The sequence below is a fragment of the Coenobita brevimanus genome, chromosome 73, assembly GCF_032717465.1.
Source record: "Coenobita brevimanus isolate Jiangsu-jjx chromosome 73, ASM3271746v2, whole genome shotgun sequence".
In the NCBI taxonomy this organism is placed as follows: Eukaryota; Metazoa; Arthropoda; class Malacostraca; order Decapoda; family Coenobitidae; genus Coenobita; species Coenobita brevimanus.
Genome location: NC_137026.1, coordinates 26510959 through 26583047, shown reverse-complemented (window position 1 = coordinate 26583047; position 72089 = coordinate 26510959). Strand labels below are relative to the sequence as shown.

At 43.6% G+C, this 72089-nt stretch overlaps 1 protein-coding gene across 1 annotated transcript; it reads left to right on the top strand.

The window, feature by feature from the left end:
• Positions 1 to 40725: 40725 nt before the first annotated feature.
• LOC145407508 (uncharacterized) lies at positions 40726 to 69181 on the top strand. The gene is made up of 5 exons (XM_080278436.1): positions 40726 to 40860; positions 48891 to 49029; positions 62505 to 62727; positions 62943 to 63123; positions 65642 to 69181. Exons 1-5 carry the CDS (start codon positions 40726 to 40728, stop codon positions 69179 to 69181), a joined length of 4218 nt encoding a protein of 1405 aa, XP_080134562.1.
• Positions 69182 to 72089: the final 2908 nt, after the last annotated feature.

Genomic DNA, 72089 nt, shown 5'->3' with positions numbered 1-72089 from the left:
GGACTTACTTTCACCCCATGCACCCATTTTTATCCATGAACGTACTTCCCTTCACGGATCAGTATTTTTTCCCCATGGTCGTTTCCCCATGGACCAATTTTTCTCACACAGGCCTATTTCCTCCACGAACATATTTTCCCTCATAAATCTGTTTTTCCCATGCACCTACTTTTCCTCTATATACCAATTTCTTTTCTATGGACCTGTTTACCCTTCAAGGACCTATTTTCCTTCCAATGATCTATTTTACTCATGACCTATTTCTCTACACAGAATTACCCTCCCCCCAGCCTATTTTTTCTCCATGTAGATACACTAAAAATCCACTTTAGCCAATTTCATCCCTAGACCTATAACATCCATGGACCTTCTTAACCCACTGGACCTATGTTCCTGCTGGGGTCCACTTCCCCGAAGGACTTATCCTCATTGGATATTCCCACCAGGACATTCCAGCAATGGACCTATTTACCTCATGGACCTAAATTCCCCTATCCACCCACTCACCCATACCTACCTTCTCACCCAGTGGAGTAAGCCTGTCTCCGGCCTCGTCCTCAGGGAAGCCACACATCCATTCATCCCCCACAATGCCCATCCACACCATCCAACCACCCCACTATGCCTACCCACATATACTGACCACCCATCCATCAACCCATGTACCTACCAACTCACCCAGTACATTAAGCACACCTCCTGTCTTGTCTGCTGTGAAGTGTGAAGCCTCACATCCACCCACCCACCCAAAAAGCATATCCACCCCACTCTCCCACCATTAAAGCCCACCAGCCAACCCATCCCACCCAACCACCCCACAAAGCCCACCGACCTACCATCTTCACCCAGCCACCAACCCATATACCTACCTACTCACACAATGCAGTAAAACCATATCCATCACCCACTCATAACGTCCATCCACCCGACTCACCAAGCCATCCACTCACAAAGCCCACTCGCCAACCCAGCTCACCAACCCACATATCCTGCCCAACCACCCAACCTTCCTCGCCCACCAAATGACCCTACCCTACCCACCTATCCACTAACTCATCCCACCCACCTATCCGCTCACTCTCCCCACCCACCTACCCACTCGCTCACCTCACCCACCCATCCACTCACTCACCCCCACCCACCTATCCACACACTCACCCCAACCACCTACCCACTCACTCACCCCTCCCATCTATCCACTCACCCCAACCACACATCGCATCCACACGCCCCACCCACTTCATCTACCCCACCTACCCCGCCAGTCCACCCACCCAACCACCCACCCTGCCTTCTCACTCCAACAACCCTACCCACACCACCCCACCTGGTTCACACACCACATTGATCCCCCTCTCTATCTAACCTCCATGCCCACCCCACCCTAACCTAACACCCGCCATCCCAACCTATCCATCTGGCCACCAACTTGTCACCCAGCCACTAAGCTTGAATCAACAGCAGAATGACTTGCAAGTTTCCACATGCACCCATGCATGCATGGGGACACACACACACACACACACACACACACACACACACACACACACACACACACATACACACACACACACACACATACACACACACACACACACACACACACAAACGAAAGAGAGAGAGAGAGAGAGAGACTACTGGGAAAAAACATGTCAGAAGAGTGTCAGTCGAGAGGAGAAGAGATTTGGTAGGAGTGGAAGAATTAAGAATAAAAATCAGGAAATGAAGAGAAACAACGAGAAAAACAATGCCTGTGTGAGAGGCAGCATTATTTAGTAGGCGTGACTTCAGTGTATAGCAATGATACCTGATCAAGTCACTGTTCATTGTACTCACACACACAGGCCCAGGCTACCCACAGCTTCCTTTACCGGCATCCATTGAGTTCATACCTGCAATAAATAAATACACTGTTATTAATTTACTGGCTTAGTGCAACTTTGTGCAGATCTATGATGATTAATGTTAAAGTATCCACAAATAATGTTGGAGGCAGAGCAAGAAGTTGAGGTGAGTGGAGGAAGAGGATGGGGGAAGGACGACGAATGGGGCGATACTCCCTCCCCATCAGAATTTGGAGAACCCTTGGAGCACCCTTATAATCTCCAACAAAGGACACTTATTATACTTGTGAGCATCTGTGAGGATCCAGACGCCACGCACATCACCTCACGAGAAACTCTCATACAAATGGAGGTTATAGTCTGACAAGGTCCACTATTTCACTCAAGGACGAATTCATATTCTTGAGAATATCTTTGTTCCGTCCTTGACACAGGCAGAGACTAAGAAGGCGGCAGTCACACGGAGTAATAAGAGCGATGATGCTCCTAAAAAAGGAAGATTAAGAGGCAGAGAGCATAATGAACGTAAATATTCAACTCACGAACGATGGAAGAGCATAAAACTGAACAGTGTCTGGGGTGAGAAGGCAGAGTGAAGACAGTAAAAGAACATTATCTGTCCATTAATATCTATATCCGTCTGTCTATCTGTGTCTCAATTTACTCCCAGTCTGACATCGCAGCAAGTAAGTAGATGATCTCGAAAAAAAAAAAATCCAAACATTTCCATCAATACTGTTACGGAACAGAGAAAGATAATGTACACTTTAAGTGAATACTAAAAATCACTACTGTCCCGTAAAGTTCCAGGTTCAAAACAAAAGAGTTAGGTAAAATTACAAGTTAAAGTTTAATGCTCAAACTAACAACAAAACATTCAGGACTCATAAGGATAATGTAATGGCAAAAACAGGTTAAATATATGGTTAACTGCAATAGCCTCTATTAACATGAAATTAGCAAGAGTAAATTTACCTAAGTCAGCCCTGATAAAATGAAAATACACTGGGTAATGCTCAGTTAATGCAAGATAAATTATTACAGATACAAAATAATATTAAAACTGGCTGACAAAGAACCCTTACACAAATTACAAAAAAACGTTACTAGGCCTAAGAATTAACACCTTATGCTACACAGTACAAGAAAAAATGCAACAACAGTTATACTCAAATTACACAGCTGCTAGATGGTTGGAGACTTCCTGAGCACTCACAACAATAACTGTACAGGGGAGGACAGAGATGTGAACAAAATGAGGAGTAGATCTAAGTGGCAATGATGCAGAGACTGAGCTCATTATATAGGGGCCGGCAGAGCTTGATACAACTTGTAAGAAGGACGCGCAAATGAAGCCATGGGGACAAAGAGTTGACAATCCCGCTCTGAACAACAGAAAGGACGACTTACTCTACTATAACGGTAGAAGGGGGGGACTGAGGCAGAACACGCTCGTGATCAAACATGCAGCATACTGTGCCTTAAAATTACACAAAGGATGATGAAATCATAGGCTATGTAACACCTCCCCACAAAGAAAAAAGAAATTTACAAAGGAAATTTCTTATTACTCTAAAACAATCTGTCTAAAGTCTAGATAAGCAATCTGCAATAACATTTTCTTTCCTAGTGTTACAAAACATGAGATCTCCCTATCACGTTCAGTCATAGGTACTTGCCAGTATCCCTTTAACAAATCAAACTTACTTATGTACCTAGCCTTTCCGATCTTGTCTATGCAATCTTCCACACGAGGGAGAGGGTAAGTGTCTGTTTTGGTGATCTGATTAACACGTCTGTAGTCGATGCAAAGCCGCTGTCACCCACCTGGCTTAGGGACTAGAGTGACAGGAGAACTCCACTCACTCTGACAGGGCTCAATCATCTTGTGGTCCAACAGGTAGCCAAGCTCCTTCTGGATGAGAGGAACTTTCACTGGGTTCACACGGTAGGGAGGCAGTTTAGTGGTTCACTGAGTGGTTCTTCCTGGAGTGGCACGGAACACTTGCGGGTGCTCCTGCAGTAATGCCGAAAACTCCTGCCTTTCCTCGGGAGGTAGATGAGAAAGCTTAGTCTGGAGATCATTCATGATATCAGGATTCTTCCCCAAACTATCACTCAGGCTCATACTGCATGGGAGAGCTTCACTTGCAGACTCGGGTGGAACAGCTACAGTGCAGACTGGATTATTTTCGTCCCGCCTGTGATATAACTTTAGCATGTTGATGTGACATAGTTGCTTGTTCTTTCTACGATCTGGTGTGGCGATGACATAGTTGACATCACTGAGTTTCTTCTATACGAAATAAGGACCACTAAACTTGGCTTGAAGAGGTTGCCCATGAACTGGTAGCAGAATCAAAACCTGATATCCTGGCTGAAAGTGGCGTAACCTGGACTTCTTATCATACCAAGTCTTCATCTTCTCCTAAGCAGCTCCTAAATTCTCTCTCGCCAGCTGTAAAGCAGTGGACAGCCGTTCTTTGAACTTCATCACATACTCCAGCAGGTTGACGTCATCTTCCTCCGACAGCCAGCATTCCTTGAGTAACTTAAGGGGTCCTCTTACTTCATGGCCAAACAGTAGTTCAAAAGGTGAGAAGCCCAGTGATTCATTTGGAGATTCTCTTGCAGCAAACACAAAGAATGGAAGACCTTTATCCCAGTCTTTCTGATGTTCCAAACAGTATTTCTTGAGCATCGATTTGAGTGTTCGATGATATCTCTCCAACGCTCCTTGGGTCTGGGGATGGTAAGCTGAAGACGTGATCTGGGAGATGCCCAACTCTTTCAGAGACTGCTTGAAAACATTTGACATGAAATTACTTCCCCGGTCTGACTGTACCTCCTTGGGCAGACCAAACTTTGTGAAGAACCCTAGCATTTCCTTAACCACGTTCTTTGCTGAGATATTTCTAAGTGGAATGGCTTCAGGATAACGAGTAGCCATATCAATCAGGGTCAACACATAAGAAAATCCTGAAGAAGTCTTAGGAAGAGGGCCCACAATATCCACCAACACACGGGTGAATGGCGCCTCAAAAGGAGGAATGGGAACTAGAGGTGCAACCTTTTCGGTCTGATTACACTTCCCCACAACTTGACAGGTGTGACAAGACTTACAATACCAGGAAACATCCCTGAAGATACCTGGCCAGTAGAAGTGTTTCAAAATGCGTGCCACAGTCTTCCTCACTCCAAGGTGTCCTGCCAAACTGGAATCATGAGCCACTCTAATGATATCCTGCCTACAAACACGAGGGATGACAACTTGATGTACAACCTCCCATTCACAGTCGGCTGATACTGTTGGGGGTCTCCACTTCCTCATAAGTACTCCTGACTTTATATAATAACAAGTAGAAGCACCAGCTGACTCTTCCTCACTGCAAGCAGAGTTAGCTAGACCTTTCAACTCAGAGTCAGCAACCTGCAACTCAACCAACTCTTGACGAGACAAATTATCAACACTACGGGGAACTGCCTCATCTGGTGAGTGGTCCAAATTAGCAAGAAAAGTGTCAGCTAGGATAACATCATCATCATCATTATCCTCTAAATCACCAGTAACTTTAGACTTAGCCCTAGTGACAGTACATGCAGGGAACACATCAGGGACATCACAATCCTGGGTCGCAGCCACTGGCTCACTAGACAACTGAGGACCTGGACACACTTGACTTCCACCAATATCATTTCCAAGTAAGAAAGTTACACCTGACATTGGGAGTGTCTCAACCAACCCAACCATAACGGAACCATTAGCAAAACCAGACTCTAAATTCACTCTGCACAGAGGGACAGAGAAGTAATTATTCCTTACACCTTGTAAGATTACAGTTTCATCAGAGGAATTAACATTAGAGCCTAGAACACTGGTCGGCATAAGGGATTGGCAAGCACCTGTATCACGATATATTTGAACTGATTTCCTGTCATTACTGTCCAGAGGACTGACAAAACCATCAGACAGGAAATTATCACATGAACTCTTGACAGTGTCACCCACGTTACTGCTCAAAAGAGGAGCTCCATCATGAGAATTTAAGTTACCCCTCAAAGCAGGTTCAATTAACTCAGTTAAACAATTCTGGGAACTCTCAAGAGTAGACACTAGACCAATTGACTGAATATTTTAAGACTCCTTTTTGTTCACATCACGCTGTCTCCTGAAACATTTCTCCGTAGTATGACCAAGCTTACTACAATAAGTACATTTACTTTTCTGAAATCTAGAGGTGAAGCTGGTATTTACTTCCTGAGAAACATCATCTTTATTCTCTTTCCTGTTACCTGTACTCTGAGTAGAGGCAACGTACTTACTCTCAGCTTTCCCTTTTTCTTTAGAATATCTTTTGTGAGTGAGAACATATTCATCAGCTAAAACTGCAGCATCAGACTAATTATCTATTCTTTTCTCTCCAAGATATAGGCTTACATCTTTATTAATACACCTCTTGAAATCCTCCAGCAAAATCATCTGCTTAAATTTACCAAAATCAGAATCCACATTCTTAGAATTTAACCACTGCTCTAACAGATCTTCTTTGATTTTTGCATACTCAACATGGGATTGCTTATCTTGCTTGTAAGTTGTCCTAAATTTTACTCTATAGGCTTCAGGAACAAGCTCATAGGCCTTAAGAATCAAGCTCTTAACTACATCATTATTATTAGATTCATCCTGAGGCAAAGATGCATAAGTTACTTGAGCTTTACCTGTGAGAACAGTTTGAAGGAGTACTGGCCAATACTCCTTGGGCCAATTGAAACCTGTAGCTACCCTCTCAAACAACTGAAAATACTTTGTTAAATCAGATTCATTAAAAGGAGGGACAAGTTTAACATTTTTAGCCACATCAAAATCATCAGAGCTAGATGATCCAGTTCCACCTTGTTTCATGCGATACTCATGGTCTGCCTGAATCCTGGCAAGTTCAACTTGTGCCTGTATCTGTGCCTCCTGAATCCGAGCCTGAGATTCCGCCTCCTTAGCCTGAGACTCAGCCTCCTTAGCAGGTGCTTGAAATTCAGCCTCCTTAACACGAGACTCCGCCTCCTTAGCCTGAGCCTCCTGCAGGGCTAGCTGTAACTTAGCTAATTCAATCTGCGTTTGCTCATTTGGAGGAGTTACATTAAACAAGCTTTCATTAATCATGTCAACAATTTGATCTTTAGAATGATGAGAGCGAACAGCAATTCCCAATTGTTGAGCAACAAGCTTAAGTTCATTCTTTGTTCTGTTTTCTACATCACACACTGTTTGCACATTTGACAAAAAATCTTTGGCTTCATCAAGTGTAGTAATAGTAATCATGAATAAGTAACAATCACAAAATATCAAGCAATATCCTTATGATAATATCCTGAATATCCTGATATGAGGTCGCCAAATTTATGTTATGGAACAGAGAAAGATAATGTACACTTTAAGTGAGAATACTAAAAATCACTACTGTCCCGTAAAGTTCCAGGTTCAAAACAAAAGAGTTAGGTAAAATTACAAGTTAAAGTTTAATGCTCAAACTAACAACAAAACATTCAGGACTCATAAGGATAATGTAATGGCAAAAACAGGTTAAATATATGGTTAACTGCAATAGCCTCTATTAACATGAAATTAGCAAGAGTAAATTTACCTAAGTCAGCCCTGATAAAATGAAAATACACTGGGTAATGCTCAGTTAATGCAAGATAAATTATTACAGATACAAAATAATATTAAAACTGGCTGACAATAAGAATCTTTACATAAATCACAAAAAAAAAACTCACTAGGCCTAAGAATTAGCACCTTATGCTACACAGTACAAGAAAAAATGCAACAACAGCTATACTCAAATTACACAGCTGCTAGATGGTTGGAGACTTTCTGAGCACTCACAACAATAACTGTACAGGGGAGGACAGAGATGTGAACAAAATGAGGAGTAGATCTAAGTGGCAATGATGCAGAGACTGAGCTCATTATATAGGGGCCGGCAGAGCTTGATACAACTTGTAAGAAGGACGCGCAAATGAAGCCATGGGGACAATGAGTTGACAATCCCGCTCTGAACAACAGAAAGGACGACTTACTCTACTATAACGGTAGAAGGGGGGGACTGAGGCAGAACACGCTCGTGATCAAACATGCAGCATACTGTGCCTTAAAATTACACAAAGGATGATGAAATCATAGGCTATGTAACAATACTCATCAGCGATGTACTTCCAACAAGCATAAAAATGTAAAATGTAAGCAAGCAAGGTAATAAGAGTGGTTAATAACGCATGGTTCTGAGAGCCACGACGCAGCATAAGAGTGGGGCTGAGGAGGTGGGGATCGGCTGATGGTGTATTAATCTGTGGTTCAGTGGAAAATGTTCCCAAACCCAAGTAGCCAAATTACATGTCCAAAAGCTGCCCACGGTGTATCTTACATAACCAGGAGGCAGGGCGTGGCTCAAGAGGTGTGCAAGCAGTAAGTCAGGTGACATGGGATGTGGGTGAGTGGCAGTAAATATTTACCCAACCAAGAGCGCTCACAGAGCTTATACCTCTGCCAAGGCAGTACCATCCTACTTTTTCGACCTTGACGATTGACTTTAAAAAAATGTAACTTCTGCTTCTGATACTCCTCAATTATTATTTCAAATATGATGAAGTTCCAGTGAAAATAAAACCTAGTTAACGGAGATAACTAGGCTTCCAAGTAACTCAATTATGTATCAGTTCCAGGAAAGACAGTCATAAGTGGCGATGAGGCTCTTAACAGGATGGAGAGGCATATAATAATAAGTGGATGACGGACAAAAAACTGGAAAAAATATGAGATTATGGAAGAAAAGAGGAAGTGAGGAAATGCACGGAAGTGTCAGGTGGAAGCTGAGGTCACGGTGTGTCACCAGAAAAGTTTTGTAATACACAACGCTGAGCCAGTATAAAACAGATATCCTCAGTCATCAATGTACAATAATCTCTCTGATCCAGCTGTACAACACCTACCAACTTTGTCCTCAAAGAAAGGAGCAACATTAATTTGACATCTTATTGAGTTCGTAATTTGATGGTGAATTTAAAACTCCTCAAGCCTTCCAGAAGGAACAAAAGAACTCAGCTAAAAGAATAGTTTACACCTAATCCTAATCACTATAGTATTGCTCAGGATAAAGACATCGCAATATAGCTCTGTTTTCTCTTACAGAAAAACTTTATGTGACCTTAAGCAACAATAATTTCGTGTGCCACAACCCTGCCCCCACCACTGGTCCACCACAGTACCAGTGACTGATGAAGTAGATCAGTGTACATACAACTAGTCATATAACCTTGTGAGTGGGATGAGAGAATGGGGCGGAGAAAATTAGAAGATATGGTAGATCAGAAGAAGGTAAGAGTGCGAACAAACCCGCATTTTCTTTAGAACATATGTCAAGTTTTTTCAGATAAATTAGACTGGTCAGGACTGGTCTAAAGCGGTCCTGCCCCTAAACCTGGACAGCTTTTACTCAGTCCTGTACATAAGGATGAGCGGTAGCACAGAGCAACAAGAATAGCCACGAGCGTCCGTACTCGGGGGTAAACAACTGATTTGGTAAAGAGGGTGGACGGAAGTAGAATATATATACTTTCCTAAAATCGAACTTCGAACAAATGACAGCCAACACTGACATAGGATGGTGATCTAAAAGTAGATACTACTTGAAATAAATACTTGATGTAGCCTGATTTAATGAGTTAATCGGCTGTGTCTGAATTAATGAGATAAAAGTGTGCGGAGAGATGCGCAAAGCTTGTGAATTTCTAAGGATTATTGTAAGGTACAACTAATTACCAGATATAATTACTTAAGGACGAATACTGCAGCCAGTGCCTCCGGTTATTACAGTTCTGTTTTAGCTGAATTGGTAAAATACAGATTTACTTCACTTCACGGGGTAAAATGAACCTATTACCAAGATTCTCATGGCGACACACTGGCGAGTTGTCACATTTTTCAGTTATGTGACGTAGAAACAGTTGTTGTGAACGCTGATAACGAATATATTTATAGCTAACGGATTTATTATCATTCCATTCTTTTTATTTACATAACTCACCTGATTTCTTTCGTGGCACCAGCTACTCGATGCTCCAGCCAATAAGAGCAGCATTGAGGACGGTACTGGTCTAAAATCCATGCTAGCGAGCATCTTCAAGGTCCAGAAAACATAGATCTGTCTCAAAGAAAAGTCCTCACAAAAACACAGCCTAAAACTGTGCGTGAGACACCATGGCAACGACAGGATTAAGGCTGAATGCTCGAGGGAGACAGACGACAGGTGAAGGATGGGGGTAAATACGGAGAAATATGATATAAGGGAAAAGGGTTTTGTGAAAAAAAAAAAAAAAAAAAGAGTATCTATCTATATACCTAGGCTGCTTCCCCCAAGGAAAGGGAGGTAGCCGAGACAGGACGACTCACTCTCCATTTACTCATCCATTCAAACACATTCATTCGCATCTTAGCTCCAAAGGGGAGAACGGACAGATCCTCACCGCATCACACCGCACAAGGGTCAACTGTGCAATGTAATCAGTGACATCCGCAGCAGGGCCAGACAGCAGAACTGGTTTACCCCTGCCACATCATAACAGACCCATCCTCTTACCCGCACCTGACCTGACTAGCTGATCAGACCAAATACGGGAGAATATCCCCTCAGGGCTGCGTCATCACTTATTCATTCACAATTTCTCTCCATTTATTTCTGTCACGCACAGCCACTCTTCCTTGCTCAACAGACACTCGCATCCAGCGCTCTCTTCACGCTGTCCATCCATCCTATTCGTGGTCTTCCTCTCAGCCTTACACCTCTCACATCAGATCTAGTTATCTTTTTCACCAATCGCTCATTATCCATTCTCTCCATATGCCCAAACCATTGCAACACCCTCTGCTCAACTCTACCAGCCATCTCCCGAACAACTCCAGTTCTCCTTCACACTTCATCATTTCGCACTCGATCCATACGCGTCACTCCACACATACTCCTCAGACATCTCATCTCCATTACATTCAAACTTTTCCTCTCTGCTACACCCGTATTCCATGTTTCAGCCCCCTATAATGCAGTCGGTACCACAACACCCTCATACAGCCTTCTCTTTACATCCATTCTAAGCGAACGACATTTAAACACTTTTTTCATTCCTCCCAGCACCTTTCCTACTTCATTTATTCTAAACTTCACTTCTGCATCTATTCTTCCATCCACAGCAACATGTGACCCTAGATATTTAAAACAATGTACCTCCTCAAGCAACTCACCATTCAAAACTATATTCATCCCCCTATCATCTATCAACCTCGTACACTTCATCACTTTACTCTTATTCTCATTTACTTTCAATTTCCTCCTTTCACACACCCTTCCAAACTCCTCTACCAACTGTCTCAATCTCTCCTCTGAATCAGTCACCAGTGCAGTATCATCTGCAAACAGCAGCTGCTTCAGATTCCACTCTCCTCCATCAACATTTACCAGACTCAGACCACCTAAAACTCTTGCATTCACCTCCCTTACAACTCCATCCATGTAAATATTAAACAACCAAGGCGACATCACACATCCCTGTCGCAGCCCGACTCTCACGGGACACCAATCACTCACAGCATTTCCCACTCTTACACACGCTCTACTATTTACATAAAAACTTTTCACCCCTTTTAGTAACCTACCATCAAGTCCATACAATCTTAAAACAGTCCACAAAGCCTCCCTATCAATTCTATCATACGCTTTCTCTAAATCCATAAATGCCCAAAACACATCCTTGCCTTTCGCTAAATACTTTTCACACACTTGTCTCACAGCAAACACCTGATCAACGCATCCCCTCCCTCTCCTAAAGCCACACTGCTCATCACTAATCACTCCCTCTGTACCCTCTCTAACTCTCATAATTAACACTGTACCATACACTTTACCTACAACACTCAACAGACTTATACCCCTAAAGCTAGTACATTCATACTTATCACCCTTGCCTTTATACAAGGGGACCACACAAGCACTTGCCCAGTCAATTGGCACCATACCTTTCTCAAAGCACATATTCAACAATCTTACTAACCAGTCAACAATAGTCACTCCACCACCCTTCAGGCATTCCACAGCACACCCATCCATACCTGCAGCTTTCCCTGTTTTCATCTCCTTTACTACCTTCTCCACTTCCTCCTTCGTGATCAAAGAATCATTCAACTCTCCCAACACATTTATCCCTTGCACCCTTCTATCCGCCACAATCTCAGCCACCCTTTCCTCCTCTACATTTAACAATCTTTCAAAATACTCTGTCCATCTCTTCCTTACTGCATCCATCTCAATTAACATCCTTCCATCCTCTGCTTTTACTCGTTCTTCCTTCCCAGACTCTCCCTTTCGCACCCTTTTCACCTCCTTCCAAAACATTTTCTTATTCTGTTGAAAATTCTCTGTCAGCCGCCTACCCCACCTCTCATCTGCTGCCACTTTAGCATCACGCACAGCCCTTCTCTCTCTATTCCTCTTTTCCTTATACCTTTCATATGACATCTCATCCTTCCTCTGCAGCCACACTTCATATGCACATCTCTTCTCAGCCACAGCCATACTTACTTCCTCGCACCACCATTCACTTCCTTTTCTTACACCACCACCCACACGTCTCACACCACACACCTCTTCTGCATGCCCCACCACAGCACTCTTAAACAACTGCCATTCCTCCTCCACACTGCCATTTTCCCGATCTTTCACTGCGTTCCACTCATCTTTCAATTTCTCCTGATACTCTATCTTTTTCTCTCTTTTATCCAACTCACTCACTTTCAAAACCTCCTTGCTGCACCTAACCCTCCTAGCTCTCACCCATCTCTTACCTACTCTTAACTTTCCCTCCACCAGGTAGTGGTCAGACATACCTCCACCCTCCCCTCTCAGAACTCTCACATCCAACAATCTTCCTATTATATTCCTAGACACAATCACATAGTTCATCAAGGCTCTCTCAACAACCCTTCCACCCTCCTGTCTCACCCATGTATACTTATAAATATCTTTCTTCTCAAACAGCGTATTCCCAATCACCATCTCTCGCTCAACACACATCGCTATCATTCGTTCCCCATTTTCATTTCTTCCAGGCACACCATGCATACCAACTACGCCTTCAACTGCTACATTTCCCACTCTAGCATTCAGATCTCCCATTATTACCACATTCACATTCGCTCCAAAACTCTGCAGACACTCATCAACATCATTCCAGAAAGACTCCCTCTCTTGTTCATCCCTTTCACTACCACGCCCATATGCACTCACAAACACCCACAACTCACGTTCAAATTTCGCTTTCACCCACATCAATCTCGATGACACCTCCTTCCATTCAATCACACACTGCTGTACTTCCGGACTCACTAACAAGGCCACACCTTCTCTTGCCCTTCCTCTATCAACACCTGACAATCTTCCATTCACACTTCCAAACATAGATTCCCCCTTCCCTTTCATCTTCGTTTCACTCAAAGCTAACACATCCAACTTTCTTCTCACAAACATTCTCCCAATCTCCTCCCTTTTAGCCTCAATTGTACTACATCCACGCACATTCATAGACCCAGTCTTCAGGGTACGGGGATAACTCCATCCCCCATCCCTTTCTCTGGCCTGTCTCTTTTTAGGAACTAAAAAACAGATAATGAGCGATTGGTGAAAAAGATAACTAGATCTGATGTGAGAGGTGTAAGACTGAGAGGAAGACCACGAATAGGATGGATGGACAGCGTGAAGAGAGCGCTGGATGCGAGAGGGATGTCTGTTGAGCAAGGAAGAGTGGCTGTGCGTGACAGAAATAAATGGAGAGAAATTGTGAATGAATAAGTGATGACGCAGCCCTGAGGGGATATTCTCCCGCATTTGGTCTGATCAGCTAGTCAGGTCAGGTGCGGGTAAGGGGATGGGTCTGTTATGATGTGGCAGGGGTAAACCAGTTCTGCTGTCGGGCCCTGCTGTGGATGTCACTGCTTGCATTGCGCAGTTGACCCTTGTGCGGTGTGATGCGGTGAGGATCTGTCCGTTCTCCCCTTTGGGGCTAAGATGCGAATGAATGTGTTTGAATGGATGAGTAAATGGAGAGTGAGTCGTCCTGTCTCGGCTACCTCCCTTTCCTTGGGGGAAGCAGCCTAGGTATATAGATAGATAGATAGAAAAAACAGAGGAGGGGGTCCCTTGTCCCCTCACCCCGCCCCTTTTAGTCGCCTTTTACGACACGCAGGGAATACGGTGGCAGTATTCTTCCTAACACAACCTGGCCGCAGAGTAGTAGTACCATCCCATAGTGCGGCCAGGTTGTGTCCCCCCCGCCACAGGGGGGGACACAACTGATGTTGATGACTGATGTTAAGTGGGTCTGCGGGTGGAGGTGAGAAGCGACAGTGAAACAAAAGAAAAGGTAGTAATGAGAAAGGAAAAAGAAGGGTAAGAGGGAAAATGAGTGAAGAATGTGTGTACAACTAATAAGAAGGAGGACATTACTGGTGTGTGTGTGTGTGTGTGTGTGTGTGTGAGAGAGAGAGAGAGAGAGAGAGAGAGAGAGAGAGAGAGAGAGAGAGAGAGAGAGAGAGAGAGAGAGAGAGAGAGGACAAAAAGGGATTGGATGAGAGAAGTGAAAGAGAGAGGGATACGGGTGGAAGAGGGGATGGGAGAAGCAGAGGAGTAGGAAGAAAGGGGAGGGAATTATGTAGTGAGAAGAAAAAGGAGAGGATCTGAGAGAGAAGTCGTGGTAGAGTAGAAATGGGGAAGGAAAGGTGGTGAAGGAAAGAAGGAAAGGAAGAAAAATGATCCGGTAGAGACAGACGTGTACGACTACACAGAGACAAAGAGGAAGAAGGGCAGAGAAAGGAAGTGAAGTTGAGAAAGACATAAGGAAAGAAAACCAGAAGTGTGAGTACTAAACGAGACGAGAGGTCACAAAGGCACTCCCTCACTCTGAAAATTGAGAACACTTTTCTTGTCACAGGTTCCTGGATAAAACCCAGCGGATCTGACTCATCGGGAGGATTATAGTTTATGCAGCACATTGTATGTGGACAACAGTAAACATTCAATGATGTCCTGCAATACACAAGTGTAGGCAGATTTGGAGGCGCTTTGGAACATACAGTTGGTGCATCATGTCAAAAATCAGAACACTTTTAACAGGGTAGCCTGTGTTCTCGCAACACTGGCCATTTTGGTCCAAATGGCCCAGAGTGTCTGATGGCATCACTGTCTGTCTTCCACTCGAAAGAATCTCAGACCGAACCCCCCCATATATCTGATATACACACATTTTGAACATGCACCTGCCCAGTATAATTAATTAACGAGTAGAACAGTAAAGAATCCGTAGATTTATCCCATTACACACTTTTTCCTTGACATGACTGTAAAATCGCTTCTGGAGGATCTATTGAGTGTTTTATTATGGTATTAATACCTTCATTTGTCAATATCGGTTAGGTTCATCATCAGCCTTGTATTCATTTGTTTATGACGGAGACGTTAGCTGCTGAGACTTCCTTCACTGTAATACAATTACTAGTAATGATGACACCTCGTTAAGTTCACCATTGTATAATTTATTCTGTTGCTTACAGTCACCAAAAATTGTCCTGCAGTCAGTCTGTTGGGAATGGTTCGTCATTATTTTAGCATTCAAAGCGGAGAATAACACTCCACTCGGGCTACTTCAAATGCAAATCCGTCAAGGTATTTTATGGCCCGGATTCTCATTTACATACAAGCTGAAGGAAAATTCAGTAGTGCATGAGAATGTATCTGGTTGTGTGTGTGTGTGTGTGTGTGTGTGTGTGTGTGTGTGTGTGTGTGTGTGTGTGTGTGTGTGTGTGTGTGTGTGTGTGTGTGTGTGTGTGTGTGTGCGCGCGTGCGTGCGTGCGTGTGTGTGTGTGTGTGTGTGTGTGTGTGTGTGTGTGTGTGTGTGTGTGTGTGTGTGTGTGTGTGTGTGTGCTTGCGCACGAGGGGAAGGGGGGTAGCCTAAGTGTGGCTGTAGGCGCGCGTGTGCGTGTGACAACTACATGTATGTGTCGCTGTGGAGAAAGGATTCAAACAAGTGCAGGTTACGGCAAAACTAAAGCAGTGGCAATGAGGGAATTGCAAGGTTATTGGTTTGTGGTAGACATGTGGAAACATAAGCTGCACACACAAACGGTAAATACATACATGCATACATGTGTAACTTTTGCGGCATCATATTGATAGACAAAAAAAAAATGAACACTATCACCAAGAAAGACTGAGGCTGAAGATTGTGTGGTTTAACACTAACAGCCATACCATATACTGATCTCGTAGCGACTGATGTGGCTTCACACAACTTAACACTGACAGCCACACCACATACTGATCTGGTAGTGACTGTGGTGTGACTTCACACAACTTACTCAACACTGACAGCCACACCACATACCCGGTACTGATCTCGTAGTGACAAAGGTGTGGCTTCACACAACTTACTCAGCACTGACAGCCATACCATATACCGATCTCATAGTGCCAGTGATGTGGCTTCACACAACCTCCTCAACAATGACATCCACACCTCATACAAAACCGAGGGAAATTTAACGTCACGGCACTGCCTTTGTCTGACTGTCAGCATCAAAGAACATTTGTGAAACACAGCAATCGCCACACGGACATGAAACTGAATGTAGTATCTTTTGAATGTTCATCTACCGTAAAGGACTTACGTATAACCTCCTCTAAATACAGGGTAAACGGCACAAGAAATGGGAATCTATATAAAAGGGCCTTGCTGAATGCGTTCTTTGAATATAAAACAACATACTGGTCTGCTGCAATGTTACTGAAATTGACACGAAGGATGGGCGGTTGTTGGGAGACGTATGGAGGGCAGGATTTACAACTATTTTTTACAGGCGCCCGTTACCTCACATCTACTGTGTCCCACGGACAAAGATTCCACGGCCAAACTCTCTCTCTCTCTCTCTCTCTCTCTCTCTCTCTCTCTCTCTCTCTCTCTCTCATCCATCGATCCATACCAACGGCAGAGCAGATACGTGAAGAACTCTCTTGATTCACGGGAAATATTTCAGAGTGCAAAATACTTTTCGTGGACTTCAGGACAGTTTTATCGAATAAAATCATCAAACTAATGAGTTTAATTAAATAAGGGACCGATTAAAGCTAACTCTTATAATAAAAGAATTAAAAATATAAACCCTACTTGCAGCACATCTCAAAAAAGTTCATATGATGTACATTCACACAACAACACCACCTGCCCTGCCACTCCACACACAACACCACAACCTGCCCTGCCACTCCATACAACAACACCACCACCTGCCCTGCCACTCCATACAACAACACCACCACCTGCCCTGTCACTCCACACGCAACAGAACATGCTCTGCCACTCCACACACAGAACCTGCTCTGCCACTCCACACACAACACCACCCGCCCTGTCACTTCACACACAACACCACCACCTGCCTTGCAACTCCACACACAACACCATCACCTACCCTGCCACTCCACACACAACACCACCACCTGCCCTGCCACTCCACACACAACACAACCTGCCCTGCCACTCCACACACACCACCTGCCCTGCCACTCCACACACACCACAACCTGCCTTGCCACTCCACACACACCACAACCTGCCTTGCCACTCCACACACACCACAACCTGCCTTGCCACTCCACACACAACACCACCTGCCCTGCCACTCCACACACAACACCACCTGCCCTGCCACTCCAAACACAACACCACCTGCCCTGCCACTCCACACACACCACAACCTACCTTGCCACTCCACACAACACCACCACCTGCCCTGCCACAACACACACAACACCACCACCTGCCCTGTCACTCCACCACACAACACAACCTGCCCTGCCACTCCACCACACAACACCACCACCATTAGTCCTGCAACTCCATCACACAACACCACCACCTGTCCTGCCACTCAACCATCCAACATCATAGCCACTTAATCATTAAAAATAATCAGATCTTGATACACCTGTTCCATGAGCAAAATCCTCATAAATATAATCGTTACAATAAAACATCTGACCCGGAACCTCCCACAGGCAACTGTGGACCAAACAACCCCGACCCAAACACAGACACAAATGATCCTTGACTCGAAGAGAGATACCTCCGTGTTGCAGCCCCCTTTGCCAGCTTTGTTCTTCTCTTCTCTCAATTTATGTATTTTAACTGTATCTCTCACATTGCCTGACTTTCCTCCCACCCCATCTTCCTTATCATGACCCATCCCTCCCTCCTTCCCATCATATCTTAACTTCTCTTTTCTTTTCCTCGTTCCTCACTAGGTCTTCCACTCGTCTCTTCTTTTCCTTACTCTCTCAGCTTTTTTCGTCATTTCCTCACTATCTCTCACCTTTTTCTGCGCTCCTCACCTTTTTTTTTTTTTTTTGCTATTTTCTTTACTCTATCCCCTGAACATAATTTAAATCTCCGTGTGAATGGCCAAGCAGGGTGATGAAAGTTTACAGACTCACAGAGGGAGAGGGAGCGACGGAGGAGAGGAAGGACGCACAGGAAGACAAGGACAGAGACTAAAGAACACTCCTGTCCTCCAATGTACCCCACTCTCGGTCTCTCTTCTTATCAGCCTGCTTCTCCACGTCTTTTCCACTCCTCCTCCCGTCTCTTTTCTCTCGCTCTTCTCTCCCCCTCCTCTTCCCAATCCCCTGCAATCCCACCTCCCTCTCTCACCCCCTCTTCCTTTCCTCATTCTCACCATTCCAGTCACCATGACGGCAACTTAATTTCCTAGTACAACTTTCATTTCCTAGTAATGTTAAAATCTGAAGCTGACGGCAAACTAAGTTGGAAAACAGATCTTGTTAGATAAAGAATGCTTTGTTCAATGCACTGGGCACTCTGCTGATAATTCCTCTGCTTTGGTGATCCCTCTTCCTATTTCTAGATCCTCCCACCCCATTCCTTAGTAGGAAGAGTAGGAAGTAGGGGAAGGATGATAAAAAATTAATTCATGCGATTCTGAGGCAAGCGAGTACAGAAAATCTCAAAGCGGTAAAGACAAGGGAAGAGGAAACATACGAGGAGAATGCCTTTCAAGGAAGAAGAAGCGAACAAGAACAAGAAGAGGGTAAACACGGGGTAAAGAGAGGGTCGGTGCCGTGAGCGGGAAGAATGAAGAGCAGGAGTGAGGGTCATGAATATTAAAGAAACAACACAAGAGAATTACTGTGAACAACTTCTGAAGAAACGAGATGAAGTGATGAAATTAAAATGACAAGAAAATGTAAAATGTAGATCAAACCGACATGAGGGACCAGAAGGGAAAACACACGATAAATGATGTGTGAAGGCATGAGAGAGACAGAGCAATAAGTAGCATGAAGGACAATCGTAAGGGAAACAAATCATCTAAAAGTCAATGATCTTACATGTGAAGTACAGACCAGTTTGATCAATCAGTGACACTCTGACAGCAGTGAGCCCGAAAGAACTATGAGAGTGGAGGTGGAGGCGATGACCTGTAGGTCGGGTGAGGAACGAGGACAAGACAATATGCAGGTAATATGTTAACTCTCGGGTGATCAAAGTTGTGGTGAGGTGAAGTGTGATGACAATGAGATGGGATGGAGATGAGGCGAGGTAGGCTGAGGGGTGGGCTGAAGGTGAGATGGAACTGGGAGAAGTTACAGAAAGGCAAGAGAAAATGACGAAGAAAAAGCAGGAAAAGGGAAAGATATGAAACTGACGGAGTGAAAATTTGTGTGAGAAGAGGGACGAAAGGCGAAAGTGAATGGTCGATGAAAGATGAGTATAGTAAAAGAAACTAAAAGGATGAAAGACGACAAGGTAAGTAGGAAAAGAAGTAACGTAAATGAAGGAAGATCATCAGTGTTTCCTCCCACGCGGATGCAGATCCACTGTAAACTTCAGCACCTTCACTCTGCCATAACTTTCATTCTCCCACCACCCTCACTCTGCCACCACTCTAATTTTGCCGTCACTCTCACTCTGCCATCACTCTCACTCGGCCACTGGTCCTTGGCCACAACACTCAGAGGACGCAGGATGAAATTAAGACAGTGGATGTGACAAGACTCAAAGGTGAGGGATGGGTTCGGTAAAGAGGAGGAGGAGGAGCAGGAGGAATGAAGCTGGAAATGAAGGTGGTCGTGAACCTGAGGCTGAAATACATAAAAACAGGTGAGTGGGAGTGAACACCAGTAAAAATACCAATGTGGATGGGAAAGAAGGTAGGGATGGTGAGAACGTGTACCAGGGTGCCAGGCTGAGTGTGTTTTATGGGTGTGAGACTATCAGTACGTTAGGAGGAATAATATTGACTGGAAGGAGGGGTTTACTCGTACAGGAAATGTGAAATGAAGAATAGTGGGATAAGTTTGTGGGTAACAGGCATGGCAAGGAGATGGGAGGATAGAAGAACGTAAAGGGACGGGAGGAAAATGGGAATGGGAGAAAAGAGGAGGGAAAATAAATGGAAGTAAAGGATATGGTAAGGAAATGGGGGGACAAGGAAAAGGGATAGAAAGGGTAAAAGTAAAGGGATGGGAGGGCTTGGGAAAGGAAAGGGACTGAGAGGGTAGCGAAAGATTGAAGTGAAAGGGAAGAGAGCAGGTAGAAGAGAAAGAAGAATAGTCTTGCATGTGGATAAGTCATCATCATCATTATCATCATCATCTTCATTCTTATTAGCAGCAAAACTTATTCTCAAATAGCCATTGGTTGAGATTATCCACAATCAAGAAGAGGAAAGCAAAAAGTAAGAAAATTAAGAAGAGAGTGTCCAGTGGTGTGGATAAAAGTGGCTCTCATGAAGGATAAGCGAGAACAAGTGAGGGATCAGAGATATGAGTAAAGAGAAGTGATCGACGAGGCTCAATGGGAAGGTAATGGAGAGAAATCAAGGGTAAGAAGGCGGGGACACAACTACGGCAATACGAAGACACAGGCAAAACACGGGGAAGGCGGGGACACAAGCAGGGAGACAGGGGGAATGAGAGGGAAAGAAATTCATTCCCTCGCATATCTCCTCTCTCACCTTCTCCCCTCCCTCACATCACCATTCTTTCCCTCACCTCCTCATTTCATTTACATCTCTCGTCTCTCCCTCACTTTTTTCAGTGCTTCATATATCTTTTTTCTCCTTCACCTCCTCCACTACCTAACACCTCTCTTCTCTCTGTCACCTCCTCCAGTCCCTCACATCTCTCCTCACTCCCTCACCTCTCCTCCACTCCTACACAACTCTCCTCATTCCCTCATCCTCACCTCCTCCTCCCTCACATCTCTCCTCCCTCCTCCACCTTCTCCACTCCCGCAGCCTCATATTCTCTGCCACATTTCCTCTACGATCCCTTACTGCCTCATTCAACTCACGTTGTCCTTGACCTGTTACATAAAAAGTTATCTTTCTCTGCACACTCTTCACGATTTCCCAGTTTGACCTTTTACTCTCTCTTCTATCCTCTCAGTCGTTTTTTGCCATACTTCTACCGACATTATATATCATCTCTCTGACCCTTCTCTCTTTCAGTTCACGCACCACTTTCCTACAGAAGTCCTATGTTTTTTCTTTCCATGATTATGCTTTACTTCTCTCTCAAAACTGTTTGACATTCTTGATGTTTCCTATCCTTCTGAACAAAAAAATAAATAAATAAAAAACGTGCCTGGCAACCCTTCTGGAAAAATAAACCCAAAAGACGGACGACAAGCCTAAATAAAATTCTAGTAAACGACCTGTGAAAGTGAAGTAAGGAGCAAACAGATATAATATTTTGAAAGTCTGTTCAGTGAAAATGTGAAAGCAGAGGGGCTGTAAATATGACTGGTTTTGGTGGTGTGCCGAGAAGGAATGCAGTGCCAGGAAACATGACACTGATAGATATGAAGAATGCTGTGATGCGGCTAAAGAATGGGAATGCAGCGGGGGATGATGAGGTGTACGCAGAGATGTAGTACAGAGAGTGGAATGTAGTATCTGTTAGAAACATGTAAGAAAGTTTGGGTAAGTGAAACTGTAACATCAAAGTGAAAAAAGGCTGTGACTGTACCCCTGAACAAAAACAAAAGGTATGCGAAGTGAGTGCAAACAAATTTGTGGGATACGTTTCTTGAGAGTTGTAGGAAAGGTATATGGATGAACTGCCCCTGAGAAAGTAAGTAGCATATCAGAAGGCCTGGTGAGTGACGAACAGGGTTGTTTAAGGAGTGGTAGAGGATGGGTAGAGCCATTATTTATAATAAGATATTTAGAGGGGAAGGCTTGTGAGAAGGAATATAAAGTATTTATAGCATTTAAGGGTCTGGAGAACGCATGCGGAAACGCAAATCAGAGAGGGAAATTGGAAGGTTTTGGGTGTGTGTGGTGTAGATGGTAAGCTGCTGACTGCCGTTAACCTGTCGGCTGCGGTATGTTATATTTGCCACATCACTTGTGTGAAATTTAAGGGAAAAAATGGGATGTTTTCCTCAGCTATTTTGACACACACATACATTACTTATAGATGGTGAAATGACAGGCATCCTCTGGGAATGAGGGCACCTGGAGGAAATTGTATGGAGGCCGAAATTACCAAGAATTTAACAGGAGAAAATACCGACTCCAGAGAGGTGGAGGAGACCTTGAGGAAGAGAAAATTACAGACAGCCAACAACACAACAATACTGACGAGGAACCTACCAAACAAAACTTTGTACAAGGAGGAGGAGGGGAAGGAGGAGGAAGCCAGACAGTACAAAAAAAAAAAAAAAAAAAAAAAAAAACAACGACTTTCAACCTTCTATTTCCGTTTCTGCTGACGTAACACAGTAAAAGTTCCTTATCAGAACCTCACCCAAAATACTGTCGTTTGAATGTTATGAGAAATGGCTGGTGGTGGTGAGAATGTCTGTGTTGGTGGTCACGGTGTGGATGGTAAGCGATGGTGCCTATATGTGCTGTTGTTGGTGTTGTTGTTGTTGTTGTGGTGGTGGTGGTGGTGAAAGTTTTGTGGCGGAAAGGTGGCAGTGGAGGTTCACAGTGAGGGGGAATAGAGAGGAAAGATAAAGGAAGTAGTGGTTAAGGGAGAGGAAGAGAGTAAAGGGAGGGAGAGATGGATTAGCATTACTTTAGGGGAGTTGGGGGATGGTAATGGAACATATAGTTGAAGGAGAGCGAGAGAAAACGGTCAGGGATAGAAGCGAGGTTGGATAGACACAGGAGAGGGGACTGGCATGGCAGGGGAGAGAGTTGGGTGAGGAAAAGTCAGTAGTGCGAGGGTTAGGGTGTGTGGCATCAACACAAATAACAGGAGTGACGGACGCCCGTACTCCATCTCCAAACGCCGGGTGGTGGACGCTTGTCAAAACTCATTTATCTTTGTCTCTCGGTGCGTTTTACAGTTACTGTTACTGTTCTTCAAACAATACCATCATGTATTTCCTTCCACCAGCAGGTCTCCAGCTCCTTGTACATTCAGCAACAAGACACAAATGGTACTAGAACACGCAAACAGACTGAGCTGATTAATATACTCGTACTAAATATTACGTTTACTTCACAAAGAAGGCAGTGCCAACAAATATCCATTTAAGCTCTTCGGTACGATGACGCCATTTGTTATGCATAAAATGAAATAGATAATACATCCTCAGGTTGATGGTGAGTCTTTGTAGGCAGGCTTAAGATAAGAGTCATGGCCAAGCAAACATTTAGATGGGGGTGTAGGAGAAGCTACGACTTTCCATATAAGCTACTGAAATGGCATCATATAAAAAAAAATACATATATAAAGCTTTCCAGCACAACCTGAGAACCTCTATGCCAACAGAAGTTTAATGGGTAGGGCGTCAAGGGGGAGAGTGGCCTGGCCATATCAGAATGAGCTAAAATGCAAAGGAAAAAATGAACACCAACAATGGCAGGCCGCACATATAGCGGAGACAATTAGGCCAACTGACGGACTGACTGATACTGAGTGGGGGGAGGTAAAAAAAAAAAAAAAAAAAAAAAAAAAAAAAAGGTCAGTACTACAAATAACATCCTCGAGCGACAATTACCATGGTGGAATAATGTTAAACAATGAAAACAATTAAAGAAAGCAGTTATTGGACTTGCTGACTAAAGATTTAACTTTTCAATGCAATTGGCGTCTTTTTTACCTGATTCTTGCTACCACCAAACGTTTATTTAGCGTAAGCGATACTATTTACAGTAAAGAGTTTATTCAGAATAATAATGCCCCATTCAATTCAGAAAGTCTCTCTGGAGCAGAACAAATTTATAATCTAAATGATATAAAAGATGTCATGAGGCTGTAAAGGTTTATTAAAGATGCGACAGAAAGCTGTGAAGTCGGACATTGCTGGAAAAATGGGTGATCTAGATTGCAGTAAGACCTCCACAAATACTGACAATGATGGTTAATTAAAGAAAGCTAAATGTGTGAGGAACGATATTCTCAGAAATTATAGAAAAAATCTGGAGAGAGATATGTGGTAACTTTCTGCCAAAATTCCTCCCCCCTCCAGAAAAAAAATATGAAGAGGGAAGCATTTGCAAAATATGGCAAAAACTGTCAGTAAGAAGTTTTGAAAGTCGTGGATGAAAGAGGATGTCTGAAAAGTTGCAACAAAAGAGAGGAGAAAGTTGTTGCTGCTGTTGAGGAACCCCAGTCTATCTGGCCAAGTAGACCCATCAACTGCATGTAAGCAATCGCCCCTACCAGGATATCCCATGCAGTGAACCCATGTTCCCACGCACAAAGTGTTTGAAATGGTGTCTGGGACGCCATATAAACAATTTACACTACGACCTCAACAATGAAAGTTATCTGGGATAGGAGTGGAATGTTGGAAATATCTTGATGTAGAAATCCTATGTGGCGATGTTCGGGTGAGCCGGAACAATCCCGTAAATTATCAAAAATCTCATCAGAAATCACAGATGTCTTCGTCCTTTTTCATGCTGGACAAAGAGACTTGAAACTAGAATGTTATCAATTTAAAGACATGGATCAACCTGAAATTTTGTAGATTCCGGTTCCAGCCACCGGCCACCTGCATCGTAGGATGTACTGGTGGTGGGAAGTTCGACCACAACAACCCTATGACAAAAGCAAATTTAATATACTTATTACATATATATAAACATCACCACGAGTGACATGCAATGCAGTCAGTACAGTTAATGTCAAGAGCCTGGGAAGGTTAATTGTCAGGTAAGACTAATAGCCCAGCAACCAATTAGCCATGCGAGGCTGCACCAGTTCCACTTATTACCAGGTTCTCCCGGCCCTCACCACCATCTTCCCTCTGCTTTACATCTTTCACAACAACTCACATCACTCGCTCACTCCCTCGTCTATTCTTCAAGTCTTACATGTGCATGACTTATGTAGCATAATTATAACCATAAAATGCAGCATAATTTTATCGACTGCGTCACTTAGAGCTCCGTGTAATTTTTAAAGTGAAATGCAGAGTGTCCTTCATACAACAGTACTTGCAACGGTATTCGTTAAAATATTTTTGCACTGGTAAGCTGCAACTGATGTGAAGCGTGTAGTGCACCTTATTAAATACTGTACTTTCCGGGCAACACATCTCTACATATAACATAATTTTTTACTAGTAATGTTGGATCATTCAACTCATGGAGTCATGGTATGCATAATCTTGCCAACATACAAACTAAAACTGATACTGTGGAGGTCTAAAGCTTCATTCTATTTCTAACAAGATATAAACCTGTCCATGATTATATTCTCTGATCATAACGTTTTAACAAACTATTTCATTCCGTCACCGGTATCCAGTTTTACCGATCATCTCATTCTCCCATCCTTACTTTCTTTCCACCTTTTAGCCTCTGTGGATCCAATATAAAATATCTTCTGCCGGCATGAACGTGGCGGTGGCGGCTGCTGGAGGTGTAAAAAGGCTCGTGAAGGAGGGAGGATGAGGGAGGAATGAGGATACCGAATTAATGGGAAGAGAACGGGGAAGAAGTAAAGGATGTTTAAAAGAGTCAAGAAGAGTCGGCAAACTGCTCACATACCCAGTTAGATTAGAATGGCTGGGTGAAAGGTGGGAATGGGTGGGTTGGAAGGATGGTGGGGGTGGTTGGGATGGGTGAATGGTGGGAGTGGATGGGATGGGTAGATGATGAGAGTGGGTGGTATGGGTGGACGGTAGGGAGTGAGTGAACGGGGTGAACGGTGGGAGTGGGTGTGCCGGGTGGATGGTGGGAGGGAGTGGGCTGAGGGAGAAGGGGGTGAAGCATGCAGGGGAAATCGCTTGAAAGTGTGATGAATGGGAGGAAAAACTGAGTGGTGAAACTTGGCGGAAACGGCTTTGTGCGGAATGGAGGAAAGCTTATGTGTGGCGAAAGAGGGGAGATGAAGAGGCAAATACAAGGTACTGCCCCAAGAGGAAATGATGGAAGAATATAAAGAACAATGAAATATGATGGGTGGATTCAGCGACACAAGTGTAAGGGTTAATGGCCTACAATTTACTGTACACAATGCTGTTATATGGTAACGATTTTCCAAGAATAATAACTGGGTGGTGGTTGGGGGCGCCCATCATCCACTCACTCAATGTACACTGATGCCATATGAGCTCTACACTGAGTGACAAGCCAAATGGTTTCCTGTACCCAGGAATCCATTTACTACGCTGGGTGGTAACCATATAACCGGGATTTCTGGCAGGTTCAAGTGTCCCCCAGATTCCCTTATCCAAAATCACTTAATCATGGCAGTTGTTTCGTTTATAACTTTTTAGCAACATAGGTGAGCAGAACAAGATTAGTCAGGATCAAACCAATTTATTTTAGATTAAGTTAGTTTTGGCGGACTGGAGAGACGAAATCGATGTTGGATAGGATGGTGAAATTAATGTCTGTCGTTAGGTCTGCTTAGGATAATATTATCAGGCTTACATTAGAACATTGTGGGTTAGCTTAAGAAAGATTTGGAGAGTGTGGGTTAGATCTGATTGACGCGGTGTGTTAGGATTAGTTATATAACCACAGTGTAGGACAAGTTAAGTCAATGCAAGCTGGATTATCTAGTGTTTAGTTAGGCTACTGTGCATTCGGCTAAGAGACTCAAAAATATAGTTCGGCTGGAGGTGGTTTGTTGCTGACTGATAAATGGCAAAGAGGAATGAGTAGTGCATGTACGTCAGGATCAAGGGGAGTGAGTGGCACTGAATACTGCTTAAGCCTCCTTGTGATGACAGAGGCTTGATACGGAATACTAGGTTTAGGAATACAATGAGTATAGTGAATATCAAGATACTGCATCGGGCTAGTGATGGGGGATGTAAGTGAAAGAGTTGGTTGACGCCTGTTAATGATGTTCTGATGAAGGGAGGTTTTATTGTGTCAGGGGAAAACGATAATGGACGTCAACCAAAGACCATGTGTCAGGAAGGGGCGATGTGTATAAATAATTCATATAGCAAATTACAACTAAATAAAAAAGACAACAGGAAGAAATGGATTGATGAAACAGTTATGAATTTTTACATGAGAAAGACTACATCCCTTTTTAGCATGATAATCGACAGAATGGCGGTGTCTCATAAGTGTACTGGAAATGCATTAATAATAAGGAATGCATGTCTGTACGGAACCAAGGATTTGAAAGGTTTTCAAAGTAAGTGAACAGACGTGTGGCTCATTCACTAGATGGGCACATTATTATTGGTCATCTTATTTCTGTGATTACCTATTACCATTTCTGAACGACATTAACCCCATATATTAGCAGAAAATTTGGTGGTGGTGCCACATCACTATGTCGAACTAAATTACAACTGCACTACGGGGCTCTGACTGAGAAAAATGTTTTATCATAGTTCTCATAACAGTGGGCAGTAGGTTGTTATAGAAGCTAACGATTTAGACCAAGACCGTGGGTTTGTGGTCCACTTTTAAGATCAAAGACCAGACCCAATGGCATTCAGGACACCCTCTCTCTCTCTCTCTCTCTCTCACACACACACACACACACACACACACACACACACACACACACACACACACATTGAGGAAGAAGGTTACAACATGCAGAGAAACTATGAATATAAAGTAGGGAGGAGTAGTAGGGCAAGGAGATGAATGTTGAGAGAGTATAATGAAAGAAAGAAGGGATGAGAAAAGTAGGGAGACTAACAAGTGGTGCTGGACCATTAATATTTCATGCGCCTCCAGGAGGCACCACACCCTCATCCCGCCTCCTCTTCCTCTACCCACGCAACAAAACAAACCCAGTAAAGTGGTGGGAGGAAAGGCAGGAGGACGTGATGGCCACCACAATAATCCCCTTACCAGGGACTCCACTTCACGCTGGTGGTGATCGGTACACGTTTTCTCTTCTTCCAAATCAGACTCACTGTAACTCAATAGGCCAAATGGAATGTTCGGATACCATGAAACCTAACTAGAAAGTTGTTGCCTTAACATGGAAGGGATGACAAGTCGTAGAGTGAAGGTGTGTGTTGTTTCAAAATGATCTGACCAATTTTTTTTTATGCAAAGGAGATTGATTCAAAGGCTAAAAGTGTAATAAGGGTCTGCCTTAAAACAAACAACACACACACACACACACACACACACACACACACAAAACAACAACAACAACAACAACAAAACTCTGATGTCAAGAGGTACTCGTTGCTGACTGGCTGTTAGTGTATGGACTGTCGCCCAAAGGTCTGCGTTAAGCTGGCCTTCCCAGACTGTCAGTATATATTTAAATTCTGTTCTCTGTGGTTCTGCTGTTACTTATACTACGTCATTTGAGTTCACACCACGGAACACTGGTATGTGTGTAGAAAAAAACATTAAGGCATTTAGGATCACCATAATCGAATGAGACAAGGTGAGTATGATCCAAAGAATGGTTTAAAATTTTTTATTCAACATTTTTATAAAACTCCGTCTTTTGAAGGAACTATTACATCAGACTGGCAATAAAAACAAGGCTTTCCACTCAAATAGTGTCTCTGAATCTCATGGTGTTTGTAAATTTTATATAAGGTATAAAACAAGCGAGCGACAGATATATTTTAACCAAGACGAATGCTACATTTTCAACGACAACAATCAAGATTATAGTTATGTAAACTTCCGTTGTCAGAGGTACTGCATTGTAGGAGCCACTTCAGGTGACAATAAACAAGCTACGGTGAAGAGCAGGGAGAGGCAGAAGATGTGGCAGACAAGTGCGGTGAGGCAGAGCACTGAGGTTACACTGGGTAACGCGGCAGCAGGTGGAGGATTTCAGCTGCTGGCAACAAGTGAGGCTCGTGTCATCGGTATGCCTCCAATTACCAGCCGCCGCCCTCACCTACTGAACGCAACGGGGACGGCAGGAGGGATGGTAACAGCAGGAACTAGCAACACTGAACAGTTACAAGAAGTGAAAGAGCAAGAGCTGGAGAAGAAGTTTTCGAGCCTTTACCGCTTTATCTGTGTGGCCTCTGTGTGACCTGAAGCAGGAGTACAAAAATTGGAAGATTATTTCAACTGTGCACTTCTGAACACAGAGGGACGTTAACTGATGAAGATTTTTAAGTAACTCTGTAGTGTGGTATACAATGAGATAAGTATGTAAAGAAATTGGAGAGCAGCGTGGCTATGGAAGAAAAGTGGTTGATTTATGATGAATTAAATACAACATAGAGGGATAAGCACAGGCTGCAAGAGGACATCAGGGTGTGTTAGTGGCCACAATAAAGTACGGTACGAGTGCAAGATTGGTACAGTATGAGTTAGAAAGCTTTAGTGAGAGATGTGAAAAAGAAACTTTTCTCTTCCCTCTTTTCTCCTCCCTCACCTCTTTCCTCCGTTCCTCACCCAGCCTCCTGCACGAAAAATCAAAGCTTCGTGGGAATGTGAAGTGGGCAGGCTTACTGCAGAGGCTGGGTGAGGGATGGACGGCAAAGAAGGAGAAGGAAGACAGTGGATCTATCAATAGTGGTGTTCCTCAGGGCTCCGTCGTATCACCAACTCTCTTCCTTCCATTCAGCAACGATTTTCAATGCTACAGATCTAACCCTACTCACTCAAACGCTGATGACTCCACCCTTCACCTTTCCATCTGGTTCCCGCAACTTCCATCTCAGCAGTTACTTGAACAAACAAGGGATGAGGCTATATATCTGATTGGGGTAAAAGTAATCTTGTCTTTAATGCATCAAAAACTTAGTTTATACATCCTCTGACCCGTCAAAATCTACCGCAGGAAAGTCCTCTAATTTTTAACAATACCCATCTCAATTCTGCATCATCATTGAACATAGCAGGGGTTTCATTCTCTCAGGATTTATCTTGGGAAGATCATATTTTCTCTTTTGTAAAATCTGCTTCCATGAGATTCGGCATGCTAACCCGACCCCGTGTCTCCTTTATGCCTGCGCAGCTGCTGACTGTATTCACGGGTTTTATTCACCTCTATGTAGAGTACAACTCTCATGTGTGGGGAGGCTACCCACATACAGCTCTTCCAAAAACAGTGGAGTTAAAGGATTTTAGTCTTATTAACTCTCCTCCTCTTACTGGCTGCCTTCAACCTTAATCTCTTCGCTGCACTGTTGCGTCTTATCTCTTTTCTTTTGCTACTTCAATGGTCGCTGTTCCTCTGAACTGTCTGCATGCATTCCTCCACTTCTATGACGGGCGCGTAGCACCCGTCTAGCAGCAAACTCTCACCCCTTTTCTGTCCAGCTCTCTAATGCATGAGTTAACCGTTACTCCCAGTCCTTCATTTATGCAACAGGTCAACTCTGGAACTGTCTTCCTCTGTCTGTAATTCCTGCTTCCTATGATCTCCAGTCTTTCAAACGCAGTGTGTCAAGGCATCTCGAAATGAATGGATCTTGAATTTGGCTCTCTCTTGTATTTTGTTTTTCTCTTGGAAGGAACAGTTTTGCGGGCTCATTGCCTTTGGTTCCTTCTTCCCCACATAAAAAAAAATTACTGCATCAACTGCTCATTCCCACTGATGCACACATACACAAGTGTTGTCACCCAGCTACTGCATCAGCTGTTCATTCCCATTGATGTACACAAGTGTTGTCACCCAACTACTGCATCAGCTGTTCATTCCCATTGATGTACACAAGTGTTGTCACCCAACTACTGCATCAGCTGTTCATTCCCATTGATGTACGCAAGTGTTGTCACCCAACTACTGCATCAGCTGTTCATTCCCACTGATGTACACAAGTGTTGTCACCCAACCACAACATCAGCTCATCACTGCCCCTGATATACTGTACATAAGTGAGGTCACTCAATCACAGCATCAGCTGATCATTCCTGTTGATATTAATAAGTGATGTCATCCTACCACTGAATCAGCTGATCATTCCTGTTGATATTAATAAGTGATGTCATCCTACCACTGAATCAGCTGCTCATTCCCCCTGGTATACACAAGTGTTATCCAACGAAACGCATCCACCAGTTAAACTGAACGAGAGAGAGAGAGAGAGAGAGAGAGAGAGAGAGAGAATGACAATATCTGCCATAACAAAATTTGTAGTAAGTTACAGTTCACGAGCAGGTAAAGCTGCTTTTGCATCATTACGAATTTTCAAACTCAGCCATAATAACATTTCTGACAAAATAACATAGGCATTGGAGGTACAGTCTATAACCTTAGCTAAAATCATGAAAGCCGTTCCAGCATCCTATACCAACACTGAATTATGAACCATCAGTAAGCTGTGACGCACACATGCCATGTAAAACCATGTCATATAAAAGAGAACCAAAGCACACATCTACTGTCACAGCCTTGGGGAATGTAATGTACTGGTAACTAAATTCATGTAACACACAGTGGGATGTACTTACAACAATAACTACACTTTGTGGGAAAGAGAGGTCAGTCAAAACTCCAATCAGCCTACAACTAACTAATCAAGCGGGGAAAAGTTGGGTGGATATCATAAAAAGGGTGGAAGTAGTACTAAAAACATAGGTATGTGATACAGTCCCAGGAAGTCACTGGACTCTGTACCTACATCTCACCATGTGCGACGGGCATGGAAACTTCAGGCCACTTCGTCTGCATCTACATACAAATTGTAGCTGGAGAGGTCCGAAAAAGGTCTCTTGCCAGACATACGTCACTGTTACATACACGGTACAAGGTACGGTGCGTAATCAGACTGGTATGGCTGATGAGGGAAGTAGGAGTGGGGGTGGAGTACAAACCACGTGTGAGAAGATGGTTGTATGTGGCAGTTTGAAAATATTTTGAGCATATGAAGATCAACTGAGAAAATATCAATGAGGGTAAAGTTCTGGCATGAAGGTTGAAGTGAAGGTGGAGAAAGACGATACCGGTATATTTCAAAGACAGTTAACTAGGAGGGGAGAAATCTTAGCAACGGCGAGAGGATGATCAACTGAAAGATTATTGACAAATCATAACAAAGGTCTTGATAGGGGAATGGTCGATTATGCAGAGGCATGAGAAGGGTGGTTTAATGACCGAAGACAAGGAACAGGGATAGGAAGAATTAAAGAAAAGAAAAAGGTATAAGAGTAAGCAGAAGAGTGCGGGAAGAAGGCAGGTAAAGACCAGGCCAAGAAATATACATGAGTTAGGAAGGTAGTCTTGAGGAAGGTTGATGAAGAGTGGAATTGTTAGAGGAACATAAGTGGTCGGGAAGTTTTAGTGGTGATGTGACGGAGGGAGGTGGGTGGGTAAGGAAAGGGGAGAGGAGGGACGGGGAAGGAAGAGAGGAAACAGAAGAGAACTGGGGGGAAATAGGAGGCAGAGGAAAGGAAGGAAGAATCAGTGGAAGGATCAGGGATAGGGGGGAAGCGGAGTGGCTTGGGAATGAGAGATGAAGGGGGAGGATAGGTAGGAGAGAGAATGGTGTAACTGGGGACGACAGAGAAAACAGAGTGGGAGGGGAGGGAAAGAGTGGCGGGACAAAGAGGGAAAGGGAGTGTAGGGGCAAGAGGATAGGAGGCATTGGAGAAAGGCGAGGGAGTGGTGATGAAGGGGTAAAGAGGTGTGTGTGTAGGAACAGAGGGATTGAAGGGACAGAAGGAGGGAACTGTAGCCTAACGTTGGAACAATGAGGATGAGGGAGTGCTGGGGCAGATGATGATGATGATGATGAAGATTGTGGTGTTCAAAGAGAAAGAGAAACGATGGTGATGGAGAACTCTGGTGCTGATGGTGAGAGGAATATGGTAATGGGAGAGAAGGTGCTAAAAGTGGCATTAATAGGGTAATGGGAGAGAAGGTGCTAATTGTGGTGATAATATAGTAATGGGAGAGAAGGTGCTAAAAGTGGTGATAATAATGGTACTGGAGAAGGTGGTGGTGATGGCAGTGCTGGTGGGGTATAACTAGCGTCTCATTGTACAACACTGTTACCAGCTACAAACATACAGTAAGACGGCAGCAAAGGAAACCGTTCAACAAAAAGACTAATTATTTACATATTCGTCTAACACCATTATATGCGTCCGACTGAGGTCAGGCTTAACAGCCTTGACTTGTACCTCCTGTCATATCTTTTAATCCAAAATTTTCCTCCTCTTCACTTCAGCTTCATTATCAGTGTCATATCTTTTTCTTACAAAAAACTTTTCATCATCCTTCTCCCATCATTCCTTCAAACTACACGTGCCTATCCATTCTCACTGTGGTCACGGCAGGCGAGGGACATAGTTCAAAGATCCCTCCGATTTAATTCAGGACTCAGATGTGAGAGGAACCGAATTCCAAGTCCAGCTTCCGACTTCCTGTACGACTGATGTTCATCATCGTGATCATCCGGACCTTTCCCACTCAAGGACAGGGTGGGACTGATGTTCCGAGGCTAAGTGTATCCCAAGTGGCGGCTGATTGGCTCGTTTCATATCTGGCCACAACACATAATTATATAAATGTGGTTGCTTTTATAATTCATTCACTACTGATAAACTAAATCTACATATGACGGTATCAATTAGCAGTGCCAACAGGTGCAGTACCAGCCTGTTATAATAAAGGATTTCACAGCTGAACAACGAAAATAACATCAAGTAAGGGAAGACGCCTACTTATCCCTCTCACCTCCAGCTGAGGCGTGATTCTTGCTTCTTGCCACTCCCTAACAAGGCAGGTGGTGGTCGGAGAATGTGTCGGGCCTGAAGATAACCAGGATCAGGGAGCAAAATGGGCACAAAACTTGATGCCTTTATTTTATTGTAGTGCGTCTTAGCATTCACAGTGCGTGAGGAGGATGAGGATGAGGAGGAGGAGGAGGAGAGGAAGGAAGAGAGAAAGAAGAAGAAGAAGAAGAAGATGAAGAAGAAGATAGAAGAAGAAGAAAACAACAACAACAACAACAACAACAACGTGATGATGATGATAGTAATGATGGTTCCAAGAGATGATGAAAAAAGAAGAAAGAAAATGAGAGAAGAAGAAAGAAGAGAAACAGAGGAAGAATTAATATACGAGAACAGAGTAAGGTCGCACCGTGTGTGAATGGACTGTATTATGAACTACAGCTACAACCATTAAAATTACCACAAACACTCGATAAGACCTGAGGCAAGTCTAACCTGGTTCAGAAGTCTTAGGTGAGGGTGAATGGTCCAAGATGCGTGAAAATAAGTGACGAAGAAGCATCAGAAATTCAGAAGTCAGCACTATCTATCTATCTATCTATCTATAGCCCGACGCCCTAATCCCGCAAAGGGTGGCCGCAGACAAAACGCCTCCAAGACACTCTGTCACCCACCATTTGACTACCCTCCCCCCAACTCACGCCCCCCTCCCTCATATACCTCTCAACTCCATCCCTCCACCTCATCCTCGGTCTACCCCTCCTTCTCCCTCCCTCCACCTCACCTACATACACCCTCTTAGTCAGTCTTTCGTTCTCCATTCTCTCCACATGTCCAAACCACCTCAGTGTATTTCTCCTAATCTTCTCAACCACATCCACATCTACCCCACAACGTTCCTTCACTTCTTCATTCGTCAACCTGTCCCTCCACGTCACTCCACATGCTCCTCTCAAGTAACTCATTTCCACTGCTCTCACTCTTGACTTGTTCCCCTCTTGCAAGGTCCACGCCTCGCTTCCATACGTCAGGGTAGGGATCACAATACCATCATGCAGTGACTTCTTAACTTCCATACTCACCTCCCTGGGGGTAGGGGGGTTTCAAGAATACTCCCCCAGTATCCCTGCTTGTCGTACAAGGCGACTAAAAGGGTTGGTGGTGGGTTAGTGCCCCACCCCGTAAAAAGAACTAACTAAAAAAGCGAATAAAGCGCCACGGACCCGGACGGACCATACGTTGACGACTAAGGAACGGACAAAGAACATTCTTAGGGTGGGAACATGGAATGTGAGAGGAGTGAATGATGAAGTGAAAGAGAGAGAGATTGTTCAGGTGCTTGAGGATGCAAAAGTGGATATATGTGGATTGACTGAAACTAAATGGAAGGGTGAAAGGGTGAGAGAATGGGAATATGGTGTAGGTATATGTGCGGGAGTCAGTGAGAATGAGAGGGCAAGAGAGGGAGTATGTCTGATGATAAGCAAGAAGTGGAAGGAGAATATAAGAGAGTATGGAACAGTGGGTGCAAGGATTGTATGGGTGAGGATGAAAGTAGGTATACAAGCATGGGCGATTGTATGTGTGTATGCTCCAACAGAGGATCGAGTGGCAAGAGTGAAAGATGAGTTTTGGGCGAGAGTAGAAGCATGTATGGACAAGTTTGAGAGGAGCGAGAGAGTGCTGTTGATTGGAGACATGAATGGCAAAGTTGGGAATGTACGAGTGGATGGCGTGGTTGGTCAGTGGGGTGTGCCAACTGAAGTAGATGGGAATGGCAGTGCTTTGGTGGACATCTGTGCTTTTAAGGGGTTGGCAATAGCCAACACCTACTTTCGTCATAAGATGATCCACCGGTATACATGGAGAGTAATGAGGAGGATGGATGGTGAACTTGTTGAACGAAAGGCAATGATAGACTACGTGTGTGTGGATGAGCGAATGAGAAGACAAGTGTTGGATGCAAGAGTGTGGAGAGGGTGGGGGAATGGGGTCTCGGACCATCACTTAGTGATGGCCAAGGTAAAGATGCAAAGAAAGTGGTTGAGGAGGTGAAGGGGAAGACAGGAGGAAGCAGCTCCTGTGAGAAGAGTGGAGAAATTGCAAGATAGTAAGAAAATGACAGAGTATAAGAGCATAGTGGAAGAAAGATTGGGAAGGTATGAGCTAGAGCAGATGGAAGGGGTGGAAGACGTATGTAAGATATTCACAGAAGAGATAGGCGCAGCGTGTGAGGCGGTTTGTGGAGTGAGGAGGAGAAGTCAGCACACCCCCTAAAAAATACCTATAGACACTACACATACATGACATCTGAAAGGAACGATGGGAGAGGAGGAGGAGGATGGGAGAGGGAGGAGAAAGGATGAAAGAGGAAAATGAAGGGCAGATGGAGGACAAAAAATGTTGATTGGACTCTGAATATTCTAGTGTGGTGCTCTGGGCTCGGACGGAAGTGAAATGTGATGTGGTGTGATGTGTCTGGATGTCCCTCACAAGATACTCGTCCACACCTTTCCCACAGTGCTACTTCCACCTAACTTTACAAACTACGCTCACAACATGTAATATAAATTGATATATTCACTACGACACGCGCTTCCTACGCTACGTCTACTTGTCTGTCCATCAAAAATAAAGCAAGAGACGATCCGTGCTCAATGGGTTAAAAGTAGTGATAAACATTATTTTAAATTATGCGAAAATGGGAGGTCGGGAGAGAGAAAGGTAAAGACAGTAAAACATTAATGGTCTGGGCAACACTACATCTTGCAGGCTGTTGTCTTGCCTGGCTGTCCGTGTGGGTAATCAACTGGCAAATGTAGGCTACAGTGATTGGCAGCATATGTCGCTCACTCACAAATTCAACTGAAACCAGTATCCAACACATGGGCAAGTTGTTAGATGCTTTCATTTAAGCCAACCCCAAATATTCCCAGGCTGTTCTGCTGGAAACAGAAGGCAGAGAGGAGAATAGGGGTGGTGTGACGGTAAAAGAAAATCCATGTCAAAGGGCAGATGAGGGAAATAAGAGAAGTGAGAAACAGAATCGGGAGCGCAAGAACGTAGGAGAGTGATGGAGAATAACAGCAGACAGCAGAGTGGCCACAGCCAATGTGGTACAATGGGAGGGCAGGGACGAGAGGCAGGTCAGTGTGGGAACGGCAGACGAAGTAGAGAGAAGTAGCCGATATGGCGGAGCATAAGCACACAAACTCGAGGAAAACTGGAGACCATGGTGGACATTATTATTTTTTTTTTATTAATGAGAAACCCATGACCATCGGCGCAAGGCAGCTGTGGCAGTAGCCAGACCATCTGGCAGGGAAAAAATCAGCTCAAAGGGTGTGTTAATGAAGGGAGGTTCAAAAAAAAATGAGCTCAAAGGGTGTGTTAATGAAGGGAGGTTCAAAGTCAGGTATTAAGTCCCGCCAGTCGCAGGTTATAATTCTGTAAAACCTGGGACTTGGGATAAACAGTAATGTTAAGTTCCAACTGCTATGGACTTCATATAACTTGCTGATAACTTGCTTACCTGAATTCGTTAACAATTAAGTTCCGACTGCTGCAAATTTTATAAATCTTAGATTTAAAAAAAAAAAGACAAAAAAAAGGGGAGGGGGATAAAAAGTTTACGGGGCCAATACTCCACGAGGTTCATCGCCAGTACTATAATTATAACCTGCATCTAACTTACCACATCAGACCGTTGTTATTAGTGTCCAAGAAGTGATAGTCAAGTGTGCTTGGTGCCGTTTGTTTATGTATGTGTACACATCTGAATTTAGAAACTGAAATTTCTAGCTACATACATCTGAATTTAGAAACTGAAATTTCTAGCGTATAAACTCCGCTAAGATAACAGAGAAAATTATGTGAACATAGAAGAGAAGGATAGGGCAAGTGGGAATGTCCATGAATGGTAGGAGCACAGTGGGAAGAGGAACTGAGGACAGATATATGAGGTTGAGTGGAAATAGGTCAGACCTGTGAGGGGTATATGATGGGACTGGAGGAAAATGAGTTCAGGGGGCTGGTTATGGAGAGTGAGAGCTACGGAAGGGACTAAAGGAAGAGGGGAGGAGAAGGAAATGAATGACCTAGGAACGACAGGGAATGAGAGTAAAAAAGAATGACAATGAAAAGAAACGAGACGGACACACGGGGAGAAAAAGTCTGGAAAATGAATATAAAAAGTGGCCAGAGCTGAGTGAAGGCAACTGCCACTTTAGGACCCTCCACTGACTGGTCACTTTAGCTTACCCAGACAGCCTCATAGACTCACACCACAGCCTCTTAACACACTCACACCACAGCCTCTTAACACACTCACACCACAGCCTCAACAGACTCAGACAAGACCTGTAATGTTGTCACACGAGCTCAAAAGCGTTAACCAAACCCTGTACCTGCATTTCAGAAGGATAAAGTCAGAATGTGCATAGCGGACATAGTGGCGTACAACTGCCATCACTTCATCATGAATACTTAGTTATAGCACGAGTTTTACACTAGAAAACGGTGCTAGTCATGAGGTGGCATGGACAGGATGCAAAAGCCTTTTTATTGTCGCATTCTGTCGCTGAGGTACGGGAAAAAAAGATGCAAACGAACGACAGTCTACGCCAATGTAACGTGAAAGTACTACAGTAAATATGAGTTTATTTCATATTGTTGGAGGCAGCTGCAACTTTACCTCTTGGGTGACCTAACAAATGTTAACAATTTCAGCGAATGCCATGATATATGTTGTGTTTCTGCCAGTATCTGACCGTGTTATTCAGCTTAGGTGAGCAGCCCGGTTGTAAAATGAGTTAATGAAGGTTGTATCTGACCCACACAGATTGAACATAATATTCAATAAACTTCATAAAGAACGATCGTAATAGGTCATTTCAGCTAACGGTAGCTTATTTTTGGCAATTCATGTCATGTCATTACCTTGACGGAAATAAAAGGTTACATTTTCATTTCTAATGGTGCTGTGGTATTACAACCAGAAATAATGAAAGCAATCAGCAGCCATGGATTATATTCTCAAGCTACGAACTATCAACTGTGAATAGTATTTCGAATAACGCCAGAGAATTCGATTAGGCTCGAGAGAAAACTAAGCCACGAAGGATGTAACAACTATCACAAATATCCTTTTTAAAACTAAGAATAAACAATTTGGTATGTTTTATCATTTGGCAAGGGACGAATGCATTCAGCACATCGAAGGTACTGCAACCAGGGAACTAAATACTGTACTGACCGAAAAATGAAAGTCAAATCATTGGGAGTGTGAGCTGCTGGTGGGATTTGTAAGGAAGAAGAAATTGCAATGAATCTGACAAATAAAACTGCTTGAGGAAGGAAAGGTGGAGAAGACTATTATATAAGGAGGGAAAATGTTTCGAAAAGTGAGGAGGAAGAGACTATATGGAGGAAGAAAGTCCAAAGAATTCACCCAGCAAAAAAACAGGAGGGGGAAAAAAGAGAAGGACGAACGATCATCATCATCGAGGAGGAGGAAGACGATGGGGAAAAATGGGCTGCACAAGAAACAACCTCTCAACCATCGATTTCCAATCTTACCGACAGCAAGAAGAAAAGATTCTGGATCGGCAGAAAAGCAAAGAATGAAAAGAAGAGAAGACTGGAGGATATTTAAGCAATATGTTATGACAAAAGTCAGAGGCCGACAGAAATTGGGAAGGGAGGGGAGGAGAAGGGAGGAGAGAGGAGGGGAGGGAGGGGAAGGCAATGCATACAACTTCATCAAAATTGTCCAGAAAGCACATTACTGCCATGCCCAAGCTTTGACCTTGAGCAAACACTAGTCTCACATGTTTTTTTTTTTTGCCAAGTGTTTAATTAAAGTTTCCCATCACACACACTTAAGTTTTCTGCATCAGTAATTATATATTACACAGAAGGAAGGGAGCCTGGGTTCGCAACAGGAGGAAGAGAAAAGCAAAGATGTGGACGAAAAGAGGGTCGGGGCTATGAGGTGGAGAGGTGGAGGAGGAGGGAAGGGTGGAAGAAATTTAATATTAATTTCATCCAGCCCCGCAAGACAACATCCCCAGGCCCAACGTAATTAAAAAGTAAATCTCCCCCCTCCACCTGTCTCTTACAAAATTGGAAAATATTTGGTAAAACGCAAATGATTCCAAGAAGAGGTGAAATACGAGATTAAAGTGGAGAGAGAAAGAAATTAAGAATGTAAATGAAAAACAAAAGCAAATGGAAGTTGTGTGGGTAATAATTGAACAATCAGCAAGACAAAGTCATATGTAATTTTCTACCAGTGTTTAACAGACCTAATCGGAGCACCTGTATACATTAATCTGACTCTGCAACACCAGGCACACACTCTTATTAGAAAAAAACGTACATTATGTTTCTATTACACGATGACTTGCTTCTGAACGGCTCTACAACACTATTTAATCAGTGCTGCTGCATTTTCTTTTGCATCAGCAGTGTTAAGGAAAACTTCTTCTGACATCACACCATCACCCGTAAGTAGTCATCGGCACATGACTCACTACTAACCCATTTAAATCTTTATGCAACAATTACGATAGGCTGTAGCTAACCACTTAAGATAACATGGAAAACAGTTAGGAGGTGGCTTAACATACAAACGAAGAAAATCTGAAACTGGTTCAAACACTGTGAAGGATAATGGTACAAGTCTGACCAAACAGTTGACGGTACGTCAAGATGTCTGGGGGTCCAACCAAGTTTCAGTCTGTCACTCTGGCCATAGACAGCGAAGAGGATGCTGTACTGTGCGTCCGCCAAGGAGCTGCTGTAGAGATCATCTGGACTGAGAGACTTTCATTATCGACAACCCAGGCAAGGGAAATTAAATGTGTGTTATAATGGGATGGGTCTTGAAAGATATGTAAACGCATTACCAGACAGGGCCCCACCCAACATACACAGCGACGAAGATTTGGCTACAAGGATCACAGTGGGTGCGACACTGGGGTACGACAGTGTGTGGAACGACAATGTGGGGTGCGACAGTGAGGGGTACGACAGAATGGGGCACAACAGAGTGGGCTACGACAGAACCGGATACAACAGACTGGGGTAAAATAGTGTGGGGTACGATAGTGTGGGGTACGACAGAGTGGGGTACGACAGAGTGGGGTACGACAGAGTGGGGTACGACAGAGTGGGGTACGACAGAGTGGGAGTAGGGTACGAGAGAGTGGGGTACGACAGAGTGGGGTACGACAGAGTAGGGTAGAACAGAGTGGGGTACGACAGAGTGGGGGTGCGACCTTATCATGCAGACCATCATCAGGTATACTACACAACAATTGGATCATTGTGAAGTATGGAATAAATCACAACCCCGCTGGAAATATCTGTTGGAAGGAAACAGTAAAATGATTTGGAAATCGATCAACTAGAGAGGGAAATTAGTACCTAGTAATATTGTGCAGCCCTAATAAACAGTTTAAAGAACATCTGAAGAGCTTCTGAATCCACTGAACGATCAGTGTCTTCATAACAGAGAAAATAACGATGATGACACAGAACATTTGCCTTATATACAGATGTTAGACAAACCATTTTCAATGAACGAATTTGACCAGGCGATGAATGACCTTAGCAAGAACAAAAATTACAGTGATCTCTGGCCAGGCGTAATTAATGTACTACCGATATCATTGCTATTATTGTTGAATGAATGCAATGTAGTGTTTACAGGTATGCGTTATCCAGTGCTATGGTGCTACAGCAAGTAATAGTTTTATTTAAGTTTTATTTATATGGTGGGTAAAGTGCAGTAAATAACGCAGAAGGTGAGACCAAGGCAGCAGTGAGGGGCAAGGAGTGTTATAAGCCAGCGTAGCCGGGGTGATGACAACATAACTTATGGGAAATTTCATTACGCAAACAATGCGCGGTATAAATCTGATGAATTTAAATAACTTCTACGATATACGGCTGCTTAAGAAATTCTGGCACTTGATGAGGAAAATTATAAGAGAAAGCGCCTCCTTTTTCACCCTCCTTGTCTAATTCATTTTGTATTCGTGTGTTTTGACAGAACCTGCCTTGTATGTGCCAAAGTGCCTAAATCAGTTGGCCCCTTTTCTTATCCTTTAATTACTAAATCTGAAGAGGCGAAAACACAAAAATTTAATTATCTGGTCACAGTCAGTCAACTAATAAGATTTCCTGCAAAATTTGGTAAGCTACAACAATCAATCATCATCCAAAAGTATTCAGTTATATGCTACCACCGCTCTCACGTTCTGACGAAATAACATTGTGACCTTCAACTTTTCTCCTAGCACTCCTCTCCTACCCACCCACCCACCAGTGGAGGTGTCGACCGCAGTGGCAGACGACAGGAACTATAGAAGAGGACCTGGTGGCGGCCATGGTGGTGAATAATTTTGGCAACAGATCCTTTTTTTTCTTTTTTTTCTTTTATCTGGTGTCAGTACAAGCAGGCAGGCAAGTGGTTAACGTTACCTTTAAGGCCGACGCGGCACACCATATGGCAAGAGAGAGAACATCAGGAGACAAAGGGAGGGAGGCGACATTGCCGGGGGGGGGGGGAGTAATCTGAGGTAATGGTGGGGAAAATGTGGGTCAAAAATGCACAATGTGGTGAAGTGGTACTGAGAGGACGATAAGCCTAAAAGGAGCAGCAGTTGAGGTATATGTGGTGAAAGTGCAATTATTCTAAATGGAGAGACAGAAGAAAGAGACGAGGGGAACTGAATTGCAAGGGGTCGACAGAGAGAGAGAGAGAGAGAGAGAGAGAGAGAGAGAGAGTTTTACACATCACTGCCTCAGACGATCAGTGCTTACTTACTCTCAGTTTTATAAGTAATGTCATGAAAAATCTTTCTCTGACTTCCGGCTATCAGCTTTAGGGAGAGTCAACAACATCTGACTCAGTACAACCTGTTCTTACTCAACCATTCATCAGTAAAGCAAACCAATAATGGATCAGTTTCTAAAGCATATTCCTTAACAGTACTGTATTTTTATTTCAAAGTACCTAGATTCCATTTATAAAACCTGTAGTTCATACTGACTCTCGAAATACTCCTGTGAAGTTAAAAAAATTCTCTGAAATTACTTGCTGTTGTATCTGTTACACGATGAGTTGGCTATACAGCAATGTGCGGCAGGAAATGCCTTTGTTGTGAAGGGCGAGGCAGAAAACGGATCTTGCGGTGAGGTAAAGCAGAAATGGATGTTACGTGTTAGGAGAGGCAGAAATGGATGTTACGTGTAAGGTGAGACAGGAAAAGGATGTTACGTGTAAGGTGAGTCAGGAAATGGATGTTATGTATAAGGAGAGGCAGATATGGATGTTACGTGTGAGACAGGAAAAGGAAGTTACGTGTAAGGTGAATCAGGAAATGGATGTTAAGTGTAAGGAGAGGCAGGATATGGATGTTACGTGAAAGTTGTGGCAGAAAAGGATGTTATTTGTGAGGTAAGGCAGAAAAGGATGCTAGGTGTAAGGTGAGGCTGAAAAGCGATGCAAAATGTTAAGAACGCGCCCACGCGATTTTATGCAATGTTAAAAGGAAATATACATTTGCAACATGAGTCAGGAGAGGCAGGCGAACTTTTGGAAATACCGAAAAAATATGTTGCTGGAAAACTTCCCTTTCCTTTCTTGTATACAATCCTTTTCCCTTACCTTTGGAAATCTCCCAAATACAACTGAACGCCCCTTCCCCCCAAACAGTCCCAATATATTTTCCCTCCCCCATCCCTCTCCACTTCCTTCCTATCTCCCTTCGCTCTCTACTCCTTTCCTTCTCTCTTTCCCACCAACCTTACATACCCTGCTCTCCGTTCCCCCCATCCACTACCTCTCCTCCTCCTCCTCTCTCCCTCCACTTCTTTATCCAGCCTTACCAACTCCACCGCTGTCCTTTTATATTGTTTTTATCACCCCGCTCTTCTCATTCCCCCCCCCCACACTATTATCTGCTTCATGTCGTCGCCTTATTGTGTCTAGAGCCTTTGAAATTTATGGTGGTGCTGCAGGCTTATGGTGCCCGTGGCAGGTGGAGGCTGGAGAAAAGGAGAACAGGCAAGTGAAGAATGTATATACGTAAAAAAGAGGGTAGGGAAGGAAGGCAGAAAACAAAAAGAAATAGTATTATTTTCCATGGGTAGTGTATACAGGACAATGACTGGCATCCCGAAAACAAGGTTCTGACTTTAGACAGTGGATACGCACCAGATGCCTAACATAAGTGGCATAAGATAAAACATGGTAATACTGTATAACACTACTTAGTCTTTTTTCTTACATGGAGCAGAACTTCCTGTGCCTTACTCATAACGTGTTCACTGATCTGATTAATAATTGTTATGCATTCCTAAACTGGGTGAACACGATGAATTATCTACCTGTCTATCTATTGCCACACACCTTAATACCGTAAGGGAAAGCCACAAACAAATCGCTTTCACGTCACTCTGTCCCCTGCCATTTCCCTGACCTCCCTCCAATTCACAGTCCCCTTCCTTATTATCTCTCTCCACTCCATCCCTTCATCTCATCCTTGGTCTCCCTCTTCTTCTCGTAACCCTAGAACAGTACACCCATGTTTGGATATACTACTTAGGTAAACCTGGGTTTGTGACACCCAGGTATAAGGCATAAAAAAAAAAATACTTGTGTTCCAGTTATTATATCCTTGACCATTTCACAACATTTTCAGGTCTAGCTTCTATCAAATAATGACTATGAAATTAATATTAACTTATTTTATGTATTCTAAAGAAATTTTTAAAATAAACTTATCAAAAAAATTAAAGTTTTTGTTTACCTGGACCCGATACGATAAATAATACAATGATCCTCACACTGCTGTCTGAGATTGAGGCATGAAAGGTCTTCATGGTGTGGAGAGAGAGCCCAAATGGTGTAGCCAGATCTGCAAGATCTTCAAGTACATGTGGGTCTCACAGACCTGATCACAACTTTAATGCATTATACACCGAAACAGAGGGAGAGCTGCAAATCCACACACCCACCCTCAACATGGGCACCAAAATATAGGAAGCAATTGAGAAGGACTGGGGGCCCTGGCATTTAGGGAAAAAAAAAAAAAAAAAAAAAAAGAAAGCAGAGAAAAAATGCCGGGTCTCACAGACCCAGGGGTATAGGTCTAGGGTGGAAGGAAAGACAGGACCGAAATGAATGCAGTGTGGTTCATCAGAGAATTTACTGTGGATTCGATGGTACCGGTATACAGTCATCCACACAGCTTTCGGTCAACATTCCACACAATCAAACAGGCGTATGTTTAACGCTGGAAAATAATAGGTAAATAGGTAGCGTTAAGAGTACCACTGACAAGGTAATGGTGATCTGGGATTAAGGACGCATCCCGACCCAAAGGACAGACTCGGGTGTTCACAAGCTCCAGAGGCTTCACAAAGAGTACTGTGTATTGAAGAACAACAGATCGTTACCGAAACCAGAGTACCAGGTCCAAGAGCAAAACTTCAAGAAAAAAAAACTCACACAAAACTGTATGATATTTTTTCGAAAGGACGCTCTGTAAATAATAGTACTGTTGTCTGCTTAATACTGACGGCGTGAATGTAAGAAAAAATAACAATAAAAACAAATAAAAATAAATTTATAAATATTTTTTCAACGATCAAGCAAGAACATGTGGCCATCATTTATCCTGGCGTGTTGTGGTGGAGGTAAAGATGTTATGGGTCGATGCATCATTATCGGCAGCCTCACCGCCTGGAATACTCGCCCAGGATTTCTTTTCTCCAGATATTTTCCAGCAGAGTGGTGGTGGTGGTGGTAGGAAAGTCTGGAAGTTGGTGGTGAATGGAGCATAAGGAAACTGAAGTAGTGATTTTAGTAATGATTTTGATAAGGATATCCAGGGATCGGAAATAAGAGATAAAACTCAGAAAAAAATAAAGAATAATATACAGAGATGATGGTGAGGCGAGGTAGAGCTGCATAGGAGATACAGAAGAAAAAAAAATGTACAGCAAAACCAAAACGATTAAATCAAAACCAAAAAGAAAGATGAAAAACAGTAAGAGAAGAATCGTAGCGAACCACATGCAACGGAACAGGGACTCGTGACCCAGAAAACTAATGAAGCCAGGAAAATAAAGTTTTACGATTGAGACGAGGGGGCGGGCGGCAGGAAGAAGGCAAAAGGAGAACAAGGAATGGGCAGGTGTGAAAGAGAAAAAAGGGGACACAGAAAAGAGACTATGAAGAGAAAAGGACAACAGAGTATACAAGGAGGTGAGAAAGAAAAGAGGGCGTGAGAGAAGAGTGAGGGCAAAAAAGGCAATAAATATGAGAGAGAGAGAGAGAGAGAGAGAGAGAGAGAGAGAGAGAGAGAGACCCTGGATGACACATGTTCCCCAGGGTCGCTACATAACAAAAACACTGCGTCATGGCTGAGACTTCATCTTCCCGGGACCCCTATTTGTCATTAATATACCAACAGACAAAATGTTACCATATAAACTTACTCCAGTTCACTTCCCTCCCATCCCAAGTTCCTTAATCTGTTCAGACTATTTACTCTTCCTCTCATTCTGCCTCCTTCCCTCACTCACTATTCTGACACATTTTCTTCAACCTCTTCCCTTCTATACTTCACCACCTCCTTTCCTTCCTCCTCAAAGTCCATCATTCCACGGTAGTGCCATTTCCTACAGTCTCTTCCGGAACGGGATGATCCTAGCTGCTGGAGGAGTTGAAGGTCACTTTGGAAGGGTGGGAGAGAGGGAAACAAGGAGAGGGAAAGAGCGAGGGATGAAGAGGAAATGAGTAGGATGGGAGGGACATAAGAAATGGGAAGAGGAGAGAAGGAAGGAATGATAGAGGAGGAGGAAAGATGCAAAGTAAGGAGAGAGATTTCGGACGAAGGAAGGGAGTCAAGAAGAGGATACGGCGAGAAACAAGAGGGGAACAAGGAGAGGGAAGGAGGAGGAGAGATTCAGACAAGAAGGAAGGAGAGAAAAAATGAGAGGAGGACAGGGAATAGGGCAGGGGTTCTTAACCTGGGGTCCATGGACCCTTTGGGGGTCCATGGATGGGCTTCAGGAAGTCCGTGAAGGTCAGAATAATTGAGAACAATTTAGCGATACTGCGTGATGCCATTTGGCATTATTAGCAAAAAATAAATAAATAAATAACTCGAAATCTTGAAGAATTCTGGTGTTCGTTGACACAAGCCTCCCCTCATCTGGCACAGCGAGCTATGGGTGCTGTGATTCAGTCATCTACATACCATTGTGAGTCAGGGTTTTCAGCGCTTGTTTCTAACAAAACAAAAAGTCGAAATCAACTGGATGTCAGCGATGACATAAGTGTTTCCTTGTCAAAGACCACTCCACAATTTCATCTTATTCAAGCCAAACAACAACAGCCCTCTCGTTGAAATGAATTTTTGAGCAGAATTAAAGTTTTGTTTTGTTTATTTTGCACAAGTTGGATGTATTTTATTTTTTCATCTATTGGACATTAGGTTTTTGCATGAAAAAGAGTGAGAAATATAATTCTTTGTAAAGACTGTTTTATACTTTGCCTATGTCATTCACTGCTTGAGGTAGTTTTCAATAAAATATATTCATTGCATGCAAAATGCAGTGTTTATGTGCTTACGTGCATTTTTGTAGGGAAGGGGTTCATAACTGTCACCAGGTTCTCGAAGGGGTCCGTCACTCAAAAAAGGTTAAGAACCACTGGAATAGGGAGAGAAGAATGAAGACATGGACAGGGAAGAGTAGGGAGAAAAAGTGAAACGAGAGGGAAGGGGAGAGAAGAGAAAAAAGGAGAGAGGAGGAGGAAAGAATAAGGAAGACATGGAAAGCGGAGGAGAGTCGAAGGGAGAGGAGAGGAAAGGAGGGAGATGATGGGAGAAAAGGAGAGGTAGGGAAAGCAGGAAGGAGACCAGGAGAAGCAAGGAGGCAGGGAAATAGGGAGTCAAGGAGAGGGAGGGAAGGAAGGAAGGAGGGACAGAAGGAGAGGGAGAGAGGGGGGGAAGGAGCGAGACAAGGAGAGGGAGGGAAGGAAGGAGAGGGAGGGAAGGAATGAGAGAGACAAGGAGGGAGAGGGAAGGAAGGAAGGAGGGACAGAAGGAGGGAGAGAGGGAAGGAGGGAGAGAGACAAGGAGAGGGAGGGAAGGAAGGAGAGCGACAAGGAAAAGGAGGAAAGGAAGGAGGGAGACAAGGAGAGGGAGGGAAAGAAGGAGTGAGACAAGCAGAGGGAGGGAAGGAAGGAGGGAGACAAGGACAGGGAGGGAAGAAAGAAGGGAGAGGAGAGGGTGGGAAGAAAGAAGGGAGAGGAGAGGGAGGGAAGGAAGGAGGGAGACAAGGAGAGGGAGGGAAGCGAGGGAGACATGGAGAAGGACGGTAGGAAGGAGGGAGACAGGGAAGGAAGGGGGGAGACAAGTACAGGGAATGAAGAAAGAAGGGAAAGGAGAGGGAGGGAAGGAAGGAGGGAGACAAGGAGAAGGAGGGAAGGAAGGAGGAAGACAAGAGGAGGGAGGGAAGGACGGAGGGAGACAAGGTGGGAGAGGGAAGAAAGAAGGGACACAAGGAGAGGAAGGGAAGGAAGGAGGGAGACAAGGAGAGGAACTGAGGGAAGGGAGGGAAGAAGAGAGACAAAGAGAGGGAGGGAAGGAGGGAGACAGTGAGTGGGTGAGGAACCCTATGGAAGCAGAGATGACACTTGGGGCACGACAACCCCTGACGGTGCTGTTCATCCTCATACAATAACCTCTCACATGATCACCACCAGAAGGACTGTTATGCGATAACTAGAGGTCAAGAAATTATAGGTTCCGTCACTCAGTGCAAACAGTATTAAACAGGTGTTATCAGCGTAGGACACCCTGGACTTTGACCAAGATATAAGGGAGATCAAAGAATATCTAGATTCTAGAAAAACCAGTCAGAATCTTACAACAGATAAGTGGGCACTTTTTAACCAATACTTGCAGTTCCGAGTATTCTTCAAGGACGAAAGTAAGTAAATATAGAGCAAAGTTATATAGGAAGATGTGAGGTTCCAGGAGAGGCAGTAGGCTGACTGAATGTGGGCGGTGACAAATGTACACCGTGCTATTGACTCAGGGATGTTGGAGTACTGGGCCGGAGATTGTACTGCTCTCTACTAGGAGACAAATGGAATAGGACGGACGACAGGGAGATAGTGGGGAGAGTGGATGAAAGATAGGCCATCTATGTAGAAAAGAGGGAAAAGAGGCAGAGAGAAAAGTGGAAAGGAACAAGGAGAAGGGCGAGAGGCAGAGATCAAAGGAGGAATGGCACAGAAGGGGGCGATGTGTGAGTGACAGGTACGGAGGCAAGGAGTTACAGGGACAGCAGGACAAGAAATGTAGTAATGGTAATGGGGATATCAATGGAAACTAAAATAGGGTCGCAGACCAAAACAGCAGCAAGACGGAGGCTATGTCAGAGTAGTAGCTAGTGACCAGTGTGGAAAGTAAGACAAAGTGTGGGTGGAAACTGTCTCTCCGTCAAAGTACCAGTCCTATGCTGCGCTAAATCGTCTATGTTGAACCTATAAATATTTCTTTACATCTGTTGCAATGATAGGTTAAATCCGTGAAGGATTTTTCTTTTTTAACTTGTTATATGGTACAGCGCCTGGTACTACGAAAAATATGGAATACGGTGACATTAAGAAAGAAGTTTAAAATATCATTGTTCAGAGATGTTACACCAATGTTTGAGGGGAAAAAAATGCCTGAACACAGTTAATATACAATAAGTCCTTGTCAACGCAATGAATGATACCAGGCAGTTTGCAATCTAGGTAAAACATTGTACGTGTAGATCATCAAGCTCCAGCAGTTTACATTCTAGACATTGAAAATGTAATAGATACAACCGTCTCTGGCAGTTCGCATGTCAGGTAAACACTGTAATCGCATTTATGTCAACAAGCCCTCCTGTTACAAGCTGTGAGGCATCTACAGCTACACAGACTCCATCATCACATCACCGCCAGCCACCAGATTAGCATTCCATGACGAGAACAACAGTGAAAAACTACACTTGCTATTTTTCAAATGCAAATCCACTTATGAATTATACAGCAAGGCTTTTTCTATGCCTGGACATAACTGCGTGTGTGTGTGTGTGTGTGTGTGTGTGTGTGTGTGTGTGTGTGTGTAACAATGCAAGTGGGTTTTCTGTGTTGTAGTGGTGATGGTATACAGTGTACTAGCAATGGAAATCTCACTACACACCAGTAATTTCTTAGGGTGAATGAAGGTCCAATCCCTAATACACGACTAGGAATCTCCCTTACCATTATGAAAGTGGAAGTATCTTGGGGAATGAAGAGTTACTATTACTTATTTGTCTGCTCCAATTGTGTGTGTGTGTGTGTGTGTGTGTGTGTGTGTGTGTGTGTGTGTGTGTGTGTGTGTGTGTGTGTGTGTGTGTGTGTGTGTGTGTGTGTGTGTGTGTGTGTGAATTTTGCATACTGGTAGACATTCACCCAGGCCAAGTGTTAGTCCAGGTGGGACATCTGAGGGCCACCTAGAACTAAATGGGGCGGCCCCCAGGGGGGGCAACACCATTTTTTTATTTTTTACCTAAGAATATGAAAGTATATACAGCAGTAAACCTTCACCCGGGCCACCGATTGGCCAGGGTGGAACCCACGGGGCTCGTCGACCCCTGTAAATTACTTCCTGCCCTTTACGATACTGCATGGATGGGTGTGGCTGTTTTTCAATTCAGCAGTCTTTTATTTGGGCACTAAAAACAAAAAAATATAGTTTCAATGATCTGAAATATTTGAAATCTAAATCGACAGCTAGGTTACAAATTATCAATACTCATCAACCTTGGTACCAGGGCGCTCTCTCTATTTTATTTCTGCTGCCGTCTGACGCCTTTATTCATAAGCTGCCTCTCGTGTTGGAGTTGATCATGATTAAATCTAACGCTTTTAGCTCCGTAAGTCTGTTGAATAAAGTCGTCCGGTGATTGCACGAACAAAATAAAAACAGTACCACAGCATAGCTAAACAACAGTAATCCCCGCATGTGCCACCTACACAGTGGAATAGATGTCATCCATTTCGGAAAACTTACTATACGGTATTTCAGAATGACTGATAACCTGTGGTAGTTTTTATACACCTGCCATATACTCACCATGAAAGTATTGTCACTTAACATAAATAATAAATAATATGACGCAACCTGAAGAGGATTAAAGTGAGAATCAAATAAAAAAATTTCGTATGTTTGGCAAAGAAGTACAACACATCAGAACATTCTAAAGCACAGACGTCATTGTCTATACCAGTTCGTTATTTAAATGTCTTTAAAGTACGAACACCAAGCAATCTACCACAAACACTAAGAAGTCAATTAAGTCTTCGTATGTATTGGGCAGTGACATCCAAATGACTGATATGTGAAATGAAAAACGAAAAATATAGGCAACACATCTGAACAAAAACTAAGTAAATCATCAGCTGATGATAATCACCAAAGGAAACTGTGTCATGAGAGTGAATGACTTAAATGTCCGCAACACTGACCTTAAGATGGCGGATGGCTGGGTCCTGTAAACACCAGCTCAGGTAATTTCGTTGTCTATCTATTGCCAGACGCCTCAATCCCGTTTGGGGTGGCCACAAACAAATCGCCTCCATGTCGACCTGTCCCCCGCCATTTCACTGCCCTGCTCCCAACTCACACACCCCTCTCTCATATACCTCTCCACCCCATCCCTCCATCTCATCCTCGGCCTCCCCCTCTCTCTTCCCCCCTCCACCTCACTCACATACACTCTCTTCGTCAGTCTTTCACCCTCCATCCTCCCCACATGGCCAAACCACCTCGGTGTGTTCCTCATAACGCTTCCTATCACATCCACATCAACACCACAACGCTCCTTTATATCCTCATTCGTCAGCCTGTCTCTGCACGTGACTCCACAGGCTCCTCTTAAATAACTCATTTCCACTGCTCTCACTCTTGACTTGTGTCCTTCCAACAATGTCCAAGCTTCACTTCCGTACGTTAGAGTTGGTATCACAATACTGTCATGTAGTAACTTTTTCACTTCCATGCTCACTTCCCTGTTTCTTATCACTGCTTTCAAAGAACCAGCAACCATTCTTCCCTGCTGTACCCTTTCAAGCGCTTCACCCTCCAAACCTCCATCCTTACTCATCACACTACCCAAGTACTTAAACGTACTCACATTTTCCAATTCCTCACCATTCAACCTCGCTGTACATTCACTAACTTCATCTCTCTCAAAGACCATCACTTTACTCTTCCCTACATTCACCTTTAGATTCCGTTTCTTACACACTCTCTCAAACTCATCCACCAAGCCTTGCAGCTCCCCTTCGTCTTCACTCAACAACACAGTATCATCTGCAAACAATAGTACAGTGAGTTTCCAAACACTATCCTCTCTCACCAGGGCCACTCCAACATCCACTACCCTACCTTGTACCTCTTTTATTACCCCATCCATGTACAGATTGAACAACCATGGAGACATGACACATCCATGTTTCAAACCAACTTTCAAAGAGAAAAATTCACTTAGTTCACCATCCACACGCAATGCAGCCTTCGCACCATCGTACATACTCTTCACAGCATTCAACAACATCCCACCTACTCCATATATTCTTAACACTTTCCACAATTCTTGTCTATCCACCCTGTCATATGCTTTCTCCAAATCCATGAAAGCCGCATACAACTTCTTTCCCTTCTCTAGAAACTTTTCCACTAAAGATCTAAGAATGAATATCTGATCTACACAATCTCTTCCCTTCCTAAAGCCTCCCTGTTCTTCTCCAACTAATTTCTCTGTTCTTTCCCTAACTCTGTCTATAAGTATCCAACTATACACTTTTCCTATTATACTAAGAAGACAAATGCCCCTATGATTACCACACACTTCTTTTTCCCCTTTTCCTTTGTACAAGGGAATAATTATACCTGACTTCCAATCCTCCGGGACTCTACTTTCCTCCCAGGCCAATCTGCACATCTTCCACATCCATTCTACTACTATCTCTTCCCCATGCTTCAGCATTTCACCACACACTCCATCAATTCCTGGGGCTTTCCCCGATTTAACTTTCTTCATTGCTTCCACAACTTCTATCCTACTGATTTCTTCCTGTCTTCTCACCTCCCTCCTTCTCCCAGCCATTCCCCAGCCACTTATACTCGCATTACTTCCATCCTCTACGTTCAACAATTCCTTAAAGTGTTCTCTCCATCTGCTCACTTTTTCTCCCTTCTCCACTAGTAATCTACCATTCTTATCTTTCACTCCCTTGCTAACTTCACTTCCACCCTGTCTTACTCTTGTCACCTTTCTCCAGAACATTTTCTTACAGTCCCTCCACTTTACACTCAAATTCCTTCCAAATTCCTCATCCACTCTCTTCTTACTCTCTCTTGCTAATCTTTTCACCTCTCTCTTTCTTTCCACATATAACTCTCTCTTCCGCCTCTCAACTTCTTCCACGCCCCTATTTCTCATCCATTCATTGTATGCTTTCTTCTTTTGTGCCACAGCCTGTTTCACCTCTTCAGTCCACCACGCTGTTCCTTGCACCCCCCTCCGTCTTCTCTTCCTTCCACACACCACATCACATGCTGCACATATTTCTTCTGTAAATATCTTACACACACCTTCCACGTCTCCCATCTGCTCCAATTCATATTTGCCCAATCGTTCCTCCACTTCTCTCTTATACTCTGCCTTTTTCTCATCCTCTTGTAACCTTTCCACTCTCCTTGCAACTACTCCTTCCTCTCGTCTTTCCCTTCTTCTATTCCTCCATCTTACTTGCATTCTAATTCTGGCCACCACCAAGTAGTGGTCAGAAAGTCCACTCCCCCAACCTCTATACACTCTTGCATCTTTTACACATCTTCGCATCCTTTCATCCACACACACATAATCAATCATTGCCTTCCTTTCATTCAGTTCACCACCCACCCTTCTCATCACTCGCCATGTATACCTGTGGATCATTTTATGCCTGAAGAGGGTATTGGCTATCACCAACCCCCTCCCAGCACAAATGTCCACTAACGCACTCCCATTCTCATCTATCTCAGCAGGCACACCCCACTCACCAACTATTCCATCCACCTTCACATTCCCAACTTTACCATTCATATCACCAATCAAAAACACTCTCTCATTCCTTCCAAACTTTTCCATGCACACTTCTACATTTGTCCAGAACTCTTCTCTCACTCTTCTAGCACGATCTTGCGTTGGTGCATACACACACACAATCGCTCACATTTGTATTCCAACTTTCAACTTTACCCACACAATCCTTGACCCAACTGATCCATACTGTCCTATGCTCCTCTTCCATCTTTTACTCATAACTATACATACTCCTTCCTTCGTTGTAATTTCCTTATTTCACTCATCTCGTACATCCTCCTCACACCTGTAGTTCTCTGGGCCATCATTATAACAAACCGCTTACAGCGTCCTGCCTCCAAGTAGGTGAAGTTCGGGGAGATATAAACAAACGAATACTTTACGGAAGACACGCTCGCAGTACCACAGCTTCAACTCGACTGACGGCACGCAGAGCCAGTGTTGCCAGATGGTCCCCATAAAATTTCTGTTGATTTCTTACCAAAATTCCTGGATTTTACAGAAAACTTCTGAAGATTCAATTTTTTTTCCTTAAAAACATATATAGCAATGAAATATGGGTTGCAAAAAATTATGCACAATATATAAATATCTTTATACCAATCGTGGCAGCATAAGCGGAAACAGCTTATAAGATCAGATATAAACTATTTTTGTATATCTTGGCACAATTATACTATCTGCACAAATAATGACAGGTACCTTCATTCATTGAAGATAACATTAAATATCTTGCATAGATCCTAAACTGTGGAGGCAAAGATTAAAGAAATAGGCCTAAACTGTGCGTGGGTGCAGAAAGACCGACTTAGGACTCTGCTCAAAGCACATTCTGTTTTCTTATCTTGATGTATTCTGTTTGCACTTTATAATGACAAGTAGCCTGCCTATATGCATTGATTCTGTAGTTATTTACGTATTTAGCATAACTCTAGCCTTGAGAGTGTCAAATGCAGGCCTCTGAGTCACAGCATGGGTGTCTTCTGTGTACTGGCAGTGGTCACACATTCAGCTGACTGCCGCTGCCTGACTGGGATCTTTACTAGTCCATACCGAGTCTGTTGGCAGTTTCAACGGAGCAACTGTCGTTGGGGTTCGGTACATTCCATTTCTGTGGAATTTATTTGTTATACAAAAGTTGATGAAAGTGGATTTTTGATGAAGGAGTGCACATTGTTTAAATTCTCGGTAATAATTTCCAAAAATCTGAAGAATATCTGACAGATCTGTTAAAATTTCTGAAGATTTCATAGTAATTCCTTAAATTCTGACAATAGGTCAAAATTTCAGTGGATCTCCAGAAATTTCTGAAGATCTGGCACACTGCGCAGAGCTCAAAAGCGGTTGTGCCAAATCGAAATTCTGTCAATCCGCTAGACTGGTCTTAAAAGTGGTAAAAATCCGCCTGATTTTTCAGCCGAAAAACCCGCCAGACAGGAGATAAAAAAAAAAAGAAAAAAGCTAGATATAGAGTAAAAGCATAAAAAAACTCCCCACCAGATTAGTTTTAAAACCTCTAGGCCTAGCTTTAGCGTGAAAACTCCTAAATTGGCAGAACTGCTCACGAGAAGTGAGGGAGGAAAGCAGAGCATCATGGGTAATCACGTGACAGCTGAGGGTGGTCTTATACTTTACCAACGAACGAAAACAAAAACTGCCGAACGAGTATTCACGAACGTTCATGTGAGCATTCATTCATATTCTGGGACCTTCGTAGGTGATGGAGGCTTCAATATCTCCACTGTTATCATTTTCGTGTCAGAAAATCTGTCAAGCTAGTTACTTGTACTGGATTTGACATCTCTGGGCTCTGGAAGGAAGTAATGATACACTGTACGAACACTTATTGGAACTTACATCTGAGCTAAAACAGGTTCGAATCTACTCTCTAGATCTAAAGGGTATTCACTTAACTCAGTCATTTGGGGTGAATGAATGGACGCCCATGATTGTCCAACACAACAGGGTAAAAGTGGGCTGGTAGGGTTTGTGGGAGGGTGGTGGGATAGCAGTCAGTGTGACTATCAACCACGGGTCGAATGCTCAACGCACCCTTTGTACTGACTGAAAGACAGAGGTCGTTACCATTCCGTATCCATTGTTCACAGCGCTTCTCATGTCTGGTATGGCAGTGACTGTCATAGTTACACTGCAATGTATGCAATATATGGATGTAATAAAAACAAATAATGTACAGTCGCCAAACTTTCCACCTGGGCCACCCAGCCGCGAGAGGTGGGTAACGGGTGCTGGCAACAGTGTATCTGTTTGTTCGTGTGTACATGCTCGACGAAAGTTCGGATCATCAACTCTCGTGTTCCGTAGTGAATCTCAGAGTTCATCCCAGTATTCGGTCGACAAGTTTTAGCCGATAGAATTTCAAAGGAACTTCTTGAAAGTATTGGATAATGCGAGTATTGAAAACAAATAAGCAAAAAAATCTAAAAGACCGCATCTTCACATATATTACATATTAATAAACGTGTTCTTTTTCATTATTACATGATAATCCCATGGCTAAATATTGTCTACTGAATACTGGGGGGAAGAACCGTCGTGAGACCGGCCCTTACGGTAGAAAAACTGATACCGGTGTCTGTCTGTTTTGCATTTCGCCAGTCCTGGGTCGGTCACGATTAAACCTATTGAAATACCATTCTTGATCCGAGACATGATTAGATAAGTTAGGTCATTAATCGTTACAGTGTTACTCATTGGGCGGATATTACCTTAAACTATATAGGAGAGATAGGAACTGCAGATGTCGGAGGTTGAAACTCGTTCGTTGAGGCAGAATACTGCCTCGAGTCAGCTAGTCATGAATAGACCGACGTGATGTATCCATCCCTGAGATTATTATATTATATATTTATATCATAATATTATATATATTACCTTATTATAAATTTAATATAGTCATATTTATTTGGTCTTGGTCAGCCTGTGGCACAACAATTTTCCGTGCGACCAGCTTCATGCTGGTTTAGCCGATGGGAGAGCCGCGTTACTCCTGAGACTCAATTGGTAGAGAGGTGGCCTGCAGTCCTACCAGACCCGGGTTCAAATCCCACTGGGGCAGGGAACAGTTTAAGGATTTGAATTTCATAAAAGTCAGACTTTACTGATCTACCAGAAGACCCGCCGACATGTCGTAAGAATACCCCCTTTAATACCAGTACACCAGTCCTGTATGAGACAGCCCTAGAATGTATTCAGTATGGACGGTGGGTGTTAGCGCCGAAGTGGTGACATGCAGAGGTGTGCGGTACGTAGGAGGACTACTGGGCCTTGAATGCAGGGTGTGAAGCCTATGCCCAGAGTCGGACACACACAAAAAAAAAAAAAAAAACTTCGTACTCAGCCATCTACGGGATGAACTCTGACGGAGGTTCACTACAGACGAAGAAGGTTGATGATTCGAACTTTCGTCGAGCATGTACTGTAAACACGAACAAACAGAGCAAAGATACAGGGATAAAGAAGAGGGGGCAATGAAGACGGGAGAATTGAGAGGTGGGTACAGAAGCAGGGAGAAAAAAGAGGAGGACATAGAAGTAGGAAGAAAGAAGAGGAGGGCATAGAAGAAGGAAGAAAGAAGAGGAGGGCATAGAAGAAGGAAGAAAGAAGTGGAGGGCACAGAAGCAGGGAGAAAGAAGAGGAGGGCATAGAAGAAGGGAGAAAGAAGAGGAGGGCACAGAAGCAGGGAGAAAGAAGAGGAGGACATAGAAGCAGGAAGAAAGAAGAGGAGGGCATAGAAGCAGGAAGAAAGAAGAGAAGGGCATAGAAGAAGGAAGAAAGAAGAGGAGGGCACAGACGCAGGGAGAAAGAAGAGAAGGGCATAGGAGCAGGCAGATGGAAAAGGAGGTCAAGAGAGAACACAGGAGGGCAAAGAAGCAGGGAGAAGGAAGAGGAGGGCATAGAAGAAGTGAGAAAGAAAAGGAGGCCAAGAGAGAACATGATTTAAAATTTTATAATAGAAAGGGAATGAATATGAAAGGGATAGGTGAGCCAGCAAACTACTGAATGTGATAATAGGAGGAGGAGGGGGATTAAAAAAAAAATGCATAAAAAGGAGAAAAGATTAATATAAGTTGAAATGAGAGGAGGAATGAAGACGATGACACGGAAACAGGGCTAAATGAAGACTGAATCAAGTAAATATTTTCAGATGGCGAAATAAGTATGGACTTGGAGAGAAGACGAAAATTAAAAATATAACTGAGTACCAATGAAAGCGGACAAAGAAATAGGGTTAAATGATGAAAGAGGTAATAAAAATGCATAAAAGAAATAATGCGAAGGTTTCTGTCCACGCTGAGCTGGCCTTAAGACGCCTGCGTTATCATTTGACAGATGCGAACTACAATCACCAATAAGGCCAGGCGAAGACACACGGGAAGGTTAAGGGATGGTCTGGATCAGGTGGAAATCAACGCGATCTGAAAACGTCCTGTCATCAGTGAAGGGAAGAGTAAGCCGGTAAGAGAGACGGGTAAACAAGGAACAAAGGTGTGTGTGTGTGTGTGTGTGTGTGTGTGTGTGTGTGTGTGTGTGTGTGTGTGTGTGTGTGTGTGTGTGTGTGTGTGTGTGCGTGTGTGTGTGTGCGTGTGTGTGTGTGTGTGTGTGTGAGAGAGAGAGAGAGAGAGAGAGAGAGAGAGAGAGAGAGAGAGAGAGAGAGAGAGAGAGAGAGAGAGAGAGAGAGAGAGAGAGAGAGAGAGAGAGAGGTTCCAAGATGAATACGTAACACGTCAGATGACTGTCCAAGGAAGATTGGAAAAAAACAAGGAATGAGATCACTAGTACGGGAAGAAACAAAGAATGTCTTTCTCTCTCTCTCTCTCTCTCTCTCACACACACACACACACACACACACACACACACACACACACACACACGCACATGCACACACGCGCGCGCGCGCAGTCAACATTGTGAACGTGTAAAACAACTCATACCTCGCATGTGTCACTTTCATAGTGCTTTAAATTTATTTCATAGATGAGCATGTCAACTGAAGCCCTCGGTGCATTCCCGTGGAAAGCTGGGGTTCCAAGGGGTTTCTTTGGTCTGATGAGTAAATATTTTGCTAAAAACGTACCGGTTATATATTGAATGTCACTCCTTCCTGCTGAATGAATCCCTTCCCCATCTCACATACAGTAGTAGAAAACTATCGCGGTCGGGGTGTGTCGTGTCGGGCCGGGCCGGGTTATGTCGGGCTTCTCATATGACAATTGGCCTAAACAGAGGATTAATGAAGGATAAGTTAGTGGCGTGTAAGGTGGGGATGGTAAAGGCTGGGGTGTGCAGGGTGAGGAAGAAAATATCTTATGTGCAGGGCGAGACAGGAAAAGCGTCTTATGTGTAGGTCTTGCGTGTAGGGTGGGACGAGAAAAAAAAAAATCTTATATGTAGGGTGGGACAAGAAAAAGGTCTTAGGTGTAGGGCTAGGGAGGAAAAAAGGCTTTAATTAACGCGTAATATGAGATAGGAAAGGGATATTACGTGCAGCGTGAGGTATAATAATGCGACATATAGGGAGTTAGGAAGGGAAAGGTTGGGACGAACGTAAAATAATGGAAAAGGAAGCTTAGATACCCATAAGGTACAAAAAAAAAAAATGTAATGCATGGCGATACAAAAAAACAACATTCTCTCCGTCCCACTCCTCCCCAACCCACCTTCCATCCTCTCCTTACCCAAGCACCCCACCATCCTTACTCTCTTTGTCCCCACACCTCTCCATTCCCCTCCCCCTACTATGCTTCCCCTCCTTACCCCAGCATTTCACCCCTCCCTTCCCCCACGATCCTTCCCATCCAAACTCCAGTATCTCTTCCCTCCTCTCCCCTCCACCGTTTCCCCTCACCTCCAGTCCTTCCTCCTTTCCTCCCTTCCATCCCGCATTCCCTCAACCTCCGGCCACCATTTTCATACTTTCCAGTCACGTAATAAAAGATTTGAATCTTCTAAAGAGGAAATTAAAACTTGTACGAGATATATAATAACGACACTCAACCCCCCACCCCCCCACACACAAACACACACAAACACACACACATACAAAAAATATGTCAGTCACCCTTTCTTTAATTCGACAGTGCAGAAACACTCCTTTGTAAAGTGATGGAAGGATACTATGAAGGGATTGGATCAAGGTACGGTGTATAAAATTTCTAAAGACATGATAATATGGGAGGTGATAAGTACTACACAAAAACTGGTCAAATTACACTAGGGGTGAAGGACAAACTGTACTACCAGTAAAACGCCTTTGTCGGCGAGGTACGAGCGAGGCCACTTAAGTAAAAAAGTATTGAAATGTGGCCTTACACCCCTAGGATGCCTACAGTATATTGATAGCTAAGTACCTACCAAGTTTCATGCCTTTACGACAAATTGTCTGGCCTGTGGCCCTCTTTTGAATATTTTCGACATGCTGCACTTGTCACGTTCCACGTGCACAGCCTGGGTGTGATGAAACTTGTCGAAAACAAATCCTAAAGAATTGGCCTATCCTATGGTATAAACCACGCTGTGATCGGCCCTGTGATTGCTGAGGTACAATTTTCTCAAAAGCATTATGGTTGGGCCGGGCTGGGCCGGGCCGGGTCGGGCAGCTAATATGTGAGAAAAAGTCACTACTTAGAGAGAGACTCGCTAGGGCTTCGCCCTCACTCGTAATTATTGACATACGTCAGACGTAGTAAAGCCTTCTTTCTTCAATTCGGCTGGGAACACGTAGACGGAGCTGCCTTAAAATGTGGAAAACTACGATACAATACAGATATCTTAAAGTCTCACGGGTTAGTATCTTGCTTTCAGTATCCAACTAAACACGATGATATCTGAATAACAAAAAAATTGAGTATTTTTTTTTTCTCCTCCATTTAACGAAGATTACTGCTGGCCGCATTATCGTTAAGGACCTAATAATGTAAAATATAAAATTCTATTCCTTCTTTCCTATGAAATTTCCGTGACTTCTTTGTGTGTGTGTGTGTGTGTGTGTGTGTGTGTGTGTGTGTGTGTGTGTGTAGTTGTCCTTCCTATTTCTTCCTGTCGACTTCGCCTGTTGGGATTGGAGGATGATGGAACCGTCTTACAGCACTATCCATAGCTTGGACATATGTGTCTCCACCTCACACATTATCTTTCCACCTGATATGCACTGTCTCTCCACCTCATATACACTGTTCCTCCACCTCGTATACACTGTCTCTCCACCTCACATACGTTGTCTCTTCACCTCATACACTGTCTCCACCTCACATACTGTACACTGTCTCTACACCTCACACACACTGTCTCTCCACCTCACAGACATTGTCTCTTAACCCCACATAAAATGTCTCTCCACCTCACATACACTATGTCTCCACCTCACATACACTGTCTCTCCACTTCACATATACCGTCTCTCCACCTCACATACACAGTCTCTCCATCTCACATACACTGTCTTTTCACCTCATATACACTGTCTCTCCACCTCACATACACTGTCTTTTCACCTCACATACACTGTCTCTCCACCTCACACACACTGTCTCTCCACCTCACATACACTGTCTCTCCACCTCACACACACTGTCTCTCCACCTCACATACACTGTCTCTCCACCTCATATACACTGTCTCTCCACCTCACATACACTGTCTCTCCACCTCACATACACTGTCTTTTCACCTCATATACACTGTCTTTTCACCTCATATGCACTGTCTCTCCACCTCACATACATTGTCTTTTCACCTCATATACACTGTCTCTCCACCTCACATACACTGTCTTTTCACCTCATATACACTGTCTCTCCACCTCACATACACTGTCTTTTCACCTCATATACACTGACTCTCCACCTCACATACAGTACACTGACTCTCCACCTCACATACAGTACACTGACTCTCCACCTCACATACAAGGTCTCTCCACCTCACATACAGTCTCTCCACCTCACATACACTATCTCTCCGCCTCACATACACTGTCTCTCCACCTCACATACACTGTCTCTCCACCTCACATACACTGTTCCACCACCTCACATACACTGTCTCTCCACCTCATATACACTGTCTCTCCACCTCATTCAAACTGTCTTCCTGATCACAGCAAGACGTGTCTCTAATAACTCAACAACCAAAGAGGTTTTGGTATAGTCTGTCTGTGTACTTTCTCATGTGGCATTCAGTGAGAAGGCAGCCTCAACAAAACGACACTGATGAATCACGGTGCACTTCTACTTCTTGGTCTGCTTGTCTCGCCTGTCCTGTCTATACAGAACACACTAACACCTTCATCCGAACGCCGGACATCACAGCTTCCATCCAACACATATTCCCTCATGCCCACCAACCCACACCCATGAGCCCCTTCCCACAGCACTTGCAAAACGGCGACACCTGGGTCACTGGTATAACTCAGTACATGACGAACGATTGCAGTGCAGCGAGACAGGCATGGGGACAGAGGTTTACCAAGAGCTATGAGGGGAAAGGGAATGTGTAAGGACCAAATTCTGGTGGCAGAAAACAAAGAGGAAGAGAACATTGCTGAAAAAAAGAGTACCGCAAGAAAAACGGACAGAAAGACTGGGAAACTTCAGGGGATGAGGAAGGATGTTACAGAATAATAAAGGAGGCAGGAGTGTGAGGGATGACCGGGGACGGGGGCGGGTGTGATACTGATAATCTTTAATAATCAAGTGTGGTGTCCCAAGAGCAAGCAGGAGCTATCTTGGTTGTACTCTCCTGGTCCCATACATACAACACTCCTGCCCCGCTGCCAACACCATCAGGACAACGCGAGCAGACAAGACTTCTTACAAACCCAAGACTAAAGATTTCTATTTAGCAAATATCTTCACACATTTAGAGCGAAAGCAGCGAAGGCAGTGTTCAGTACCCCTGACCACGTTGCAGCCACAAAGTTACTGTACGGTCGGGCTGGCTGTGACAAGCACAACCAGTGATACAGACAACAGAACCCAAATTAATGTTTAAGCTTTACAGTTACTCGTTTGTCATTATTTAACTATAACACCAACACCTGGGGTGTTTGTGTAGATAAGAGGGTATCAAGGCGAGGTAGGAACCATCATTTTGGCAATGTACTTCGTCAGGGATAATAATGTACAGACGTTGGAACACAACCGAACAAAGATTTTCTTGATACAGTTGCTCCTCACAAACGAATGAAATCAATTTACAAAACAATACACCCGATAACAACTCCAAAGATCAACCAAACTTCCCCCCTTCCCCTACAAACACACAGACTACTGCTTGTTGTCATGAGCGTCAGGACGGATTTACAGAAACAGCCCAGAGAGGCAGTTCATTTCAACTTTTTCTGCTGTAATTTGTGTGACGAGGGACAACTTAGGTGAAGGAGAGAGGAAATGAGGGGAAAGAATGAGAGTGGGAGCCCCTGCGGTAGCAATTCTCCTGTCGTTTTACCAACTCAGGCAATTAAAACACTTTGTTCATCCATCTTTCCTGAACACCATTTAGGCTACCCAAGATTTCATCATAAGAGTCGACATTAAAAAGTTTCTCAGTCCATCTAGTCACATTCAAACCCACGGCATTTATTTTGCAACCTTCGTCGTCGCTTTATTCCATTTTCAGTTCATAATTCAAACTCAACGTCATGTTCAAGTCAATGTTGTCCACAAAACTTAACGACATGTGTATTCTTCTAGCTATTCACCCTTCAAACTTGTTTACTTTATCACATTCCCACCATGCAACTCTGCATACATTCCTAAGGTAATGGACAACTCTTCTATACCGCTCTGACTCATATCTGGTGTACCTCTGACACTGCCCTTGTTATTATGGACAACATACTGGCAGCGAAAAGTTTACGGCACAGTGGAGTTAGAGTGAGGGTAAAAATAAACAAACCACAGGTGGTGACATAAATGACTATACCCTTGTTCATCTAACTTGGCCTGCAATTGCAACCTCTCCATCTTGAATGCTTGGTGGTAACAAGAGATTAACCCTAGAATATGATGCTAGTCACAAGGAAGTGCGATGGAATGGGCGTAGAGGCATAGCATTGTCTTTTTCTGCCACAGAGCTACGTGCAATAAGCCGCAATAGGGCGAAAGTTTGGGCAAAGTTTGCATAAAAAGAATAATGTCTAGGTGGTGGAGTGGACAGAAGACAGACGGGAGGAGGAAGAGACGGAGGGATGATATAGGGACATAAGAGGGCAGTAATGGAGTATCATGAGAGATTTGTGTACGACGGTTCTGATCGTAAATGAGATCAATATGCGATCTAAAATTCCGATTTATATTAAGGCACATATTATTAGTGTGTCTTACTACTCGGTATACTAGGCTTGTATTTTTGCATATTTTAGTATATACTCTGTCACAGCCAGCGTGTGACTGTTGGATATGTAGATTCATTTTCATGCATCAATGTTTCATTAGTTCTCGAGTCGGTATTAAAGTTAAGTTCATTTTCCCAATAGGAGGTGAGGAGGGATTTCACCAGCTTAGAGTCGTCAGTCACCTGGCAGCCCTGCCCTTGCTCGGACTAACCACCACCGCCACGAGTGTCTAGTGCAGCTGTATACCGTTCCGTGTGATTCTACTTTGGAATCGAGTGCAATTGAATTTATTTGAGAAATTGTTGCAGTGCTGTGAATCGGTGATGATTTCAATTTATTTAGTAAGCTAATGGCTGCGGTCAGTGAGGAACAGAAAGGTTACGGTCGGTGGCGGGAAGGTGTGTGGTGGTCCGAGGCTGGGCCGTGCTCCAGTGACTCCCGACTCAATCATTCCTTCATTATTAACTTTAACTTAACGTTAATATACAAATTTATTTGATATTCTTGTAATATGCATTTAAGACTCTGTTTCTGCTTAAGTATACTGACTTTTAATAAGAATAACGAACTTTGAGGTTATTAATTGTCTGAGGTACCTTTAACAATGGCAGAGGTGAAGTGCTGGTTTGAAGTTACCCGACATTAAAGACAAGTAATTTATTTGATTGTAAATATTGTGAATATTTGTTTTGAATATATAGATATGAAAACTTTACTTTGTTTGATGATACCTGTGTTTGCCTGGTCAGTAAGGATTTAGTGTGCAATGATGCAAAGAACCTTATAAAACTCTATTGATAATATTTCTGGGGAGCATATTACTGCTCGGTTAAGAGTTTTATGACAATTTGGCGACCGTGACAGGACAAGGCTTACGCAGGTATTATTTGGGTTATTCTAATTTAGTATTTGTTATTTACTATGTCTACAAAAGAATTATTAGATTTAGGTCGTGAATTAGGTTATGAGGGTGATCAACTACACGCGTTTATACGTGAAGAACAAGCACGTGAACGTGAAGATCGACAACGTGAACGTGAAGATCGACAACGTGAACGTGATGATCGACAGCGTGAACATGAGGCACGTGAACGAGAAATTGCACACGCAAAAGAAATCCAGGAGCGTGAGGAGCGCGAACGTGAATGGCAGAAACAGGAACGTGAACATCAGGAACGCGAACGTGAGCGGGAACGTAAACATGAACGTGAAGAACGTGAACGAGAGGCCAGTGAACGTGAAAAGGATAGACAATTCCAGCTCGAGCATGCTAGACTACAGGCAATGAATAGGCATGACTCTATTGTTAATACAGCACCACCTGGTCTTCGAGCGAAAGGTCCGCAGTTACCAGTGTTCGATAATGAAAACGACGATATAGATGCCTATCTGCGCCGGTTTGAGTTGTTTGCGAAGACTGCCGGTTGGCCAAAAGAATCATGGGCGGTCCTTATGGGTTCATACTTAAAAGGAATTGCCTTAGAAGTGTACTCTCGTTTAGGTCAAGATGAGGTGGGGGATTATGAGAAGGTTAAAAAGGCATTACTGCTTCGGTTTGAATGTACAGAGGAAGGTTTTAGACAGAAGTTTCGTTCAGCTCGTCCACAACGTGGTGAAAATGTGGCTCGGTACTTAACTCGCCTGCGTAACTTCCTTAACCGGTGGATTGAACTATCGGAGCACTGTGAAAAGACTTATGAGAGTGTAACGAACTTATTTATCTCGGAGCAATTTCTGAAAATGTGTGGTAAACCTTTACAAATGTATATTCGTGAGAAAATGCCTCTTTCTTTCGATGACATGAGAGAGAAGGCAGAGAGGTATGCCACCGCCCACGGAGGATTGTACCAGAACGCCCGGACCAATAGCCAGCACACCCACAAAGGTCAGGAAGCAACCAAGGACGATGGAGACTTCAAACGAGCAGGAAGGTCTGCTTACACTACAACTTTTGGTAAGGGGGTGCAATGTTATAAGTGCAACAAAGTTGGCCATAAATCCTATGATTGCCCTACCAAATCAAGATATAATGATAGTAAAGAGAAAAAGAGGGATGTATGTGCGCATGCAGAAGTATTGGGCTGTGGACATGTTGTAGAGGTGGTGAGTGCACTAGCAGCCATGCCAACTACACGAGGTACTATGTGTGGTAAGGAGGTGGAGGTACTACGAGACACAGGCTGTAGTACAGTGGTAGTGAGGAAAAGCTTAGTACCACGGGAGTGCTTAACAGGGAAACATTGTTTAGTTAAGCTGATAGACTCCCAAGTGTGCAAGTATCCCTTAGCTGAAATCACCATAGTCTCCCCTTACTATTCTGGTAGAGCTGTCGCTGTGTGCATGGAGACTCCTATATATGACCTCATAATTGGCAACATTGCAGATGCTACACCGCTCGTTGATAATGATCCTTTTAAGGAAAAGGTTGTCAGTGCTGTGGTGACCAGGGCAGCAGCGAAGCACACCTCCCGACCACGACAGACACTACGAAGTTTTGACCTAACAGACCAGCTACGGATGACTCCAGCCGACATGAAGAAGGCACAGGAAGAGGACGTCACCCTGAAGCGATGGTTTGAGAAGGCCCAGGATGGAAAGTGGTTAGACAAGAAGGGTAAGGCAAAGGTAATTATGGAAAATGGACTATTATATAAGATATATTATGGTGATGAACGAGAATTCAAACAACTAGTCTTGCCCGCTAAAGTAAGAAGTGCAGTAATGAAAGTAGGACACGAATGCATGTTTGGAGGACATCTTGGGGCTAGTAAGACTTTAGGAAGACTTCAGCAAGATTTTACCTGGCCAGGAATGGGAGAAGATGTTCGTCGACACTGTCAGTCATGTGATATATGCCAAAAGACTATACCTAAGGGTAAGGTTGGGAAAGTACCATTAGGAGAAGTACCCATTATTGATATACCGTTCAAGCGTGTGGCCGTAGATATTATAGGACCCATACAGCCTAGGAGTGAGAACGGGAACAAATATATTTTAACACTGGTAGACTATGCTACCCGTTATCCTGAAGCCACAGCATTACCCAACATCGATACTGAACAAGTAGCAGAGGCCCTAATGACCATGTTTTCCAGAGTGGGAGTGCCTGAAGAACTGGTTTCAGATAGAGGGTCGCAGTTCACCTCAGGAATGATGGATGAGGTTCGACGTCTACTGTCGATCAAGCACCTTCCTACGACACCATACCACGCAATGGGAAACGGCCTGGTGGAAAAATTCAACGGGACCGTGAAGAGTATGCTCAAGAAGATGTGTGCCGAACAGCCCTCATCCTGGGACAGGTACCTGCCGGCAGTGTTATTCGCGTACCGTGAGGCGCCCCAGGTAACCCTTGGTTTCTCACCCTTTGAACTGTTATATGGAAGGACAGTCAGGGGACCAACCAGTATTCTGAGGGAACTGTGGGATAGAGAAAAGGAGGGAGAAGTTCGCACCACATATCAATATGTTTTTGAATTGAGGGAGAAGTTAGAAGAAACTTGCCAGCTTGCTCATGAGAACTTAAGGAAGTCACAAGCCAGATATAAGTACTACTATGACAAGAAAGCTAAAGATAAGAAATTTAAGGTAGGAGATCAGGTATTGCTCTTATTGCCAACTGCCCACAACAAACTCTTATTGCAGTGGAGAGGACCTTACAAAGTTGTGGCACTGAAGGGTGGAATGGATTACATAATTACCATAAATGGCAAGAGCAAGACATTTCATGCTAACATGTTGAAGAGGTATGTCTCTAGGCCTGATGATTCCAAGGTCAGTGCAGCGGTGTGTTCTGCAGCTGTAGTGGAATGTGAGGAGGATGCCGACCTACACAAGCTGATACTACCGAGCCTGGATAGGAAGGAAACTTGGAAGAACGTGCACATCAGCCAGGACCTGACTTCAAATCGACAGCAGGAAGTAAATGACTTATTACTTAAATATGATGACGTAATGTCTGATATACCTGGCCGAACGTCAGTCATTGAGCATCAGATCAACTTGACTAATGAAGAAGTAGTCCGTTCAAAACCCTATAAGATACCTTATGCATTAAGAGCTCAAGTCAAACAAGAAATAGATGATATGTTAAAGATGAAGATAATTGAACCATCTAACTCCCCATACTCCACTCCCATGGTTGTTGTTAAGAAACCTGATAACTCTAACAGAATTTGCCTTGACTTCAGGAAATTAAACAACCTTACTGTGTTTGACAGTGAACCAATGACTGACCCAGATCAGATATTTGCAAGTATTGGTGGTAATAACTTTTTCAGCACGATCGATCTCAGTCGTGGTTATTGGCAGGTACCCTTAGAGGAGGGAAGTAAACAGTATACCGCCTTCCCCACAGATAAGGGTCTGTTTCAGTTCACTGTATTAGCCTTTGGATTAGTTAATGCCCCAGCAACTTTTAACAAGTTAATGCGTTCAGTATTTAAGGGTGTTTCTGGGGTTCATCACTATTTGGATGACATTCTAATTGTGTCTAAGACCTGGACTGAACATCTGCAGATACTTGGGAATGTACTGGATAGACTTCAAAAGGCAGGATTAACGGCAAGACCTACCAAGTGCCACCTTGGTATGTCTGGGACACACAACTAGTGGAGAGACCATGTGGCCAATGGCTGATAAGGTGGAGAAGATAGTCAACGCGCCTGTACCCACCACTAAGAAAGGACTGAGGTCATTTTTGGGGTTAAGTGGCTACTACAGAAAATTCATCCCGCACTACGCAACCATAGCATCTCCTTTGACTGAACTAACCAAGAAGACTCAACCGAATAAGCTCGAGTGGAGAGAAGAACATGACTATGCTTTCAGGCGCTTAAAAAACCATATTTCCACAAAACCTGTTCTTGTTCTCCCCAACCTACAGCAGGAGTTTGTGTTACGCACCGACGCCTCAGGCAGTGGTCTTGGAGCCATACTACTGCAGGAGCGGGATGGACGGATGTGGCCAGTCGCGTATGCCAGTCGCAAGCTGCAGCCACGTGAGAGGAATTATGCCGTCATAGAAAGGGAATGTTTAGCGTTAGTCTGGGGTGTTCAGAAGTTTTCAGTATATCTTTATGGTAGGCAATTCATTCTTGAGACTGATCACAAGCCCCTTTCCTACTTACAGACTTCTAAGACTTTAAATGGCAGACTAATGAGATGGGCTCTGATATTGCAGCCATATGTCATGAACATAAGATTTATTAAAGGATCTGATAATGTAGGAGCTGACTACCTTAGTAGATTAGGAGAATAATGGTGTTGATATATACTTTGCATATTAATTTTCCGGGTGATATTCATTCATGTTGAAATAATTTACTTTAAGGGGAATTGTAATTTGTATGGGTTAATATTAATTGGTACAACACCTGTAATTAGATATATCATGACTATAAATTGATAAGAAAATATATTTTCTTACTTAACGGGGGAGGTTTGTCACAGCCAGCGTGTGACTGTTGGATATGTAGATTCATTTTCATGCATCAATGTTTCATTAGTTCTCGAGTCGGTATTAAAGTTAAGTTCATTTTCCCAATAGGAGGTGAGGAGGGATTTCACCAGCTTAGAGTCGTCAGTCACCTGGCAGCCCTGCCCTTGCTCGGACTAACCACCACCGCCACGAGTGTCTAGTGCAGCTGTATACCGTTCCGTGTGATTCTACTTTGGAATCGAGTGCAATTGAATTTATTTGAGAAATTGTTGCAGTGCTGTGAATCGGTGATGATTTCAATTTATTTAGTAAGTTAATGGCTGCGGTCAGTGAGGAACAGAAAGGTTACGGTCGGTGGCGGGAAGGTGTGTGGTGGTCCGAGGCTGGGCCGTGCTCCAGTGACTCCCGACTCAATCATTCCTTCATTATTAACTTTAACTTAACGTTAATATACAAATTTATTTGATATTCTTGTAATATGCATTTAAGACGCTGTTTCTGCTTAAGTATACTGACTTTTAATAAGAATAACGAACTTTGAGGTTATTAATTGTCTGAGGTACCTTTAACAATGGCAGAGGTGAAGTGCGGGTTTGAAGTTACCCGACATTAAAGACAAGTAATTTATTTGATTGTAAATATTGTGAATATTTGTTTTGAATATATAGATATGAAAACTTTACTTTGTTTGATGATACCTGTGTTTGCCTGGTCAGTAAGGATTTAGTGTGCAATGATGCAAAGAACCTTATAAAACTCTATTGATAATATTTCTGGGGAGCATATTACTGCTCGGTTAAGAGTTTTATGACATACTCCTCAGATAAAATAAAGGATAACTAGCTAGTGTCTTGCACGGTGGTGATGGCTTAGTAGGGTGAGGTTGGGCTTTTTTTTTTTTTTATGCTAGGAAGAAGGAACCAAAGGCCACAAGCCCGCAATAACTGTTCCTTCCAAGAGAATAACAAAACACAAGAGAGAGCCAAATTCAAGATGCGATCATTTCGAGATGCCTGGATACACTGCGTTTGAAAGACTGGAGATCATAGCTAGCAGGAAATACACACAGAGGAAGACAGTTCAAGAGTTGACCTGTTGTATTAATGAAGGACTGGGAGTAACGGTTAACTCTTGCATTAGAGAGTTGGACAAAAAAGGGATGAGAGTTTGCTGCTAGACGGGTGCTACGCGCCCGTCGTAGAGGTACAGGAATGCAAGCAGACAGTCCAGAGGAGCAGTGACCACTGAAGTTGTGATAGAAAAGAGAAAAAGATGCAACAGTGCGGCGAAGACACAGAGGTTGAAGGAATCCAGTAAGAGGAGGAGAGTTAATGAGACGAAAAGCCTTTGACTCCACCCTACTGAGAAGAGTTGTATGTGGGGAGCCTCCCCACACTTGAGGGTTGTACTCTACACAGGGGCGAATAAAACCCGTGGATAAAGTCAACAACTGTGCAGGGGTAACGAAGGAACGGAGTCGGCTTAGTGACGTATTCTGTTCTTCCTTTTGTGCTGTCTTTTTCATTCATCCATAAAACCTCAGCAGGTGAAATTGGCAACTTATCAGGTGCTGGCGGTGAATGATGGAAATAAACGATAACCTAATATGGTACTGGGCAGGTACTCAACACGACAAAGCAAGAACACAAGCGAGTTCCTTGAAAACATTAACTTGCCCTTGAACATGAACATGTGGATGGTCATAAACAAAGAAAACAAAATATGTCAAAAGAAAACAAAAGTGAATGGCAGAATATAACTTGACTAATAAAGAAAGAAGACATAAAAGGAATCAATGGGAGGAGGCGGGACAAACACCAAGGGCCGGTCCACATCGACGACACAAGGGAAGAGGATAGAGAAGCGAGGCAGGAGGGAGAGGCAAGTGTGAGGATACGCGGGGGGGGGAGGGAGCAAAGGAAGGAGGAGAGAGATAAAACAGGGAAAGGCAAGTGGAAAGAAGCAAGAAGGGAGAGGAAGAAGAGTGGAGGCAAGGGGCGAGAGTCAGGAGGAGAGAAGGAGGACTTGCAAGAGTCCCTCCGTATCCCACTATATCTAAACTTCTCTCCTTTTCCTCGT

Coding starts and splice junctions, on each gene's coding strand:
- LOC145407508 (XM_080278436.1), top strand. CDS start 40,726: ATGTCTGGGGGTCCAACCAAGTTTCAGTCTGTCACTCTGGCCATAGAC. Junction 40,861..48,890: donor TTTCATTATCGACAACCCAG/GCAAGGGAAATT, acceptor TTATCAGCGTAG/GACACCCTGGACTTTGACCA. Junction 62,728..62,942: donor TATGAGGGGAAAGGGAATGT/GTAAGGACCAAA, acceptor TGGTGTCCCAAG/AGCAAGCAGGAGCTATCTTG.